A 72,089-nucleotide genomic window follows, 5' to 3' on the forward strand; every position below is an offset into this window, starting at 1 on the left:
ATAGATTTTCATATGATGAACTAACCCTGCATCCTGCCTCCTTGATCATGGTGGATGATTTTTCTGATAAGTTCTTGGATTCCATTTGCCAGTATTTTCTTGAGTATTTTTGCATCAATGTTCATGAGGGATATTGATCTGTAGTCCTGTGTCTTAGTTGTGTCTTTGTGTGGCTTGGGTACCAAGGTAATTGTAGCCTCATAAAAAGAGTTTGGCAATGAACCTTCTGCTTCTTTTGTGTGGAGGAATTTGAGGAGTATTGGTATTAGCTTTTCTTTGAATTTCTGGTAGAATTCTGCACTGAAGCCATCTGGCACTGGGCATTTTTTTTGGTTGCGAGGCTTTTGATGACTGCTTCTATTTCATTAGGAGTTATAATTTAAGTTTCTTATCTGTTCTTGATTCAATTTTGGCAAGTCATATCTATCCAGAAAATTGTCCATTTCCTTTAAATTTTAGAATTTTGTGGAGTACAGGTTTTCAAAGTATGATGTGAAGATTCTCTGGATTTCCTCAGTGTCTATTGTTATGTCCCCCTTTTCACTTCTGATTTTGTTAATTTACATGTCTCTGTCTCTCTGCCTTTTGGTTAGTTTGGAAAAAGGTTTGTCTATCTTGCTGATTTTCTCAAAGCGCCATTGATTCTTTGAATTGTTTTCTTTGTTTTGACTTTATTGATTTCTGCCTTCAGTTTGATTATTTCCTGGTTTCTACTCTTCAGGGGTGAATTTGCTTCTATTTGTTCTAGAGCTTTTAATTGTGCTGTCAATTCTCTGATGTGACTATTCTCTAGTTTCTTCATGAGAGCAGTTAGTGCTATGAACTTCCCTCTTAGTACTATTTTCAAAGTGTACCATAAACTTGGGTATATTGTGTCCTCTTTTTCATTAATTGTAGGAAGCCTTTAATTTCTTTCTTTATTTCTTCCTTGACACAGGAATGGTGCAATTGTGTGTTGTTCAAATTCTATGAGTTTGTAGGTTTTCTGCAATTTGTGTTGTTGTTGAACTCTAACTTTAAAGCATGGTGGTCTGATAAGACACTGGGAGTTATTCCAGTTTTTTTTTACCTGTTGAGGTTTGCTATGTTGCCAAGTATGTGGTCAGTTTTAGAGAAGGTTCCATGTGGTGCTGAAAAGAAGGTATATTCTTTTGTGTTTGGATAGAATGTTCTATAGATGTCTGTTAATCCCAATTGGGTCATAACTTCTTTTTTGTTTGTTTGTTTTTTTGAGACAGGGTTTCTCTGTGGCTTTGGAGGCTGTCCTGGAACTACCTCTTGTAGACCAGGCTGGTCTCGAACTCACAGAGATCCACCTGCCTCTGCCTCCTGAGTGCTGGGATTAAAGGTGTGTGCCACCACACCCAACTGGTACATAACTTCTGTTAGTTCCTTTGTCTCTTTGTTAAGTTTCTGTCTGGTCGTCCTGTCTAGTGGTAGAGTGGGTGTTGGAATTGAATTCAAAAATTCAAATGAAGAACTAATGCATGAAATTATACAATTATCATAGGAACAATAGAGTATTAATTGCATTTTTAAGATCCAAATGTGGATGCTAAAAAGAGTGAGGAAGAGTTCTAGACACTTTGACGTTTATATATTAATCGATTGCTTACAGAGAATGGCTCTTGGCACTAAAGAAAACCAACAACCCTGTCTTAAACAAGTGATTACATTGAACAAAGACCTGTCAACCTTGCTGAATGTTGTGAGATGAAATTAGAGAATCTGTTTTGTGATATTTCTGAAAAAGTACTAACTTAAATCACATAATAAATTGTCATTAAATTAAAACTGAGATACTTATGTAAAATGAAGTGACATGTTCTAAGCAAAGAACTGATAGCTACACAAGAAGAGGGAATGCTGATGACCACCTCAAGCTGTACTGATATGGAGCCAGAAGTTTCAGTTTTCTATTGTATGGGAAGGGGCTGTAGATAATTGGGATGCTCTGTATCTTTTCTAAAGCAACAAAAATTTATTTTTGAGTGTTTTTGTCTGTTAGTCATACTTCTCCTTTGTCTTTTTCTGAGACAAACTTCAAAGAGAAGTAAATAGAACAAGAAAAGTTCCATTTTGGCTTACCATTGTATTTGCCCAGTCTCTTGGCATTATAACTGGAGGATTGTGTTGAGACATCCTAGCAGAAAGAGTGTACATGAAGAAAGTGGCTCTCTTCATGGAGTCTGTGACATGGAGAGTCAAAAAGAAGGAATGATGTAAGCTATGACCTCCAGACATCTACCTCCAGTGCCCAAATTTACCCATCTTGGCTACGTCTCCTGGAGTTTTCACTATTTGACAAAACAGTACTACCATCTGGGAACATTTTAGATTCAAACCGAAACAGTACCATCACTGCATGCAAAATGATTAAGAAGACAGGAATTCTAGACCTGAGTTGTGTATCACAAATTAGGATGTAAATAAAATAGCACATGTATAATATAAATAGATACAATCAATATGTTCTTAGAAATTAAACAAAAGACATTTAATTTTATAATAGTATCAAGGCAATGCAAGACTAGAGTTAAACTATTACCAGGGAATCTATGCTAACTCAGTACCTGTGTCATGTATAAAAGCCAGGATCAACATAACCATGCTTACTAGTGTGATGAGCTCAGAATATCTGTCATTGCTTATTTACAGATACATCAGAGTTAAGTGAAATATAACTTTAGTTACTTCTTGCTGTGATAAAACACCATGAACAAACACAGCTTATGGAATAGTTTATTTTGTCTTCCAAATTCATAAGAAAGAGTCCAAAATAATAAGATACACATAGTAGTAGACAGATATAGTGTAAGAAGCTGAGAGACCACACTTTTATCCTTAGCAGGAAACTGAAAGTGGTACATGGCTATAAAGCTCATGTACCTCCAGCATAGCTCCATTTCCTAAAAGTACTGTGACTTCTGCAAACACCACCACCAACTGGGGATCAAGTGTTCAAATACCCAAGAACATTTTTCATTCAACCCATCACAGTTACCTACCAAAGGTATTGGTTTTGTGTTGGTTATTTAGCTGAGGCTATTAATACATTCCAGCATTCTGTGTTGTTTTACACTGTGCTACATTAACTAGAAAGTCTGGTAGTTCTCATAAAATTGCTTTGACTTGATTGTGAAATCCATTGGAATATACTGATCAAATATTTAGATTATTGAACAACGTTAAAGGAGCAATTTTACTGTAGACAGAAAAGCAAATCCACATTCAAGAAGGGTATCCATTCCTATGATGACAAATTTGTGACAGATTCAGAGTAGATAAGCCAGTGGTAATAGCCTTCCACTAAGAGGAAGTACTGGAAGTACCAAATCAAGTATACTTCCTCAGGAACTAATGCTGGTCATTTAGGAACGCAGCATCAGCCCCAATAAGAAGAAAATGCTATTATGACTATTCATGACATAATTGACCCTTTGCATGGATCGACTATATACTACAAAGCTGGAGATATTTACATGTCCTATCAAACTGTTATTAAAATATAATTACTGATTAATTATTTTAATGTGAAATATTTCCGAGACTTTGCAAATTCTGCTAAATAAAAATATTTCATACCTAAAAATAAAAATGTGTTAACATCAGAATTAGTTCCATATAGCTAAAAAAGTTCCTAATTATAAGCAAAGATCTAATGCTGTTGTTGAATATTATTTCAACTATGTAAAGATGTGTTACATTTGCTTGTGATGCAGAATATTACCTTGACTGTCTAAAGGCTGTATTACTTTTGTTCATGCTACATTTGTTTAATTGTATAAAATGTGTTGCATTTGTTTCACCTTGCTTGCCTAAGGTAACTGACTGGTTTAATAAAGAGCTGAATGGCTAATAGCTAGGGAAAGGAGATGTAATTGAGGTTGGAAGGCAGAGAGAATAAATAGGAGGAGTATTCCAGACAGAGAGAAGGAGGAAAGAGTAAAGGAGGAGGAATAAAGGAGGGACATGCTCAGGGCCAGTCAGATAGCCACAGCCAGCAGACACAGAAGCAGTGAAAGTAAGATATATAGAAAGAAAATAAAAAGCCCAGAGGCAAAATGTAGATGAAGAGAAACTGGTTTACTTAAGTTAAAAGAGCTAACCAGAAGGAGCCTAAGCTAGGGCAAGCATTTGTAATTAATGAAAAGTCTCTTTGTCATGATTCAGGAGCTGTTTGGTGGCCCAAAAGAAAAGACTGGTACATAAAATAGTATAATATATTCTTTCATTCTAAAATACTCAGAACTTAATTTTTGTTGTGGTTTTAAAATTTTAATTCACTAATTTATTTTAAATCCCAAACACAATTTCCCCTTCCTCACCTCCCCCCAATCCACTCCTGCTCTGTTCTGTTCAGAAAGGGGTAGGCCTCCCATTGGTGTCGACAAAGCATGGCATATCAAATTTTGGTAAGGCGTATCACCTCCCCTTGTATTAAGGACAAGGCAATCCAGTAAGAGCCAGCCAAAGCATTAGGGGACAGCTCCTGCTGCCATTGTTAGGCATACCATAAGCAAACCAAGACACACAACTGTCATATATATGTAGAAGGCATAAGTCAGTCCTAGGCAGGCTCCCTGGTTGTTGGTTCAGACTCTGTGAGTTCCCATGAGCCCAGTATAGTCATTTCTGTGGATTTTTCTTTTAATATCCTTGATACCTTTCCTCCCTGTAATCCTTCTTCCCTCTCTTCAGCAGGATTTATCCTAGCTCAGGCTAATGTTTGGCATGGGTCTCTACATCTGTTGCCAAAAGTCACTGAATGTAGGCTCTCTGATGTCAACTGGGGCACTCACGAATCAGATTCCAGGAAGTAGCCATTTCAAGCTACATATTCACTATTGCCAGTCATCTTTTCTGAGAAGTTCTACATTCCCTTGATTACATGATTATGTTCATTCATTAACCAACTCTTTAACTAAATATAAAGATAGACAGCACAGTATAGAATAAACAAACTGATATAAGTGAAGATTTTGGAAGCTCAATAAAGGTTCTTCATAAAGAGTCATTTGGAATATACAAATCTCTTTGGGGACCAAAGTGCAATCTGGATGAAGTTCTTTATAACCAAATAATAACCATGAAAATGAAATAATTTTATCATGTATACTAGATAAATTTTAAAAATATGTTTTTGTTACCCTTATCATACAATTTTAAATATTAAAATATATAAGCTGAGACTGAAATTGACCTGCTTTATGAAAAGGCCAGTTAAATAATTTTTGGAAGGAATTGATCTTCATGTAACTGCAATCAATATCTGATTGAGACAGAGTCAGGAAGCAGGAAACGAATCCACAGGAAACAGCTTCACTAACTTTCCAATCAATCTGAACTGTGTCTACTGACAAAATCTTTTAAGAATTTGCTCTCCTAACTTGCTTTTCTCATTTATACTTGTGTCTAATAACACTGTCATGACAGAAAAAAAAAAACCACAACTCATCATCATAATAAACTAAAACAAAAATGGAAACAATAGTACATTTCACTTTACTAAACATCTAAAAACTTGGAACCCTGAATTCAAGCATTTTGTTACTAGGGCATGAAAACTTAAGTCTTGTCTAGTGAATAGAAGACTTCTTAGAATTTAAAGGAATAAAGCTATCCAAAGAAATGTCTTACAGGTATTTAATAAGTATACATATTTTAAAAGAATAAAGTTATTTAAAATAAGGGCAATATAAAAAAGATGTTCAGTTTGCTCCATTGAACTGAGTTTTAACTCTTTGAGCATAATCCAGTAATAACCAAGTTAGAAAATTGTGATAAGAATTATTGCCCACTAGGTATTTAGTTTGATGTTTTAAAAATAAGTACATCAGCATATTTATAAAAGAACATCAGTTTTGAAGATATAGTAATTAATGAACTGAACTATATCAGGTTGAATAAATTACTTCCTCAAAAAGTGTGTTTTAACAAATTGGATATTGAAACTATTGGAGCAATAAATTGCCTTAGATAATTTTAATCAAATTTTAATAACATTTAAATAAAAATCAAACCACTTGATTATATTTATGTTAAAGGAAGCATGGTATGTGTTTGCTTTCAACCATTTCCTGATTTTGAAAGCTTTATGTCCTGTAGGAATGCCTGAAAAATAAAAGACTGGGGCATCATTTAAGATGGTTTATTTTACTCTTCTTTTTTTGAATCTCAAGAATATTTTTTGGAAATTTTTATTAGTTTTTTGAAAATCTTATACAATGTGTTTTGGTCATATTAATCGCCTCTCCTCTACTCACCCAACCTTGTATTCTCTCCCCTGCTCTCATGCATTAATTAGAGTTGGTGCTTTGGATATATGATGGGGAATGTACTGTGTAAGTTTATCTTATTGATTGTTGAATAAAATACTGTTTGGCCAATGGCAGCAAGTTAGGCAGGACGAGGAGTCAAAGAGGATTCTGGGAAATATAGGAGAGAAGTGGTGTTCCCTGCAGGAAGTGACATAGCAAGGAGACTCATATATAGCAAGGAAACAGGAAGTTTTCTCCCTTTTTCTTTCCACTCTTCCTCCAGCGGCGCAATGTAATCTACTGGCAAGGAGTGACGCCAATAAGGCATCCGATAAAGTAAGTCTTATAAAATATATAGATTTGTGATTATTAAGACTGAGCTAACAGATGAGGAATCCTAGTCATTGGCCAAGCAGCTTTGAACCTGATACAAGTTTCTGTGTATTCATTTGGGGCTAACTCAGGAGGGCAGCTGGCATAAAGCACACACATGGCAGTGGGGCTCGGTGGTTTTTGGCGGAAAGATTTATCGTAAAAGAATGGTGTCAGTGAGAGGGATAACTCCATGACCCAAGGTTCTCAGAGAAAGAGGGAAACCTGCCGCTACAGCCTGACCTGTCTGGCTGCTGAGAGACATTGGAGCAGCTTCCATAAGCTCACGCCATGCCGGCGCTCTTGGGGTTTGGACTCCTCGACACTCCCGAGATGATAAAGACAGATCCAGATAAAGAAAAACCTCTAAAGGTTTACATTGTGTTTAAAAATATATGTAGACTTGTGAGAGAAGGAAGTAGAAGCAGGCAGATTTCCACAGAGAAACCCTGTCTGGGGAAAAAAGAAACAAAAGAAAGTAAAATGAATTAATAAAAAAGCCGCATAAAGATGGAAAATACACAGAGAATCTGGATAATTTATGCCATATTGTTGTCTTTAAATTGTTTGATTGCCAAGGAAAGACTTACTGTGGTTAAAATACATTTGATTAAAAATGCTTCTAAATTAATCCAACTTATACATTTTAAAAATGCTTTGACTTCAAAATTTAAGTCTAAGGACAGGTAACTTAGAAATAAAGGTTTTGCTTATATTTCCACAGAAAATGAAAAGCTGTGGATTCCTTCCAGACTAATATGGTTTGATCAAGCAAGACCCCCTGAAGCTGAGATGATACAGCCTTACAGACTACAGAAACACGGACTTGGTCAGGTTTCTATGTTTTATCATGATCCCTATGTTATATAAATATCGTCCCCAATCAGCAGGAAGCAGTTTAGAAAGAACGACACCCATATTTCCAAATATTGTTTATAAATGTTTGTTTTCATTTAAATGGGGTTGGTTATAAATGATAATGAGCATAGTCAATCTCTTTTTAAAGAAAGAAAAGGGCAATAGGATATAGGAATGAATACTTTACATTGGTATAGATTTTCATTTATTGATACAACTTTAAGGTCAATTTTGTGATATGTATAAGTCTCTTCTTCTTTAGGTATTGTGTTTATACAGCTCTTTTACCTATAATAGTCAGAACTTGTAATTAGGTTAGTTAGGTTTTTTAGATGTAGAAATGTATTTGAGATGGTTAAGTATTCTTCAAACCTTTCAAAGACCTACAGAAATATGGCATTTAAATGGATTAGGGCTTTTCTTGGCAGTGAGACACAACTGCTCCTGACACACCAATTATGTCAGAAAGGATGCATGGACATCAAAGAAACTCGTTATGGAGTTTGCTTTCAACATGGCAAGATTAGCCATTTGGGCAAGAAACTGTTCTTGCCTGGATTGTTCGTTGCTGTATAAACTAGACATACAGGACCCACAAGAAAGTAACTGCTGAACTTACAAAACAAGGCAGTACTGAAGGGTTCCTGTTGAAATGGAGAAGTGTCCACACACTGTGGCATATAGGCTGAAGATGGATTCCCCAACATTACAGAGGAACTTTAGGTGACTGTCCAGGTAGCAAGATGTCTCTGTCAATTCTAGAGTTTATATATTATCCTTCTGTGGTCTTTGATAGAGTTGAAGACAGATAGTTATGGTTATAGTTTTCTTCAGTTATTATAAAAGATAAGATATCTTTCTTTTTATTTAGACAGAAAAGAGATGATGGGGAATGTACTGTGTATGTTTATCTTATTGATAATTGATTAATGTACTGTTTGGCCAATGACAGCAAGTTAGGCAAGACCAGGAGTCAAAGAGGATTCTGGGAAATATAGTATAGAAGTGGTGTTCCATGCAGGAAGTGACATAGCAAGGAGACTCCTATTTAGCAAAGAAACAGGAAGTGTTCTCCCTTTTTCCTTCCACTCTTCCTCCAGCGGTGCAATGTGATCCACCGGCAAGGGGGGAACACCAATAAGGCATCCAATAAGATAAGTCTTATAAAATACATAGATTTATGATAATTAAGACTGAACTAACAGATGATAAATCCTAGTCATTGGCTAAGCAGCTTTGTACCTAATATGTCTCTGTATTATTTTGTCCATCCATGTGGCAGTAGGGCTCAGCTGCTTTGGGCAGAAAGATTTATTGTAACAGAAGATGTACTCTTGGATGTATTGACTTATGGAGCATGATCAACCCACCAAGGTCTTATTCTTGAAGCAAACAGATTTCCCCTTTCCCAACAGCCATAGGTTAAGACTTCATGTCCACGTCACCTCTCAATGCCAGAGCTGTATCTGGCTTGAGCCTGCACAAGTCTTGTGCATGCTGTTTCAGCTGCTGAGTTCATATATGCAACTGCCTTACTGAGTTTGGAAAATACTATTTCCTTGCAATTATCCATCACCCTAGGATATGGTTTAAGAAGAGAACAACAGAATCAGCAAGCTGTAAATATAGGCAGCATCCTAGAAAAGGGAAATGGAAAAAGAGAGAAATCCATGACTTCTGCAATAGCAATTGGAAAGATGCTGTATGTGCATGAGGTTGGGAGGCTAGAGAAAGAGTGGGAAAGTTCAGAGTGGTTAGAAAACATCCTTAGTGACAAGATACAGATGTAAGTTCAGAATGTAGCTAGGCTTTTGTGTTCAAGGGCAGTTGGCACTCAGTGCAAGAGGTTAGAAATAGAAATAGAAATAGAGAGAGCTTATTAAGAAAGGAATTAATAAAAAAGACATTAAAGCTAATGTATTTGTACCTATCTATTATGTCAAACAAATCAATAGATAAAATACAAAACATTTGATGCCATTGAGCTCTACAGACACAATATTTACTCATGTTCTGTTGTAAACAGTTTGTTCACAATTGATAAAATGCTATCCACAGTGAAAAAATTCTGTCTTAATTATGTTTATCATTTCTTTCAATTTCAACACACATGCTATCTGAATTATTTTCTTGAGCATCCTGGTTCAAAAATGTGGTTCATTGACTTTGCTCATTTTGATCCAAAGATGATACAATGTTTTCAAACAACTATACCTCATTTGCATTCTCATATTATTTGTAAATGGAGCTTATCTTCATATTTTATAGAGACACGTGTTTTGGAGTTGATTAATAGCTCAGGGCATTTTCTATGAAATTGTGTCATAAAAGTTAAACCAATAGGTGTTCATGAATCTCTTAGTAGTAAAGAATCCTGTTCGGTTACATTTTATAGCAATGAGTTTGTTCAAAAGTACATTTCTATATATATGAAGTCTTTCTCTTCATTTAGGTCATTAATGTGTAAATTCTGTGTGAGCCAGGGTTTTGTCATGTTCTTTGATGAATTCAAATCATTTGTAGCCTTTCCTAGGGGAAACTAATTGAATGCATTTCTCAGAAGAAATGGAAGGAAACAAGCCATTCATCTCTTTTACTAATGATACATGAAGTTAAAATCTCCATCCTGAACCCTACCAACTTCATATGAGTTAATTTTATGCCTCAATTTCTATCTCTAGGCATATAATTTCAAAATATAAAGATTCTTTAATGCACAAATTTTTTGTAAGTGAAAATAAATTTAGAATTTATACATGGATTCTGCCTTTATATAATGTCCAGTCCTTTCTCTCTGTTCTTCCATGTTTTAAATTCATGACATCTCATTCTTTATTATCTCTCTCTCCTGTCTCTCTTTCACACACACATGTATAAAATATATCCTTTTAAGGAAACAGTTATATGGCTTTATTTTCATAAATAATAAAGTATGACAGCACATGTAGAAACAAAGCAAACTATAAACCTATAATAAATTTATACAGCTATTATGTGTAATATAAGAAGCAGTAATAACAAATTAGAATTTTCTTAGTTGTTTTGAAACATAAAGTAAGAAATTGATAACAACAAAAAATTACTGGTATTAGAACTGAGGATCCAGAAATTAAGAAAACATTATTTGAATTGTCTTCTGTATTTCCTAGTTGAGAAATCAATTATTGGCAATTGAATATAAATTATATATATTTTAATTGTGAAAGTCACAGTTTAAGAGGGGTGTTAGAGTTTCATACATTGCTCTATGTGAATGTGTGCTTCTTGGATAGAGGGAATTAGAGCATAGGGTCAAAGACTTGTAAAGATTACTTCTAGAGCAGACTCTAATTACATGAAAATTTCTGAGAAAGAGTACAATAAAAGAAGAAATAATACAAAAAAATTCTGTGATTATGTAGTGGAAAATTTTGTACAGAACAGTACTATAATTTCATATACATATATGATGAATGCATCTGTTTTTATTATATATATAATATATAATAATTCATATATCATATGCATAATATCCTTTAATTTATATTACTCTGATAGCAAGTTTATGTAGTTACTTAAAAACAACTAAAATTTAGTATAATTCACTGTCTATAATTGAAATTGCTTTTTTTCACTAGGGTCTTGATTAATATTTTGAATATCTGGATTCAATATTTGAATATTTGAATAACAAATCATAAATTAATGACAAGTTTTTTCCTGACTAGCTCTATGGTCCACTATAGTCTTATTCAAAGAGCTGTACCTAATGGCAATGGAAAATCTGTATAAAAGGCAAGGCTCTACATTGTACACTTTCTCATACTATGTGGTTAATCAATTACTTAGATCTAGATGTAAAATGCAAGTAAGTTATCACAGCATAAACTGGGAATAGATAATATGTTCAATGATGGGATAAACATTGAGAATTATTGTTCAAAAAGAGTTCAGCCCAATGCATGATGCCACATTTATCTTTTTATTTTATTGATATTTGGTAAGTTTGGAAGAAAGTAATGAAACAATAGGATGATTAAAATAGGTGTGGCTAGTCTTTTATGTGGGTATATAGCTGAAATAATTCATCTTAGTAATCAAGAATTTAATGATGATGTATTTCAACAACAAGATTTATATACGCTGAAATGTGGAAATGATATTCTGTAAGTTTAAGAAGACTCTCAATCCAAAGGATACCTAAAATCTATTGACCAAGATTCTGAGGATAAGTGAAACATACAGGGTTTAAACAGAATCAAAGAACTGAAAGTAAAAGTTTAAACCATGATTAGGAAAAGCAAGTATATTTGGAGGAAGGATGATTTGTAAGACACAGGATACCTAGTCATGAAAGTGAATATTAAGCTAATTTTCTGATTCAATTCCACCATAACTTTTCCATAAATGTGAATAGTAAGAGTAATTGTTTGTATTCTGAAAGAACTCAACATGTTATTCCTTTTAGTCAGGGGTTGTGAAAGTCAGGCTTCTTTACATTCCATTGACCATTCACTGAAGTCGAGGATGTAGTTATTTCACTAGACCGAAGATAAATGATAAACGAATGTTTATTGGGGAACAATTACACAGAAAAATTCAAATAACCATGGGAGCATTTCCCTGCCCTTCCTACAAGATCCACTGATCCACCAGAAAGAGTATGCCAAGGAAAGTCATGCCTCAAGCTCCTCTCTTTCCATCATTAATTATATTTTAAACATCATTCTTATACCCACAGAGAAATGTAGATAGACCTCACCTCTCATCAAGGAAACTTCTCTTTTCAACAGACAGAGACCATTACAAAAGCCCACAAACAATAAAAATGAAGAATGTGGAGCTCAGTTTCAATGCATATATCCACACAACTCCAACACATAAGGCTCAGGACACATCATAGAATATGAAGAAGAAAAATCTTAAAAGCTAGGGGATTGGGGAATTTGCTGTGAAATTGTGGCTCCTAAGTATGTCAGAAGCTACAGTACTAAAATCACTCCAACACTCCTGCCTAAATGGGAGGTAACCATGGACAACACCAACAGACATGCTAATCTGGACTGGAGAAGGTGCAGGATTGATTACAATTTGTTTGTGTAGGTTTTGATAAGGGCTAATACAAGACCTCCAGTTCTGTTATTAAAAGTTCCATGACATTTCATTTTCAATATATATAATTAGGTTACCTGTACACACATCTCTCTCTCTCTCTCTCTCTCTCTCTCTCTCTCTCTCTCTCTCTCTCTCTCACACACACACACACACACACACACACACACACATACCAGTAGGTATTTTGAGTGAAATTGCTTTCACAACAGTTTTTCTTCAAACATCTTTTTATCTATATTGATGTCTAAAATGTGTTCTGTTTCACCTATCCCCAGATATTCCTCTAACCTTATTTTTTTTTAAATTCCATGTACCAGTTTGTTAATTTTAGGGGGTTTTAATGCTGAAATTACTCAAAGTAGTGTTATTTGAATTAGTAGAATATATATTTCTTTCATTGTATTTATTTGGGAAATATGTTACTTTTTCCCCCACCCTTGATAATCTTTTATGAGGATGAAACATACATTCTTTTTACTAATATTATTATGCACTTAGGTAACAGATTTTTTTTATGCACCATGATGCTCAAAAATTCTTTGGGCAAGCAGTTACTGACCATAGTTAGCTGCGACATGACAGTGAATAAGTAAACTCCCTGTGTGTGCTCTCCTAAGGTCAAGGTTGGCAACCTTTTCATTTTCTTCCCTCATCAGGCCTTATCAGCATTTTACTTCGATAACACTGAATAGCAGCAATGATATGCACTAGAAAGTTTTTTTTTTAAATATTGATTTCACAAAGCAACCTAATAACCTAGAAATAAATGATGAAGCATGCTATGAGGGGAGCACATAGTTCTATTGCACTGAGAGTTATCTGTTTGCTACCTATCTCTCCCTGAATCATCCATCATGATAACAAGGAGCAAGAATACAGAGTAAGATAAGGTAGGCCAATAGAAAAGGAAAAATCAATGAAGATGTCTCAAACAAAACATCTCCTTATCCTCATCCTTTGTCGACACACATTTCAATGAGTATTTCAATAAATAAGACAAAGGCAATTCTTTGATTCCTGGCAGGAAGACTGAAACAGATTTTGCTTTGTCTTTGTTTTAGGTATTAAATGCCCTTTCTAAAGAAAACTATTGTGCAACAGTAGGTGATTCATAACATGTTCCCAAAGCACATGCATTATAAAATGTGGCTGGAAGAGTATGGCTGGCTCTTTTCTCCTCTTCTCTCCTATCCCTCTTCCTCTTCTTTTTCCTCACACTGTTGCTCTCTCTATCTTTTTCTATCTTCTTTGACAAGATCTCATAGTCTAACAAGATGGTTTTAGCACTACCTATGAAGTTAGACCAGCTTTAAACTCATGGTGCTTTTGCTGCAGCAACCCAAGATTTGGTGTTTTATTAATGAGTCCATCAAAGGTATGAACTTCTTATTGCTATAATTATTATAGTAAGAACTGTTTAAAACTGGAAAATAATATCACCACACTATGTGTGTTTTGATTACATGAAATGTCATAAAACAAAATTCTCTTATTCACATTTGAGTGGTTTTTCAAATAGTAATTAAGTACTAATTCTATGAGAAATAAAAAGAAGGGGGAAAGGATAAATAGAAAAAAATGCTTCTATGTCCTCAAGAGATGATATAAACACACACAAATACACAAACACAAATACACACACACACACACACACACACTTATCTTATGTATATCAGAAAGTTCATACTGAACCCAAATGTTATCTTAAAAATAAGCCTTTGTATGATACCAGTGGATATAATATCACCTGTTAGCTTCAGTGCGTGAAAGTTTTAGAAACATACTTTTTCGGCATAAGAAAATATAAGTTTATCCAATATATTTTAGGAGTAATCAAAAGTTCTCAATGAAAGTTTGTATAAACTGATTTAGACATTGGTTTGCCAAGTTCTGTTTGGTGAAAAATAATCTCAGAAAACTCACATAATGGATGATTAACTGGGCTCTTTATGAGGATGTTCACTTGTAAATGATCCAGAGGCTCAATAAGAGGCTCATGTCTGAGATCTGCTAAGAGTTCTCAGATAGTCCCAGCTGCAAAAATATACAGTTGCCACATGTATGTACTGACATAATCTGCATTCTGGATGATCATTTGTTATTGATGAAGTATATTTATTTAAAAAATACAGCATTCTAAGACCAGATGAAAAAATCAAGACTAATCCTTAAGACTCATTTTCTCATTTATTTTATTTGTACTTTAGTATAAAGTAAAAAATTTCAAAAATTCCTATTTTTGTCTTTCCTGCATATTGATGGAGTTACTTCATAGATTAGTTCATGAAACTGTACTTGATCACAGTAATGAGCTCTCTCTATACTTTATGAATGTCTAGCAGTGCTGTTAATTAATGTCTAATTAATTTTCATATAATAGCTTACAATGATAAGCTAGCAAAAAGTAGTGTTTCAGTAATAATTGAGAAAGGAAAAATCTAAGGTCAATTAATGGTTTTGGCATCCTTTCCTTTAAGTAGATTTTCTTTTTCTTTATTTACTTTTGATTGGCCAGGCAGTAGTGGAACAAGTCTTTATTCAGCAAGGACTACACAGAGAAACCCTGTCTCAAAAAACAAAACAAATCAAAACAAAACAAAACAAAAAACCAAAACGATAAACACCTTGTTTAAATGACAGATGCAGTGCCACTTTTTATCTCTTTTTCTCTGTTTTTGTTTTAACCTCCTCTCCTAATAGGCTAATATCAGGGAGGGGGAAAAATTCCCATCAAACATTTACAGCAGCTATTTCTGCTTTTTAAATGAGTTTGTGGTATTTTTTTCCTGAATTCCGCAAGAAATGGAGGAGTCTTTCCCTTGCTCCAAATCCACCCAACATTGAGCTGTCTGTCACTTGTGCTTTTTAGCTTAGCCATTCTGACAGGTGTAAAATGGAATCTCAGAGTCATTTTGATTTTCATTTCTCAGATGTCTAAGTGTATTAAACATTTCTTTAAGTGTTTCTTTGCCATATGAGATTCCTCTGTTGGAAATTCTGTTTAGATACACACCCTATTTTAAATTGAATTATTTGGTTTGTTGATGTCTGGTTTCTTGAGTTCTTTATATATTTTAGAGATCAGCCATCTGTCTGATGTATGGTTGGTGAAGATCTTTTCCTATTCTGTAGGCCACTGTCCTATTGACAGTTTCCTTTGCCTGACAGAAACTTTTCAGTTTTGTGACATACAATTTATTCAATGTTGATCTTAGTGTCTGTGACACTGTGTCTTGTTCATGAAGTTGTCTTTTATTCCTATGCTTTCAAGTCTATTTCTTACTTTCTCTTCAATTGGGTTCAGCATACCTTGATTTATGTTGAGGTGTTTATCCAATTAGACTCGGGATTTATGCAGGGTGATAGATACAGATATATTTGCAGAATCATACATGTATGTAGACATCCAGTTATACCAGCACCACTTGTTGATGATTCTTTCTTTTATTGATTTGTAGAATTGAACTGGTATCAATAGATGTGTGGATTTATATCTGTGTCTTTGGTTATATTCCATCCATCGACCTGTCTGTGTTTATGACAATACCATGCAGTTTTAAATACCGTAGCTCTGTAGTAGATCTTGGAATCAGGGATGGTGATACTTCCAGATGATCTTTTATTAAACAGGATTGCTTTAGCTTTCTTGCTCTTTTGTTTGTTTGTTTGTTTTATTCTTACAAGATCTGTGAAGAACTCTGTTAAGATTTTAATGGGGATTGCACTGAATCTGTGGATTGCTTTTGGTAAATTGATGGGGAATGTACTACTGTGTATGTTTATCTTATTGATGGTTAAATAAAATACTGTTTTGCCAATGAGACAGCAAGTTAGACGGAACAAGGAGTCAAAGAGGATTCTGGGAAATGTAGTAGAGAAGTGCTGATCCAGGCAGGAAGTGACATAGCAAGGGGACTCATTTTTAGCGAAGGAGAAACAGGAAGGGTCCCTTTTTCCCGTTCTCCTCCTCCAGCGGCAGGATGTGAGCCACCTGCAAGGAGAGACGCCAATAAGGCGTCCAATAAGATAAGTCTTAGAAAATATATAGATGTATGACAATTGAGACTGAGCTAACAGATGAGAATCCTAGTCATTGGCCAAGCAGCATTGTACCTAATACAAATTTCTGTGTATTTATTTGGGCCTAACTCAGGCAGGTGGCTGGCGTAAAGCACACACATGGCTGTGGGGCTAAGGCAGCATTTGGCAGAAAGATTTATCATAACAGTAAATTGCCATTTTTTCTATGTTTATCCTACCTATCCATGAGCATGAGAAATCTTTCCATTGTCTTGTACAATATCTATTTTCTTTCTTTAAAGACTAGAAGTTATTGTCAAACAAGTCTTTCACTTGTTTGGTTAGAGTTGCACCTCAGTATTTTGCATTATTTGAGAATATTTTAAAGCATGATAATTTCCCTGATTTCTTTCTCAGCCTGTTTATCATTTGTATTTAGCTTGGCAGCTTATTATTTTTTAGTTAATCTCTATTAAAGGTGTTGATCAGCTCTAGGACTTCCCTGATAGAATATTTGCAGTTGTATATGTATACGATAGTATCATCTGCAAATAGTTAGTTGTCTTATTGCTATAGCTAGAACTTCAAATAATATATTAAATATGTCTGGAGAGAATGAAGAACCTTTTCTTGTTCTGATTTTAGTGGAATTGCTTTGAGTTTCTCTCTGTTCAGTTTGATGTTGGCAACCAACTTTTTGTACTTGCCTTGATTGTTTTTAGGTATATCCCTTGAATCCCTGATCTCTCCAAGACTTTTATCATGAAGGGGTTTTGGTTTTTGTCAAAGGCTGTTTCAGCACTTAATGAAATGATCATGTGGGGTTTTTCATTCAGTTTATTTATATGGTGGATTACATTGACAGATTTTCATTTATTCAACCATCTTAGCATCTCTGGGATTAAGCTGACTTCATCATGCTAAATGATCTTTCTAATGTGCTGTTAGATTTGGTTGCCAGCATTTTATTGTTTTTTGTTTGTTTGTTTTGCATCAGTGTTAATGAGTGAAACTAGCATGTCATTTTTTTCTTCCTTGAGTCTTTGTGTGGTTTTGGTATCAGGGTGACTATGATGTCATAAGAAGAATTTGGCAATGTTTCTACTGTTCGTATATTGTGGAATAATTGAGAAGTATTTGTATTATCTCTTCTTTGAAAGTCTGACAGAAATCTGTGTTAAAACTATCAGGCCCTTGGCATCTTTTTCTTTTTTTCTTGGTATGGAAACTTCTAATGACTGCTTTTTCTATATTGTTAGCAGCTATGGGTCTATTTAAATTGTTTATCGGATCTGGATTTCCTTGGGGTGTTTTGTTGTGTCCCCCTTTTTGTTTCTAATTTTAGTAGCTTGGTTATTCTCTCTTTGCCTTTAGTAAGTTTGAATAAGGGTATATATATATATATAATATATATATATATATATATATATATATATATATATTTTCTCAAAGAACCACCTCTTTGTTTCATTAATTCTTTGTATTTTTTTGTTTCTATTTTTATTGATTTTTAGACCTCAGTTTATTTCCTGCTGACTACTCCTTTTGGGTGTGTTGTCTTCTTTTTGTTCTACAGCTTTTAGGTATGCTGTTGAATCACTTCTATGAGATCTTTCCAAATTCTTCGTGTGCTATGAACTTTCCTCTTAGCAAATCTTTCATTATTTCCCATAAGTTTTGGTATGTGATGCATTCATTTTCATTGAATTCTAAGGAGTCATTAATTTCTTTATTTCTCTCTTGATCCAGTTTTGTAGGTTTTCTCTTGTTATTGAAATACAGCTTTAATTCATGGTGATCTGATAAAATACAGGGGAATATTTAAATTTTTAAAAATATCTATTGAGACTTGCTTTGTGGTGGAGTATGTGGTCAATTTTGGAGAAGGTTCCATAAGATGCTGAGAAGAAAGTATATACTTTGGTATTTGAGTAAACTGTTCTGTGGATATCTGGTAGGACCATTTGAGTCAGAACATCTGTTACTTCTATTTTTTTCCTCTGTTTGCTTTCTTTGTGGATAACATGTCAATTGGTAAGAGTCTGGTGTTGAAATCTCCCACTATTATTGTGTTGAGTTTGATGGGTAATTTAATATTTAGTAGTGTTTCTTTTACAAATGTGGGTGCCCTTACATTTGGGGCCTAGGTGTTCAAAACTGAGACATCATCTTGGTCAACTTCTTCATTGATGATTATGAAATGCCTTTTTCCATTTCTGTTTGATTAATTTTGGTTTGAAGTCTATTTATTAGACATGAGGATTGCTTCAATAGCTTGCTTTGTAAGTCTGTTTGATTGGAAAATCTTTTTCAAACCCTTTACTCTAAAGTAATGTCAGTATTTGATGCTGAGGTACGTTTCTTCTATGCATCAGAATGGTGGATCCTGTTTTCATATCCATTCTTTTAGCCTGTTTCTTTTTGATGAAAAATTGAGTACATTGTTATTAAGGGATATTAATAACAAATGATTGTTAATTCCTGTTTTGTTGTTGTTGATGTTGGTAGTTGTGGTGTTACTATTTGTGTGTGTGTGTGTGTGTGTGTGTGTGTGTGTTTCCTTTGGGTTTTGCTGTTGTAGAGTTTATCCATTGCTTGCATTTTTGTGGGTATAGTTAACATCTTAAGGTTTGAGTTTTTCTTCTACTACCTCCACAGAGCTGGATTTGGGGTTAGATATTGTTTGAATTTCACCTTTTAGGAAATATCTTTTTTCTACATCTATGATGGTTAACATTTTTCCTGGGCATAGTAGTTTTGGCTGGCATCTGTGGTTTCTTAGAGTATACAAGACATAAATCCTGACTCTTCTGTATTTTATCCTGTCCATCAGACTCATCTGGTTCATACTTGGAAGGATGAGTGTGGATTGAGAAAATGATTAGACAAGTGACAGAGATAGAGTTGGGAGGTGACCTAGGGAGTACTAGGATCAGTGCCAAGTTTATTATGCAAAGCTCTCATACTCAGTCAAAAGGGGAGGAGGCAAAAGAAACCCTCCTTACTAAGATACAAAGAAGTAATTATAATTAATTTCTCAATACCTGAAACATCTGCTAACCACAATCTTAACAAAATATTCTATTGTCAACGTGAGACAACCTATAGCTACAATTTAGGCCTTATCTGCTGTTGTTAAAGCAAGACACACAATAGCCTCACCTTAGACTAAACATACTGTGTATTTAACCTTGGAGGAGTAATAATGGGCTCAAACTCTCTGACCTAAAGCCAAGATGAATCAGAACCACAACTATAGACCCCGTCAGTATTTTAGGATCTCTGTTGAAACGTCAGGTATAATTCTAAAAGGTCTGCCTTTAAATGTTACTTGGCCTTTTCACCTTGCTTTTTAATACCCTTTCTTTATTCTACATGCTTAGAGTTGTGATTATTACATGGCATAGGAAATTTCTTTTCTGATAGACTTTATGTTGTGTTCAGTAAGCTTCTTTTCCATTTTTAGGCGTGTTCTTCTTTAGGTTGGGAAATGTTTCTTCTATGATTTTGTTAAATACATTCTCTTAATTTTGAATTGGGATTCTCTTTCTTCTTCTTCTACTCCTATTATTCAATGGTAAGTAATTTTTCAGATTTAAAATTTTCTTTGATTGATGAATCTATTTCCTCTATCATGTCTTCAGTGATTGATATTCTTTCTTCCATCTGGTATATTCTGTTGGTGATGCTTCCATCTGTAGTTCCTTTTCTCTTACTCACATTTCCCTTTCTAGGATTCCCATAGGTTGTGTTTTCTTTATTGCTTCCATTTCAATTTTCAGGTCTTAAACCATTTCCTTTACCTCTTTGTTTTTTCTTGACTTTTTTGACATTAATTTTGGGATTTATTGATTCCATTCATTTATTTGTCTTTCTCTAAATTTCTTTAAGGAAGTTTTTTTTATTTCTTCTTTAAGGACCTCTGACATCTTCACACAGTTATTTTTACAGTAGTATTCTTGTGCTCAGCTAGGTTGTATTGTTCAGTTCTTATTATTGTCTTTGTATGTCTATGTTCTTTTGGTAGTTTACTGCCCTTTTGGTTATTGATTCTGTTTTTACACTGGCATTTATGCATCTGAATTTAAGATGACTACAGTTCTAGGTGTTGATTCCTGCATTTGTCTTTGTTGGATGGGTGTTTCATTCCTTAGTTTCTCATTCTTCTCTTGTCTTCTGGCTTCAGTGGCTAAGGGTTCTGGTAACTAGCAAGTCTTCAGGTCCAATAGGTGTCTCCACTGAAATTTCTAAAGCCTGGTATTCCTACTTCTAACCTATACTCCAGTACAGCTGATGTCTTCTAGGGTCCCTCATCTACACTGGCCTCTGTTATAGTGGAGGTTTTCTTCTAAATTTGTAGTTAGGCTATGGAGCACAGGGGAGTGGATGTAGTCTGGGGTTGTTGGGTAGACTTAAAGGGTTTGGTGGGCAGTGAGATGTGTCTTACCTGGGCTCCCTAGGTCTAGCCTAGTCTCTGGTAAAGTAGGAGATTTTTTTTTCTGAAGTTAAATGCCAGGATATGGAGCTTAGGGGAGGGGTTACAGTACTGAATGATTAGATTTTTGTAATCATTGAGTATTAAAAAGAAAACTTCTTGCTTCTTAGTGTGGCAGTGGTAAACAAAAAAATCTTGTTTATAGGCGGTCTCACAGACATATATACACACTCAAACATATACACATATGTAAACCCTCCTACCACATATATCTATACCCAACTACAACACATACTTGAATGAACATACAAATGCCCACTTAATACTCAGACATACACAAAAAGAAAAGATTTGCTGCAAAGACAGTAGAACCTCAAAGAGAAGAACTTGGAAAGTACAAAGACTTTAGATTGGATGTGTGTACTACAGAACTACGGGAAGCATTGAATAGAAATTTAAAATCACAAGAATATTTAGTTTTATCAGAGAGGACACAGAACAATTAGCAATGAAGTTTGTGCTATGAAAACAATAGGTGCATATAAACAACTTCAAATCATAATATTTATAATCTTTATGTTGTTATCAATATTCTTATGTATTAAACTTTAAATTTTATGATCTATTCAATAAATCTTAGCTACTAATTATAAGCTTAATAATAAAGAAGATTGACACATTTTTATAAAATACTTTTGGTTTTCTTAGACAAGGCTTCTTTTTTTTTTTTTTGGTTTTTCGAGACAGGGTTTCTCTGTGTAGCTTTGGAGCTTATCTTGGCACTCTGTCTGGAGACCAGGCTGGCATCAAACTCACAGAGATCCACCTGCCTCTGCCTCCTGAGTGCTGGGATTAAAGGCGTGTTCCACCAACGCCTGGCTGACAGGGCTTCTTTGTAGCTTTGGAGCCTGTCCTGTAACTCTCTCTGTAGACCAGGGTGGTCTCAAATACACAGAGATCTGCCTGTATTTGCCTCCCCAGTGCTGGGATTGAAGGCAAGCACCATCTCTACCATCTTATAGTCAGTAGATTCTGAAACAGTTTAACATTTTTTATTTGAAAATATTTTATTGCTTGTAAAATGATTTTACATAATGAGGAAGGCATTAATGGAAATATAACAGTTTATTAATTTTTACTGAGTAAAGTACAATTATTTAAAATGTTAGCAACTTATAAAATAGGGTCTGTAATTTGCTCATAGTAAAACATACATTTGTATTTTTATTTTTTCCCGCTGTGATAGCATGAAGGTTGATAAACTTATGTATGTTTCTGTAATTAGGAGATTTCTCTTCCTAGGAGTTCAAATAGATTTAACATTTGGGTACTGTTATGTTAAATTTTAATCACATTTTCTATCTATGTAAGCTTTTCCATAATAACTTTATTGCACAAATAGTCTGTAGGCAGATTTTTCCTTTCTCAACTGTCTGCTGCCAAATAATTGGCTACTGTTTCCAAGATAACAGAAGCAGAGACTTAATGTAAATTACAAATGCTCATCCAGTAGCTCAGGCTTGCTATTAGGTAACAGTTACATTTAAATTAACCCACATTTCTTATCTATGCTTTAGCATGTGGTCCACAGCTTGTTACCTCATTTTCTACATGACTTGCTTCCTTGGAAGCTGGCTGGCATCTCCTCTGACTCTACTCTTTTTCACATCATTCTCCTAGTTTGGTTGTCCTGCCTATAATTCCTGCCTGGCTAGTAAACAATCAGTGTTTCATTAAACCAATCTAAGTGACAATTCTACACAGTGTGCAAAAGGCAAGATGCTCTTTTTGAGATAATAACAGGTAAATTACAGAAATTTTCAGTACCTCAGCAACGTGGCTATAGTGCAAACTTGACATTAATGACAGTTGCTGACATAGGTACAGGTGTGCCTTGATTTCACAGTAAATTCTAGGCTAGAAGTTTGTTAGAACTCATATCAATGGTCCCTGTACCTAGATATATGTGAATAAAAGAATCTCCTCTTTTCAGTTCAATATTACTCCTCATTACAAAATCTTATGACTAAAAAATGTGTTATTAGCCTTTGGTCTTACAGACTTCCAATATTAGAGTTTGTTGCCAATGCTCATGGTTACACTCCAGAACTTGGCATTGAGACACTGTTGCTGAAGACACCATACACTTGAGTCATAGAACATGAAGAAATCAAGTTGTTACTAACCTGGAAACCTCATCCCTAATAAATAACTTTCGTAGTACTGGACGCTGTTGTGGATGAGGAGAAAAACGCTTACCAATCTTATCCTGCTGTGAACATTTCAAGCTACACTGAAACAACTGGAAGATATGCCCACTGGTGTAATAGTGGTACAAATATTGTAGGAGTAAGCAACCACTTTCTGGCTGGAGTTAAGACCTGTTCCAAAAGTTGAAACATATATCTGCCAACAAATTGACAAGTAATAGCCCCTACAGAAGAACTTACTAGTAGTACTTTGATAAGTAAAAATAGTATCAAACTAATTTCTAATAATGAATAGCAAAGATTTTAGTAGATTTTCAACCCTCATCAGAGAGGCCTCTTTCTGCATCTCTTGTGACAGAATAGTGAAAGAAGAGCTTTAAGAACCAAAGTTAATGAGTGACCACAAAGAAATCAGTGTTTTCTGGACATAGGAAGGAAGCTGCACATGTGAATTCATAGTAGCTGATTGAGAGAGTTTTCTGATTAAGACTTGTGCAAGCTCAAGCCAAAATCCCCAAATGGTTTTGGAGTTGAGCATGAAGCCCTATCCCCAGGAGGAAGCTATTGGTAATTGATAGATTCCAGGAAAGAAGAGTCAGTTTCCTTTAGTAACATGAACCCTGGTAAGGTGAAGAAGCTCCAGTGGAATGTGACACATGGCAGTACCATGTTTACTTGATGTGTTTAAAAACAACAACAAACACTAATGCATTCCCAGATACAAAGTTCAGTGTGTAGGGAAGGGGAATGAATGTAGTAGAAGTCAGAGGAGAGGATGAATATGATTAAACTACATCTTATTAAATACTCAAAGAACTAAAAATATGAGAGAACTATTTGTTACTATTTCTTGGTATATATTCTCTCTCTCTCTCTCTCTCTCTCTCTCTCTCTCTCTTTCTCACACACACACACACACACACACACACACACACACACACACACGTGTATGACTGTGTGCAAGATGCCATATGTGGTGGACTTGTATACCATGGATTAGGTATGTAGGTCAGAGGGCAAATTGTGGATTGATTTTTCTCCTTATTTAGTTCCAGGGAGGGAAGGTAGGTCAAGTGCCTTTACTCACCGAAGCAGCTTTTTAAATCCATTCCCAAGAATGACTGTTCTTGCATTGTTTTCTTTGTCTTTCCCTTTATCTATTAGCATATGAGGTGTAAAACACCTAAAAAGAGGACAGAATAATGTAGACATTGAATTATAAAATGCTCTGTCTTTTATTGTTATGCTTAACAGCTTCACCTGTCATTTCTCCTAATCTTATCATTAATTGTACTTGGTTTATAATTTCAGTCTGAATAAAAAAATCAATTAAATCTCCTTAGATTTAATTTTAATTGATTTATCTAGGGATAAATAGATAATATCTAGGGAGCTTAGATATACTATTAACTTCAAGAAAACATCTCAGATAAAAATGTACATATATAAAATAGGTGCATGATGAACACAGCAAAGTGGAACAAGTTTTGATGGATACCAATGTTTGATTAATAAATGACATCATTATTAATAACCATCAATTGGGATAATAGAAGCCATCCTACCTTTGTTTCCAATAAAAATATGTTGGCGTGAACAATGTTTCTCATGTGGAATATAATAGTTTCATCACTAAATAGCCTAAATAGCCCAATTTTCACCACTGTCAAAGAAATGAGAATACAGTTGACAAAATTCCTAGAGTAAACTGTGAACAAGGATTATAAAATATCAAACCATTGGAAACAAGAATTGCAATGTATACCTTTTACTTAGGAAGAGCTTTCAACTAAAATAACACATGGCTTATGCAGAAGGGGCTAGGTCTGATCTTTAAAATAAATAATAAAAATCCAACCCAAAGAACTACAAGCAACTAAGGAATGCTGACTGAGAATGGAAGGAATAGTTTTCCTGGGGGACAGGCACATCACTTGGTTAGTTAATACCAAATTATCATTTCATGTATTTGTGTGTGTGTGAGAGAGAGAGAGAGACAGAGGAGAGAGAGAGAGAGAGAGAGAGAGAGAGAGAGAGAGAGAGAGAGAGAGAGAGAGAGAGAGCACTGGCACACTGTGTGCATGTGCATATAACAATGAATTCAAAAAGAAAAAGACGATACATTTGAAAATGACCAAGGAGGATTATACAGAAATATCTGTAGGGAGTAAAGGAATGGGATACATGATGCAATTATATTACAATTTTAAAGAACTAAAAGAAGAAAAAGAAAACGGAGCACAGATCTGTTATCCTCCACTTACTTAACATTAACAGTTCTTACCTATGAAATTGCTGTGGTACAGGATCAGCCACACAAGTACCTGTGTATGATAGTGGCACTGGTTCAATATTATTTATGATTCTGAGAAGACCCCTCTGGTTATTTTATGATTTTTCAAGAGTATTGATTTTAGAAGTCCTAAGAAATCTAGTTTATCCACACACAAAGAATATATTTTTTGCATTGACTTCTTACCCAGCTGGTATTATTTAAAATATTACCAATGATTAATGCTCCCAACTCCTTTGGAGAAATGCTGGTTACAAAATTTAGTTTAAATAAAGTAGCAAAACTTTGTTGATTCTTAGAGCAAAGGGAAACATACATTGAAATTTTAACAAACACTGAATTTACAGGGTCAATATGTATGAAAATCAATTTAGTATCAACTTTTATAGATATTTCTTTGGATATTTGTAGTCTCAAATTGAGGTAAACATATTGGTTTAACTGTTTAATCAAGAAGAATAGAATTGTTTCTCACACAGAGATGCATGCACATGCATCTGTCTGTATGTATATCTATCATTTATTTACCTATCATAGATCTACTGCTCATTGACCTATCTGCCATCTGTCAGTCTCTCAAATTATTTATGTAACTTATTTGATTTCTGATCATGTTACTTCAGTGGTTGCTAAGTAACTCCTGGTCAAAGACAATCTAAGGCATATTATGATTTCAAATTCCTTCCAGGGACATGTGAATTTCAGTTGTACCAGTGTTTTCATGTTCACATGACCATTTTAATTGTCAGTTTCTTTATTAAGTACCACAAAGGAAATAAAGTAGCATCTCTGTGGATTCCAGTGTGCTTTTCTCTAATAACTAGTGTCATAATTTTCATGTTTATAGGTTCATTAGCAAATAGTTTGAATAGTTTTCTATTTAGTCCTCGTTCAATGGTTCTTATTAAATTTCAATGTTTTAATGTGTTCAGAAGTTCTTCAACAGATATGTGATTGGCAAATATTCCTCCACCTCCTTCACACACTGTGACCCTCTTTTGTACAAGCTCCCCTCTGGCTTTTATGACTTTCTCTTCTGTATGACTCACTGAGCTCAATGAGGGTTTCTTGTCAAGCTTCAGTGGAGGCTATTTACTGGAGCACATGACTATACCACTGAAGAAAATGATATTACCTTCCATGAGAACCACTGTCAATTGTCCCTCCAGAGATTGCTGTGACCTCATGGGCCTCTAATCCAGGATGAAATGTCAATGTGCCCAATGTTGTGCAGAAAACCACAGCTGCTACCATTGTTTTGCTCAACAAATAATTTGAAATCTAAATTGGTATTTACTGTGACAACTCTGCCCTTGGCGTTTGATTCATGAAATGTTTACCTAAAATAAAATCACGGGCATTTATTGAGATCTTTTACTCTAGAAACTTGCCGATTTTACTTTACAAGTTCGTCTTTAGTAATGTTACATATACTTTTATGTATGACTGACATTCGTCTGTAATATTTGAGAAACAAAATCAGACAAGAATTATAAAGTCTGCTACGATACATTGAGTTTGAATGGTTAAATTCAGACAACTGGTTAAATGGTATCATTTTATCTTTTTTTACTTATTTAATTACTTGGTACTGGAATTGAATATAAAGCCGTATGTAGCCAGGCTTCAACACTGAACTATATTCCCTAGCTCCCTTTCCATGCCTTAATATAGAAAGATTATCTCTAAGTTGTCTAGGCCAGGCTTACTCTTGTTCTACAGCACATGTTATCTATGGATTATAAACTTCCTGCATCAAGGAGAAAATAGCCACGAATTATCATTATATTTTATGAGTGATGTGTTTGTTTGTTTTTCTAATTTTAATTAGTAGCCCCACTGCTGTTTGAAGCTGAGAAATCACAAGGGGCACTCTTTTACTAATTACACCATGAGAAAGGATGATGATTTCTGAAGGCTGTTTTTATTTACAAATTGTATTTCTTTCAATATCTTCATAAATTAACACTGTAACTGTAGCATTTCTGCCTTCATTCTATCTCCTATATCTCCTCATGTATCACCCTTTCTGAATACCTTATCTGTTCCATAATTATTATTACATATAACTTAATCTATGTATACATAGATTTGTATATAGGTGTGTATATATTACACATATTGAGTTCATATATCTTTATTCACAAGTACATGTATTGAGAGCAAACTACTTGGGACTGGACAATCTGTGTAGGAAATGATCCCTAGAGAAAAGTGTTTGTCCATCCCTCAGCAGGCTTTTATTCTAGGGATGGGACTTTGTGGAATTTCTACTTTCCATATCAGCATATCAACTTGTTTTGTCATTATCCTGCTCTTATTCACGCAACCATGTTGTAGTAAGATCAAGGGTCAAGTTCCCTGACATATATAGGAGACAGTATCTCACCACAGACTTCTTGGTCTTTTGGCTCTTAGAATTTTTCTGCACCCTGCTCCCCAAGTTTTTTCCTGAGCCTGGGTATAAGAAGTTGCATTGGGGATTTATCACTTGTGGTTGGGCAATCCAATGTGACTTATTCTTTGTAAGATAGAATTTCTCCAGTTGCAGATCTGTCTCCATCGGTTGCAAAAAGAAGCTGATTGGTGAGGGGTGGGAACTACACTTACCTGCGGGAGAAGTTGAGTATTTAGAATACCATTTGAAATTGTATTAGTTTACGAAAGTGGCAGTAGTAGGCTATTCTGTGGTTGTATGACATCTCCAGCCATAGTTTGTTGGCTAGCCTTGTAATTCCAGGCATGAACTGCCCCTTACTGAGTGTGTCTTAAGTCCATTTAGAAATATACTGTTATCCAGGAGACACCAGTGCCATTATTGCACATCTTTAGGTATTTTTCCAGTCCAGCCATTGTTTTGGTTCAATGGTTGCATATTTGGGAAGGACTGCCAACTCTTCCTCTCCCTTGCTGCGTGTGTAACACCTTGTTACTTATATGAACCAGTCAACAAAGAGGAGGTTTTCAGATCAATTCCAGCTTATTTCCACTGAATGCTGTGTGTGTTCAAAGTGTGTGGTGTCCTCAGCAATAGGGACTTACCTTTAGTTCTTGGAAGCAACCACGTTAATATAGAGTTTATAATTTAATTTAATTTTTCATTTCTTCCCCCTTCCAAACCATCCCATAGACTTCTCTCCACTATTTCAAATTAATAGCTTTTCCCCACTGTTATTGTAGGCACATATATATGCATATACATATATATTCCCTAAAATAACCTTACAGTACATATAATGCTCCTTGTACGTATGTTTTCAGGGCTGAAAGTTTGGCACTTAACAACAGATTCATGTGCTCTTCCCTGTGGAAAGACATTTCTTCTGTTCTGTTTTCAGCTTCCCTCAATTGCCTATCATTCTTTGGACACAGTTGAGGCCTTATAAGCTTTTCTCTGTCCAATTTTATATATTCATTCATGTTCAACTCACATTAAGTATTATTTTGGGAGACTCTTGGTCACTGACAAATAGGATGAAGAGTTGCCATGTTTGGTAATTGACTATTTGTCTCTACCGGGTTTTTGTTGGATGTTGTATGGCTCTTGGAGAAGCATTATCACTAGGTATTATAACCTAATATAAATAATTTGTGCATAAACACACATATAATATATATACAATAATACACACACACACACATATATATATATGTATATTATTTTCATGATTTTTAAAATATCCCTAGTGTTCTTTATCCCATATCACTATCTCCATCCTGCCTCACCAGATACAGACTTACCCATTACTTTTTTCATTCTTTGTTCATAGTACCTGTTCTCTACTGCTCCCCATTTACAGCTTTCCTCCCATAGGCCATGGGCACATTTTATGCTGGGATTTTGCAATGGCTTATGTGAGATATTTTTTCCATGAATTGGAAGTTATGTTGATACACATATAACACTACCAATGATAATCTTGTAATAATCTAAACAGGTGATTCTGTCCATTACAAAACTCAATTCATGAATGTAAATGTAATAAAATGTGACTAAACTGAACAAGAAATGAATTTTACTTTATAATAAATACTTCAATTATAGCCAAGGATTCAATATGATCTTTTTCAAAGTTTTAAACATGGACTTCTGCTTCTTTCCTTTGATTCTAGAAAAAAAAAAGTTTTACTAGGTAGCACACACAATAAATAAATATGATAAAACATTTATACCTCTGATTTCCATATTGACTGTACCAGCATGCACTTCTACAACCAATGGTTGAGTGTTGCCCTTTTTATTAATTTTAGCAATTTAGTCACACATAAGTTGAAATTTCAAAATAGTTTTGATTTGTATTTTCCTGATTGCTAAGGATGTTGAACATTTCTTTAAGTGTTTCTAAGTGATTTAACTTTCCTCTATTGATAATTTACTGTTTAGATCTATACCCCATTTTTAATTGGGTTATTTGCTTTTATTAATACCTAGATTCTTGAATTCTTTTTATATATTTTGCTATTAGTTCTCTCTCATATGTGGAGTTGTGAAAAATCTATTCCCCTTCTGTAGGCTTCTGCTTTGTTGGAATGATAGTGCCCTTTGGCTTATAGCAGCCATTCAGTTTCATGAGGTCCTATTTACTAAATGTTGATCTTAGTGTCTATGCTAAGAGTGTTCTGTTCAGAAAGTCTTTTCTTGTGCCAGTGATGTCAAGGCTATTCCTTACTTTCACTTCTATCAGTTTGAGTGTATCTGGTTTCATGTTGAGGTCTTGATGCACTTGGACTTGAATTTTGTACCATGTGATAAGTGTGGATTAATTTGCATTTTTCTTCATATAGATATCGAGTTGACCATTACCATTTACTGAATATTATGTCTTCCTTCCATTATGTATTCCTGGATCTGTATTAAAAAATAATAATGTGTCCTAGGTGTGTAGATTTATATCTGGGTTTTCAATTTAATTCCCCTGATCAGCATGTTTCTTATGATGCCAATACCATAATGTTTTTATGATATCTTTGTAGAATAACTAGAAATCAAGGCTGGTGATATATCTGGTAATTTTTAATTATTATTTTTTGGAATATTTCAGCTAGTCTGGTATTGTTTTCTTCTTGTTTTAATAAACAGATAAATATTGTCCTTTCAAGTCTGTAAAGAATTGTGATGAAATTTTGGTAGGGATTCCACTGACTCTGTAGATTACTTTTGGTAGGATGGCCTTTTTTAACTGTTAAACTTACCTATCACTGAGTATGGGAGATCTTTCTGCCTGTTATCTTCTTCAATTTCTTTCTCTAAATACTTGAAGATTTTGTCATACAAGATTTTTGTGTGCTTTGTTATAGTTACCGCAAGTTATTTTGTTATTTGGGGCTATTGTGAAATATTCCAGAGGGATGCTTCATTCTACCACAAAGATACTTGTTCAACCATGTTCATGGCTATTTATTCATAATAGCAAGAAACTGAAAACAACCAAGATGTCACTCAACCAATGAATAGATAAGGAAAATGTGGTATATTTACAAAATGGAGTATATCTCAGAGCTTAAAAATAATAACATGACATTTTCAGGAAAAAGGATAGAACTAGAAAATAATTATGGTGAATGGAGTAACCCAGACACTGAAATATAAGTATGGTATGTATTAATTTACATATAGATATTATCCATTAAGTAAATGATAGCCAAGCTGCAATCCATAGTCCCAAAGAGGTCATGTATAGAGGAGGAGACTAGAGGGGACATATGGATGGATTTCATGGGAGGTAAAAATAAAACAGATTTTATAGGTAGACTGGGGTTGGGGCATAGGAACAGGAGGATCAGGTGTGGATGGGTAGGGAGATGGTTTTAGCAGAAGTAATGGAATGGGTTAAATTGGGTGAGTATAAAATGTTCTCAAAAATCTAAGGTCTATACACTTTGAAAGGAAATCATGTTATGTGTAAGAAATTGATATTTAATTCCTCAATTAAGAGCAAGATTTTAATCAGTAATGTAAACCTATTAGAAAAGAATTTTTGCTTCGTTCAAATAGCTTACATTACAGGTAAATAATGAAACAGGCAAACAATTACTACAAAAATGATCATTCAAATGTAATGAGCAATTGAACTACATGATGATAAACAATAAAATATACCTGAAGAAACTTGGAAGGCCTCTGGACATTTGTTCAAAACATCTTAATTCCAACAAATCCTTAACACAAAATATCCAGGAAATATGGGACACCGTGTAAAGACCAAACCTAAGGATAGTAGTTATAGAAGAAGGTGAAGAAACCCAATTCAAAGGTGCAGAAAACAAATTCAACAAAAGCATAGACTTAAACTTTCCCAACCTAAAGAAAAACATGCCAATGAAAGTACAAGAAGCCTACAGAATGCCAAATAGAGTGGACCACAAAAGAAAGTCCCCTCATAACATAATATTTAAAACACCAAACATAGAGAATAGAGAAAGAATATTAAGAGCAGCAAAGGAAAAAGGCCAAGTAACATATAAAGACAAACCTATCAGAATTACACTGGACTTCTCCATGGAAACTCTGAAAGCCACAAGGACCTGGATAGATATTCTACCAACTCAAAGATAATATGGTTGCCAGCCCAGACTACTATACCCAACAAAGCTTTCAATCACTATAAATCGAGACAAAAATACATTCCACGACAAAAGTAGATTTAAACAATATGTAAGGACTAATCCAGACCTACAGAAAGTACTGGAAGGACAGCTACAACCTAAGAAAATTAACTACACTCACAAAAACATAGGCAATAGATAATCCCACTTTACCAAAACACAAAAGTAAAGCATGGGAAATCCACATATAATATCACTACCAACAACAAATAAAAAACAAAAAAAGAATAAGAACTAAATGGTCCTCAATTTCCCTCAGTATTAATTTTCTTAACTCTCCTATTAAAATACACAGGCTAACAGAGTGGATACGAAGACAGAATCCATCCTTCTGCTGCATATAAAAACACACCTCAACTTCAAAGACAGACATTACCTCAGAGTAAAGGGTTGGGATAAGATATTCCAATCAAATGGACCCAAGAAACAAGATAGAGTACCTATCCTATTATCAAACAAATTAGACTTCAAACTGAAATCAATCAAAAGAGATGAAGAAGGTTATTTCATATTCATCATCATATTCATCACAGGAAAAATCCAACAAGAAGTCGCAATTCTAAACAACTATGCCCCAAATACATAGGCACCAATGCTTGTAAAGTAAACATTATTAAAACTCAAATCACAAATAAGACCTCACACATTTATAGTGGGAGACTTCACTCTCAACACTGGACAGGACCACCGGACAGAAACTTAACAAAGAGACAAAGGAACTAACAGAAGTTATGACCTAATTAGGATTAACAGACATCTACAGAACATTCCATGCAAACACAAAACATCCTCAGCACCACAAGGAACCTTCACTAAAACTGACCACATACTTGTCAACATAGAAAACCTCAAAAGGTACAAATTTGAATAACCCCCTGTGTCTTATCAGACCACCATGCTTTAAAGTTAGAATTCAAAAGCAACACAAATTGGAGAAAACCTACCAACACATGGAAATTGAACAACATGCAATTGCACCATTCCTGGGTAAAGGAAGAAATAAAGAAAGGAATTAAAGACTTCCTAGAGTTCAATGAAAGTGAAGACACAACATACCCAAACTTATGGGACACTTTGAAAGCAGTACTAAGAGGAAAGTTTATAGTTCTAAGTACTCACATGAAGAAAATAGAGAATAGTCACACCAGAGAGTTGACATCGAAACAGAAAGCTCTAGAACAAATGGAAGCAAATTAACCCTGGGTGAGTAGATGCCAGGAAATACTCAACCTGAGGGCAGAAATCAATTAAGTCTAAACAAAGAAAATAATTCAAAGAATCAAGGTAACAAAGAGTTGGTTCTTCGAGAATATGAACAAGATCGACAAACCTTTATCCAAATTAATCAAAAGGCAGAGAGAGGGGGAGAACATTCAAATTAACAAAATCAGAAATGAAAAGGGGGGCATAACAATGGACACTGAGGAAATCCAGAGAATCTTCAGGTCATACTTTGAAAACCTGTACTCCACAAAATTAGAAAATTTGAAGGAAATGAACAATTTTTCTGGACAGATATCACTTACCAAAATTGAATCAAGAACAGATAAGCAACTTAAACAGACCTCTAACCTCTAAGGAAATAAAAGCAGTCATCAAAATCTCCCAACCAAAACAGCCCAGAGACACATGGCTTCAGTGCAGAATTCTACCAGAAATTCAAAGAAGAGCTAACACCAATACTGCTCAAATTGTTCCGAACAATAGAAACAGATGGTTCATTGCCAAAATCTTTTTATGAGGCTACAATTACCTTGGGACCCAAGCCAGACCAAGACACAACTAAGAAAGAGAACTACAGACGAATACCCCTCATGAACAATGATGCAAAAATACTCAATAAAATACTGGCAAACCAAATCCAAGAACATATCAGAAAAACCATCCACCATGATCAAGTAGGCTTCATCCCGGAATGAAGGATTGGTTCAACACAGGAAAATCCATCAATGTAATCCACCATATAAGCAGACTGAAAAAGAAAAAGCACATGATCATCTCACTTGATGCTGCACCAGATGGTGAAAAAGCCTTTGACAAATCCAACACCCCTTCATGATAAAGGTTCTGGAGATATCAGGGATAACAGGAACGTACCTGAACATGATGAAAACAATATACAGCAAACCAACAGCCAACATCAAACTAAATGAAGAGAAACTCAATGAGATTGCTCTAAAATCACGAAGAAGACAAGGCTGTCCCCACTCTCCCTGTCTCTTCAATGTTGTAATTGAAGTGCTAGATAAAGGAAAAAGACAAAAACAGGAGATCAAGGGGATGCAAATGGAAAGGAAGAAGTCAACTTTCACTATTTTCAGATGATATGATGGTTTATATAAGTGACCTGAAAAACTCAACTAGGGAACTCCTACAGCTGATAAACACCTCCAGCAAAGTATCAGGATACAAGATTAACTCAAAAAAATCGGTAGCCCTACTATATATGAATTATAAATGTGCTGAGAAAGAAATAAGAAAAACCTGCACAAAACTTAAGTCAAATGGATGAAAGATCTCAACATAAATCCACCCACACTGAACCTCTTAGAAGAGAAAGTAGGAAGTACCCTTAAACAAATTGGTACAGGAGACAGCTTGCTGAACATTACAACTGTAGCACAGACAATGAAATTGACAATTAATAAATGGGACCTCCTGAGGTAAGGCAAAGACACAGTCAGTAAGACAAAACAACAGCCCACAGAACGGGAAAAGATATTTACCAACCCCATAACTGACAGAGGGCTGTCAATATTTACACAAAACTCAAGAAGCTGGGTTTCAAAACACCAAAGAATCCAATTAAAAACTGGGGTACAGAAATAAACAGAGGGATCTAAAATGGCTGAGAAACACATAAGAAAGTCCTAAAACAAACAAACAAAAAACAATGATAGCTTATATGGAGAAAGGGGAACATTCCGCCACTGGTTGTGAGAGTGCCAACTCATACAGCAATTTTGGAAATCAGTATGATGATTCCTCAGGAATATGGGATTCAGTCTACCACAAGATCCAGCAATCCCACTCTTAGGCATATACCCAAAAGAAGCACTCTCATATAACAAAGACAACTGTTCAACTATGTTCATAACAGAATTATTTCTAATAGCCAGAAGCAACCTAGATGTCCCTCAACTGAAGAATGGTTACAGAAAATGTGATACATTTACATAATGGAATACTGCTCAGCATAATAAAACAACGGAGTCTTGAAATTCGCAGGCAAATGGATGGAACTAGAAGAAAACATTCTGAGAGAGGTAACCTAGTCACAAAAAGACAAATATGGTATGCACTCACTCATATATGTATTTTAGACATAGAGAAAAAGATTGTCAGCCTACAATCTACACTGCCAGAGAAGTTAGGCAACAAGGAGGACACTAAGAGAGACATACCTGGTCCCCTGAGAAGGGGAAAGGGACAACATCTCCTGAGCATATTGGGAGCATGGGGGACGGGAGAGGGAGCTAGAAGAATGAGAAGGGAAGAAGAGTGAGGGGGACATAAAGGAGGAGGAATGTTGAGTCAGGGGAAGAACAGAGGGGAGCAAATTAAGAGATACCATCAGAGAGGGAGCCAGTATAGGTTAAAGAGAAATCAGGCACTAGGGAAATGTCCTGATATCTACAAGGATAACACCAACTAAACATCTAAGTAACAGTGGAGATGATACTTTAAATGCCTTCCCTTGACAATGAGATTGATTACTGACTTATATGCCATCCTAGAGCCTTCATCCAGAAGCTGATGGAAGTAGAAGAAGACACCCACAGCCAAACACTGAACTGAACTGGAATCCAGTTGCAGAGAAGGAAGAATGATGACCAAGGTGGACAAGACCAGGCTGGGGAAACCCACAGAAACAGCTGTCTTGAACAAGGGGGGCGGGCTCTTGGCCTCCAGACTGATCATTGGGAAAGCAGCATGGAACTGAACCAGACCCCATGAATGTGGGTGTCAGTGAGGAGGCCTCAAAAAACTATGGGGCATCTTGTAGTATATCAGTACTTATCCCTAGCATAAGAATGGACTTTGGGAGCCCATTTCACATAGAGGGATACTCCCTCAGCCTAAACACATGGGGGAGGGCCTAGGTCCTATCCCAAATGACATGACAGACTCTGAAGACACCCATGGAAGTCCTCACTCTTCTTAGGGAGCAGAAATGGTATGGGATATGTAGGATGGTAATAGGTGGGCAGGGTAGGAGGAGAGCATGTAAAACAATCTTGTTTCTAATTTAAATTAAAAAATGGAGGCGAAAAAAGGCATAGTATTTGTGACATTAGGTTTGGAATTTCAGATGCTTAGTTTTCACAAATCCAGATGTGCTGGTAGTACAGTGACTAGGGGGTGAGAGAACATTGACAATGGTGAAAATGAAAGGGACTTCATTGTAGATATAGATAAAAGAAATGTAAAGGAAGGGGGGTTTTTTTGACAGTGTTTCTTTTTGTATGTGTAAGTTGTTGTCTGTTTGTAACTTCTTTATTGTCCAATTGAAGTTTAAATTTGTAGTAGCAAACAGGAGAATTTCTGCTCTCTGCTTGGTGGATTTCTATCAGAGAAAAATATATGCATAGCTTTAATATCTGCATTTGTAAATACACTTCTCTGAGGAAGAAACAAATTCAACAAGGGTGTGAAACCAAATGCCAAACTAGTGAGCCACTTGACAGAGATCCTGAGGATGTGACTGTAATCCTGGAGGTTATGAAAGACCTTACAATGGAACAGTATTGTAATTACAATTTAATTACTGAATGTTAGACTGTTCTAAAAATATCTGACAGAAGATGATCTGAAAGCTTATACACTAATGCAAAGGAACTGCATTGGCTAGGAACATAATATTTAGTATTGGGGGGCAGAGATGATACCAATGTGAAATGAATGTTGCAGACAGAAGAGGCAGCATGACTTACAGAGGCTTAGTGGCTATACCACACAGAGACATACCAAGGAACCATGAGCCAACATAGCCTTAAATAAGTAGGAATCATAACATATTCTTTTGGGAATATTTCCTATGAGCTTCATGCACTTGAAAAGAATGTCAAACACACACACATAATGGAAGCAACTAATGTGAGTTGCCACTACTGCTAGTTAAATACACCACACTGTAGGGAAAATGATTAACTTTGTTTTAAATTCAAATGTAATTACTGGATTTCCAACTCTCACTCCATCCTACCATATATATACCATCAACTACCCCCAGCTCCCTTTCAAATTTACATATCATTTTATTTAATTACTATTGTTAAACACACACACACACACACAAACACAAACACATTAACAAATATGTAAATACAAGCAACTCTGTCTTTTCAGTATTGCCTGTATGTGTATGTTTTAGAGCTGACCAATTACCAATTAATTTTGAAAAAGTGGTTTTGAAAGTTGATGTATTTTCTTAATAATATCACATATTGTTAATCTGTAAAGGCTAGTTAAGATTTATAAGTCCCTATAGCTTTAGCTGTGAAATGGAAAAATAAAAATAACCTCTTTACTCTTTGCTGGTTTGTTGTTTGGATAAAATCAAGAACTTCACAGATTTTGTGAGGGTGTGAAATGTTTTATGGGTGCCATTGTGGTCCAGTCTGATAAAATGTCATTGGCAAGAAGTTCTGCTTTCCCAGAATTTGCTCTGATATTGAAAAACCTAAGAAGAAATATAATATAATAATTTTCTTTGTGAAAACCCACAAAGGCACATACATTTGTATGAAATATGACTTGGTGGTATTGGTTTTGATTTTAGTGACATCCAAATTCCCATAGCTTTTTATTATCAGGCATAAATAAAACTGGTTGATTTATCATGCTCAACTATGTATTCTTCTTTGAATATGCAGAGACCACAAGAGCTATAGGAATTTGAATGCAATTCTTTGAGATAAATACTACCCTTGATCAACCAGAAAACTGCGCACATTTTTGGTTTTTTAAAAAAACATTTTTGTATTTATCTACTTAAATTTAAAAATGGGTGTAACCCTAATTAGATCCCAAAAGAGACAGAGTGACTGAATCACAAATTCTGAACGCATTCAGTGCAAAATCATGATCATTTTAGTATTACTGCTAATATTGTTTCTCTGGTAAATTCATATTTAAATTAAATAACACTCTTCAACTTACATATTTTATACTGTGACAACCAACTCAATTTTTGTTGTTAGGTCTAGTCTCCTTTCTACTTACTGAAAGTCATGGATGCAAAGAGTAATTTAATATCTAAATGCATTTTGTCATAGCTTTTAAATAGCATTTTCCCTTCATTTGTCAACCATAAATACATTTCAATATATGAACCAAGAATTTAGTTGACATACTTCCCTGAATATTCTAAAACATTTCTAAAAGTACGTATGTTATTGCTTTACTTAATTTCCCATCAGACTATTTCTTTTATTGAAACTCTTTAAGATCTGGTTATTTGTGACTTTTTTCAGACAGTGTAGACATGGAACAATAAATCTATAACACAATGCATATCCCTTTGGAGCAAACTGATGTTTTGAAATGAGCCCAACTTGAAACTAATATTTATCCAGTTATTTTACAATTATTCATTAAATAGTTTCTGTGTTCTGTGCAATAAACATAGCATGTGGTGCATACAGCTGCAAAGAAGAAACCACTAACAGAAGATGGAATGAAGGTGCTAGTTGTTAGAGACAAACATAACAGCCATGCACATAAGCTGACTAGCATGCATATGATTAGAAAGGTGTGGACACCGTGGCAACATTATAGCAGGGTAGGAACTGGCATGCTTCTCTTATTTGTTCTATTTCCTCTGATGACCTACATTTACAAAATTGGCATCCTCGCCATGGAGCTCTATATTTATTGTCCTATTTTGATGTTCAGCACAGACTGGTAAGTATTTCCCATGCCAGTTCCCAATTCCTATAATAGAACCATGATTGTTTTAGCCCAAGTCTGGGTTCCAGTCAACAGTAGACCAAAGCAGACTATGCTTTATGTCTCCATTTGGGGTCTCATGCAGCACATGGAGAAGTTCTCATGGACAACAAAAGGCCTTCATGCATCAAGCTAATTGGCTTATTATCCTCTAGTTCTGGATAGTTAAATGACTTCCACAGACCACATCCCTCACTCTGGGAGCATTCACTGCATTTAATTGACCAGCCCAGTATGAGAGTTTCATACATAAAGTTCTTTCTTTTTGGACTTTCAAAACATTTGGTTAGGACTAAGTAAGTATATCTAGAATTTTTATCATACTAAGGTTTTTTTTAAATTTTTATAATTGTAATTAGACCAATTTTATAATATAAACAAGCTTCTTTTACATGTCAATCCCAGTTCCCTCTTCCTCCCCCTCCCCATACCCCACTAACCTAACTATCCTAACTCCCCTCTGCTCCACAGAGAGGGCTAGGCCATCCATGGGGGAACCTCAAAGTCCTTCACATCATTAGGAGCAGGGATTGGACACACACACACACACCCTGTTTGTCTAGGCTGAGATAGTATCCCTCTATGTGGAGTGGGTTCCCAAAGTCCACTCCTGTGCTAGGGACAGATACTGATCCACTACCAGAGGCCCCAAAGATTGCCCAGACATCCAAACTGACATCCTAGTTCAGGGGTTTGGAACAGTCCTATGATAGTTTCCCAGCTATCATTCTGGGGTCATGGACAACCACTTGTTCAGGTCAACTGTTTTCTGAGGGTTTTTCAAGTCTGGTCTTGACCCATTTGAACATCACTCCTTCCTCTCTGAAACTGGATTCCAGAATTCAGCTAAGAGTTTAACTGTGGGTGTCTGCTTCTTCTTCTTCTATCAGCTACTGGATGAAGGTTCTAGGATGGGATATAAGGTAGTCATCAATCTCAATATTGGAGAAGGATATTTAAGGTAGCCTCTTTACTATTGCTTCGATTATTACTTGGGGTCACCCTTGTAGATTTCTGGACATTTCCCTAGAAATTTTGTATCTAGCATTGTAACCATTTTTGTTTTAGAAGTATGAAATAGCAGGAGAAAAATCTATAGAAGATTTATTCAATCCAAGGAATCTGATTGTATCAGAATACAGGTATTTAGACAAATCACTAATATATTTATTCAGATAATATATTTTATTAATGTTTATATATTAACATTTGTAAGAGATTAAAAGTTTGTATTTCCATAAAATTTATTATAAATACTGGCTTGAATAAACTGCCAAATATAAATTATGAAGTTTTGAATTCACAATTATAAATATCATTAAAATGGCATTTTAAAAAGTATAAATTCCAATGTAGAGGTGATATATAAAGTATCTAAAATGTAAGGGCATAATTCAGTAAATTATTATTAGTCCTCTTATTCAACATGATTTAATTATCTTTAAAGATTTTAATTACATGACTTCATCTATAATATTAGGTGAGCCAATTCTCTTTCACACTAAGTTTACTTATAACAACTACTTTGTACAATGTTGGACAGTGTTCAAAATGATTTTTTTCTTCATTATCTCTAGAGAAAAACATTCAGAAATTAAGTATATAATGAGAAAAATGGTTTCCTCTATTCTTTTGTAAAACAAGAGAACATTTCTTATAATGAAGAATTTTGATAGTATCCATGTTTATTTTTCTATTTTTTGCCTTCCATTTTTATTTAAATTAGAAAGAAGATTATTTTACATGTCAATCGCAGTTCCCTCTCCCTCCCCTCCTCCCCTGACCTCCACTAACATCCTACCTATACCATACCCTTTGTGCTCCACAGGGAGCATGAGGCCTTCCACAGAGGGTCTTCAGAGTCTGTCTTGTGATTTGGGATTGGGCCTAGGCCTTCCCCCTTGTGTCTAGGATTATGGAGTATGCCTCTGTGGAATGGGGTCCCAAAGTTCATTCCTATGCTATGGATAAGTACTGATCTAATACAAGGGGCCCCAAAGATTTCCAAGGCCTCCTAACTGACATCCACATTCATGGGTTCTGGATCAATCCCATGCTTGTTTCCCAGCTATCAGTCTGGGGACCAAGAGCTCCCCTTTGTTCAGGTCAGCTGTTTTTGTGGGTTTTACCAGCCTGGTCTTGTCCATTTTGCTCATCACTCTTCCTCTGCAACTGGATTCCAGTTCACTTCAGTGTTTAGCTGTGGGTGTCTGCTTCTACATCCATCAGCTTCTGGATGAAGGCTCTAAGATGGCATAAAATTTAGTCATCAATCTCATTACCAGGGGAGGGCATTGAAGGTAGCCTCTCCTCTGTTGCTTAGATTGTTAGGTGGTGTCATCATTGTAGATCTCCAGACATTTCCCTAGTGTCTGATTCTCTTTAAACTAATAATGGTTCCCTCTATTATGATTTGTCTTATCTTGGTCTCCTCTATTCTTTCCGAGACTCAACCTTCCTGCTGCCTCATATACTCCTCACTCCTCCTCTTCTCTGCTTCTCATTCTCCTAGTTCCCTCTCCCCCCATGCTCCCAATTTGCTCAGGAGATCTTTTCCCTTCCCCCTTTTCTGGGGGATCATGTATGTCTCTCTTAGAGTCCTCCTTGTTTCCTAGCTTCTCTGGTGGTATGCATTTATCTTGGGGTAAAACTAACCAAAAAAGTGAAAGACCTGTATAGCAAGAACTTTGAGTCTTTAAAGAAAGAAATTATAGAAAATACCAGAAAACCAGAAATAGCGTCAATTTTCTTGGATAGGTAGCATCAACATAGTAAATAAAAATGGCAATCTTGTCAAAAGCAATCTAGGATTCAATGCAATCCCCATAAAAATACCAGTACAATTCCTCAAAGAACTTGAAAGAACAATACTCAACTTTATATGGAGAAACAAAAGACCCAGGATAGCCAAAATGACACTGTACAATAAAGGAACTGCTGGAGGCATCACCATTCCTGACTTCAAGCTCTATTATAAAGCTATAATCCTGAAAACAGCTTGGTATTGGCACAAAAATAGACAGGTAGACCATTGGAATCAAATACCTCTGAGCAGCTGATTTTTGACAGAGAAGCTAAAGATATACAATGGAATAAAGAGAGCATCTTCAACAAATGATGTTGGCATAACTGGGTGATGGCATGTAGAAGACTGCAGATAGATCCATGTCTATCACCATGCACAAACCTTAAGTCCAAATGGATCTAAGACCTCAACATAAATCCAGCTGTACTGAACCTATTAGAAGAGAAAGAAGGAAGTACCCTTGAATGAATTGGTACAGGAGACCACTTCCTGAACATTACACCAGTAGCACAGACACTGAGATCAACTAATAAATTGGACCTCCTGATACTGAAAATCTTCTGTAAGCCAAAGGATACAGTCAGCAAGACAAAACGGCAGCCCACAGAATGGGAAAAGATATTCACCCAACCCTACATCTGACAGAGGGGCTGATCTCCAAAATTTACAAAAAACACAAGAAGCTAGTTTCCAAAACAACAAATAATCCAATTAAAAATTGTGGTACAGAAATAGAGAATTCTCAATAGCAGGCTGTAAAGTGGCTGAAAGACACATTAAAAAATGTGCTCAACATATTTAGCCATCAGGGAAATGCAAATCAAAACAACTCTGAGATACCATCTTACTCCTGTCAGAATGGTTAAAATAAAAAACACCAATGACAGTTTATAGTGGAGTGGATGTGGAGAAAGGGGAGCACTCCTCCACCTCCACTGCTGATGGGAGTGCCAACTTGTACAGCCACTTTGGAAATCAGTATGGCAATTCCTCAGGAAACTGGGAATAAATCTACCACAAGATGCAGCTATTCTACTATTAGGCATATACCCCAAAGAAGCACATTCATACAACAAGGACATCTGTACAACTATGTTCATAGCAGCATTATTTGTAATAGTGAGAACCTAATAAGAACCTAGATGCCCCATAACTGAAGAATGGATAGAGAAAATGTGGTACATTCACAAAATGGAGTACTACTCATCAGAAAAAAAAAAAAACAATGGAATCTTGAAATTCGAAGGCAAATGGATGGAACTAGAAGAAAACATTCTGAGTGAGGTAACCCAGTCACAAAAAACAAACATGGTTTGTCCTTACTCACATATGGATTTTACACTTAGATTAAATATTACCACCCTACAATCATCTATTATGTAAAACATTTTGATTGATGATTACAGTCCTTGAGTTTAGGATGCAATGATTTATCACCCATCCAGATAGTTTGCTTTTAGGAATACCACAGTCATCAGTAAAGGCATGTACACAAAATACATATAAACTTGTAAAATTCAAAGTAGAAAAAATGAGCCTTGATTCAAAACGTGTTTTGTAAAAATTAAAAGAAAAATCTAGTATTACATAGAGAAATGGAGAAAGATTACAGAATAAGGTTATTTGAACCGTCAAATAAAAATTATCCTACTCATGAATGGTGTCACACCTTTAATTCCCAAATGTGAGTGGTAAAGAAGGAACATCTCCATGAGTTCATGATCATCTAATCTACCTAACGTGTTCCAGGTCTCTTGAGGCTACACAGTGAGACCTTGCTTCAAAACAATAAGCCAATGATTGTTGCTGCAGACAGGTGAAAAGAGGAGTGTTTACTAGAACAAAAGGAGATGTGAGGACACCTTGAGTTCAGAGAACCTTTATGAGACATAGAAAACAGCACAATAGAGTAAGGAATTAGACAAACATGATACCAGATGGTTGGACTTTGAAAAAGGCCTGTATGATGATAAGGATCTTTCATTTGTAAAGCATCGAGAAACTAACAAGTCACTTGAGGTTGTCAAAGAAGGAACTACATGAAGTCATCTAATTTTTAAATTGTCATTCTGACAACCATAGTGAGACACCATTAAACACCCACTGGATGTCAAAAACTAAAAGAACTAATGACAAGAAAAGATGAGGATAGGGGAACGACTGGTGAGATCCAAAATTTCTCAATTCGTGGGAGTGCAAAATGTACAATCACTTTGGGAAATTCTCTGAGAACTTTTTACATTGTTAAATAACAACCAACAAAATCTAATGAGAATTCACATTTTGGTTATTTACCTCTGAGAAATGTAAGTTGTACATGGATGTCCAAATCAACACTATTTATTGTAGACAACATTGATAAAATCCTAACACTCAGAAATAGTGGATTAGGTGAACGAACTATGATACATGCACACAAGGAAACACTGCTCAACAATGAAACTAATAAATTTGTAATTCAGTTTTACATATGGCAACAGATACATGTCGAAGAAAAATTCAGAGCCCAAAAGGTGTCTAACTACATAAAACTGTATCTATGGCATTAAGGAAAAATCAAACAAATCCATTATTATGTAAGTGTGATTGTGGCTTGCTCTGAGAGATGAGGGTTGAGTGGAAGTGGGTGTCAGCAATCTTTGGAGAGCTCAGAGATTCCTGATTGAAATTGTGGCTACATGGAATATGTATTTTTTAAAACTCACTGAACATTTTAAATTCTGTGCATTCTAATAAAACTTCTTAACTAAGGGAACTGCTTCCTCACATAAAAATAAAACATCTGTCAAAAAAATCTTACAGGTGTTATAGAATGATATAAAGCATACAGTATAGGGAAGGCTGTCTTACTCTAGGAAAAACGTTGAAAATTAAATGATAATAGAGTCAGTTTAGATTTCAGTGATATTAAAGAGAGAACTCTGTATTGAGGACCCAAAGAAGAAAATTAATAATGAGTTATTTTTAATGTCATTGTAGAAATAATAATAACCCCACAAAAACTGAAGAGAAAATGAACAAGAATAGCCAGAACAATACTAAACCCTGAAGTAGTAGAACAATGTCTTTGAACTCACACCACATGATGATTTTTTTTTCAGGAAAGAATAGTCATACAATAGTGTAACATATCAGAACATTCAGAAAAACACAATGAAATGTAGTTAACAAATCTTTGACAGATAATCAAATGAATGCAGAAATTTAAATCTATTTAATAAATGGTATAGAAATAAGAGACATTGTCAAGCAACAGAATGAATACATCTCAGAAACAATGGCCTTAAGATGAACCAGATTGTTTACACAGAACACCAAAACTATAAAAATTTAAGATTCCATAGTCAGTCACACTTGTGAGAAATTATGGGTCATTGAGTACTTAGTGAATACAGGTGCATGTTGTCAAGGCTGAAAATCTGAAGTCAGCTCCAGGGCATCCATAACTGAAGGACAGAAGTACCTCCCTCACACTGTTTTCTAACTTCTACAAGTATATTGTTAAATGCATGTCAACACAGAGGCTCACACAAATACCCACACACACAGTCACACACAGACATATCTCACACAGATATCACACATACACATCTCTCTCTCTCTCTCTCTCTCTCTCTCTCTCTCTCTCTCTCTCTCTCACACACACACACACACACACACAGATACACACAGCACCTGAGCCATTATATTCCTTGGTTGAAAATTGATGTCCATACAGACCTCTCCACAATTTAGCATAACCTCTGAAGCTTGGAAATATATAAGTAGTTTCTGAGAGAAGAAATAAATATAAGTACATCCAGACAATTGGATTACTTACTATGCCATGCTGAAAAGAAATGAGACATGAAATCCAAGAAAACATGAGGGATCCTGAATTTCATATTTCTAAACAAAAAAGTGGCAAATTGAGAAAGACTGTATGATTCCAATTGTGTGATGCTCTGAAGAGATATAACCATGGTCATTCTAGGTCAGTGGTCACCAGAGTTAGGTAAAAGAAAGAAAGGGGAAGCAGAGGCAATATACGGGCTCTGAATCCTCTTGTATAGCCTTTTAATAGTGTCATCATACATGTGTCAAATGTCATAGAAGGGAGAGTACTAACAGTGATTCCAATATAAATTATCGACTCTAGCAAGTGTGCTGGTTTAGCTCGAAGCTAATACAAACGAGTCATCCTCATGGGGAAGGTTTAGAAGAAATACATGACACTCAATGGGCTTTCTATCCATTGATTTTGGAACTTAAAAACCCCTCTCTCAATAAAGCATGTTAAAATTTTCAAGTGCTAAGAATAAATTTGAAAAAAAAGGGGACAAGACTTCAAATGACACAGATTGCGTAGGAGCATGTTTTTAATTCATGTGGAAAAAGAGAGCAGCAGGGCCTGTCAAGATATAATAAGAAATGGAAATCATCTATATAGAATAAGCAAAAGCTTCACAACTATATCATAAGTCTAAGGAATGAGACCATTTAGGAATAAGTTGAGGAGAGGGAAAAAAAGGGGGGATGTATTAGATAATTAAGAGTGGAAAATAAACAGATTGCAAGGCAATGAGAATGCTTTCTGTTCTGTTAAAGTCATGAATTGCTTATGAATGCTGTTAAACAATGGGAAGGCTAGGGTACTAATTTTGAAAAAGTGGTAAGGTTAAGCCATTGTGTACTGACTTGAATGATGGAAAAGATTTGGAAAATAAAATTGCAAGTACATAGTGACCCTTGTAATAGTGTGATTAAAAAGGCTAGCAGTCGTTCTGAAAAGTTCAAGGAAGCTTTATTTTATAGGGCTTAAAAGGGATGCCTTGGGATTTTTATGACATTTTGTTATTGTTATTGTAGTATATATAATAGGCCATAGAGAGGCAGAATGTTCAAGGCATGTTTAATGCTTAATAAAGAAAGGACCCTTTGCCACAGCATATTTAGCAAGAAGTGGTTGGTCTTTGAAGTAGTAAAACTTTCTACATGGAAAATATAATGAATCCTTAGGAGAGAGAGCAATATGTTCACAGGTCTCTAATTTACAGTGCATTGCTATATCTAAGAAGAAATATTCTGAAAACTCTATATTCAGTTTCAAAATGACATACTGGTCTTAAAGGCGTTTTAGCCATTTCCTAAAATAATCATATTGATGAGTAAGTCCAATGAATAGTTAAATCATTTGAAAAATGGATCATATTGTTTTGTCTAGCAATTTTACTTTGCTCTCAAATTGTTTTTTTACCATAGCAGAATATCATTACAGTGACAAATGACTGAATGATAGAATGAATAAAGGGAGTGTATGATCTCTTAACAACACACAAAGAAATAGATTTTTTGCTAATTTGCTTTTGAAATTTTATTTATTGGTTTATTACTTCTGCTTATCTGTGTATGTATGTATGTATGTATGTATGTATGTGTTTATGAATGTATGTATATCCACATGATGCAGCATGCATAAGGGTGACTTGTAGGAGTTGACTCTCATTTTTTACCATTTTGGTTCAGGGGATTAAACTCTGCTTATCAGCCTTGGTTTCAAGACCTTTACCTACTTTGTCATCTCATCAGCCCCTCGATGCTTCCTATTGTTCCACTGTACTTCTTAGTTCTGTGTCTGTGCTTCCAGAGTAGTTAGTTATTTCCTTTTTAATCATCTGTTAAGATAATGGAATGATTTCTTTATTCTTTCCTTGTTGAAAATTGCTAAGTGTTGAAATATGCAAAGTATTAAAACAAAATGAGATTTTGAAACACACATATTCCTTCAGTGTGACTTATATTAATAGGATAGTATGTCAAAAATATTCCAGAAAAATCAGTCTACTTTCTAGTTTATGTGACTTCTATTTTAAAAATCTTATTCTACCTACCATAATTCATATGTATACATACCCTGTGAAAAAGTTGGTGTGTGTGTGTGTGTGTGTGTGTGTGTGTGTGTGTGTGTATGTGTGTGTGTGTATGTGTATTCATGTATGCCTATAGAGGCCACAAGTGTTATGTTCCCAGGAACTTGAGTTACAGGTGGTTGTTAAGAACTATAACTTAGGCTGGGAACTGAACTCCTATCCTCTGCCAGATCATCCAATGTTCTTAACCTCAAGTATCCTTTAGCTCAGATTCTGTATCCTTTGATGGTACAGACTAACAATTAGCTATTCTGTTTCTGGCAAATAAACACTTAGGATTCTGATATCATTTGTCCTATTGTTATTTGGAGCAATTAGAAAAGTCTTATAAGACAACCTTGAGAATCACTAAATTTTCTATAACAGTAAGATAAGCATGGTACAGTGAGATGCCTGCCAGATTCTCCAAGTCAATACAACTACATTGGTTTAGAATGCATTGATAGGGAGTAATTATTAATAATGGTAGGAAATTTGAACATTTTCAATTTAGCTTGAACAAATAGTAACCAGGAAGTAAAGCAAAAGTAGTTATGATAAAGCAGTAACACTTACTAGATTGTAAATATAAAGTATGTAATTAGTTGACTTAACTGTGGTATAACTATTCAATATCATATTATAGTCATTAAAATGATGTTTATAAGACTATGATGGTATCAAAGAGATGAATAGAGCTGAGATGATTCAGTAGTTAAAATGTTTGCAGGGCAAGTATGAGAATCAATGTCTGGCTCACCAGAATCCACATGTCAATGATCAAGGCATGATGCCTTGATTCTAATTGTGAAAGGCAGACATTAGATGCAGGGAGTAAGGTTGCTACTGAAACTACCCATATTGGAGAACAGTTAGTTTAATTAAGATGTCCTTTCTCAAAAGACTAAAGTGGAGGAGTGATTTACATAAAGACTTGCTATGTCAACCTCAGGCTTCCAAATATCTACACATGTGAACACAAATACACTAATAACCACACCACAAACAAGCACAGAAAGAGAAGACAAAAGGCAGAGGTCAACATTGTGATTGGACTAAGGGATCTAATTCCCCTGTCCTGTAGGCAAATGGCTTATTCATTTCATAAGGTCTAATGTAATTCTACATCTCTTTCTGGCAGTCCCACACAGCACACATTAGCTTCCTAGGCCTTGCCTTTGTGCTAGCATTTACGTTTAACTCAAATGGTGGAAGAAAATGCTTTCTTCAGGTAGCATCGATGCCAAGGGTTTGCTCGATAGATCCGAAATCGTTAGTGGGATCTGACACACCTGGACACTGCCGAGGTCCCGTGGCAGTTCTGCCTCCATCCACGACAAGAGGACAGACATCAGAGTATTGGAACTGTTTGCATCTACCAGAATGGAATCTTGGTCCCATACCCACTAGGAGAGGAAGAGACTCCTGCTACATGCACCAGAAGAAAGGATGAGAAGAGGTCAATGTAAAAGCACATTCACCAAAAGAAAACTCAATATGACACTACCGGAGACTGGGAACTATACACCAGCAAGACCTGAACATCACAATGCAGATGATGCAGAAGAGAATGCCTTAAAAACATCTTCATGAAAATGATAGAGGACCTCAAAGACAACATGAGAAAATCCCTTAAAAAATGGAAGAAAAAACAAACCAAAAAATACAAGATATCAACAAATCTCTCAAGGAAACAGTTCAAGACATAAAAACTGAAATAGAGGCAATAAAGAAAGCACAACCTGAGGGAATGTTGGAAATAGAAAAGCTGGGTAAACGATCAGGAACTACAGATGTAAGCATAAATAAAAGTATACAAGAGATGGAAGACAGACTCTCAGGAGTTGATGACACACTAGCAGAAATAGAATCATCAACGAAAGAAAATCTTAAGTCCAACAAGTCCCTAACACAAAATATCCAGGAAATATGGGATACCATGCAAAGACCAAACCTAAGAATAATAGGTATAGTAGAAGGTGAAGAAATCCAACTCAAAGGCACAGAAAACATATTCAACAAAATCATAGAAGAAAACTTTCCCAACCTAAAGAAAGACATGCTAAAGGAAATACAAGAAGAATACAGAACACCAAATAGACTGAACCAAAAAAAGGTCTCCTCACCACATAATGATCAAAACACCAAACATACAGAACAAAGAGAAAATATTAAAAGTATCAAAGGAAAAAGGTCAAATAACTTGTCAAGTAACTTATAAAGGCAAACCTATCAGAATTACACCTGACTTTTCCATGGAAACTCTGAAAGCCAGAAGGTCCTGAACAGATATTCTGCCTACATAAAGAGACCCTGGATGGCAGCCCAGAATACTATATATATATATATATCCAGCAAAGCTTTCAATTAATATAGATGGAGAAAACAAGATATTCCATGACAAAACCAGATTCAAACAATACATATCCACCAATCCAGCCCTACAGAAAGTTCTGGAAGGAAATCTGCAACCCAAGGAAGTTAAATACAACCAGAAAATATATAGGCAATAGATAACCCCACTTTACCAACAGCCAAAAGGAAAAAGGGATAGAATCCCACACATAATTTCACCACCATCACCAAGTCAAAAACAAACAAGAATGAACAACCAATGGTCATTAATATCGATCAACATTAATGGTCTTAACTCACCTATAAAAAGACACAGATTAGCAGAATGGATAAGAAGACAGAATCCATCCTTATGCTGCATACAAGAAACACACCTCAACTTCAAAGACAGACAATACCTAAGAATTAAAGGTTGGGGAAAGATTTTCCAAACAAATGGACCCAAGAAACAAGCAGGGGTAGCAAACCTAACATCCAAAAAAAAAAATGGACTTTAAACTTAAATCAATCAGAAGAGATGAAGGAGGTCACTTTCTATTCATCACAGGAGAAATCCATCAGGATAAGTGTCAATTCTGAACATTTATGCCCCAAATACAAAGGCAACCACGTTTGTAAAAGAAACATTACTAAAACTCAAATCACACATCAAACTGCACACACTTATAGTGGGAGACTTCAACACCCCACTCTCACCACTGCACAGGAAAACCAGACAGCAACTTAGCAAAGAATCAAAGGAACTAATAGAAGTTATGGCACAATTGGACTTAGCAGATATCTATTGAACATTGCATCCAAATACAAAACAATTTACCTTCTTCTCAGCGCCACATGGAACTTTCTCTAAATTCGACTACATGTTTGTCAATATAGCAAACTTCAACAGGTACAAAAAGTTGAAATAACACCTTGTATCATATCAGACCACCATGCTTTTAAGTTAGAATTCAACAACAACATGAATTTCAGAAAAGCAACAAACTCATGGAAATTAAGATACATCCAATTGCACAATTCCTGGGTGGAGGAAGAAATAAAAAAAGAAATAAAGATTTCCTAGAATTCAATGAGAATGCTTACACAACATACCCAAACCTATAGGATACTTGGAAATCAGTGCTAAGAGGAAACTTCATAGCGCTAAATGCCTACATGAAGAAACAGGAGAATAATCACAGTAGAGAATTAACAGCATATCTGAAAGCTTTAGAAAACAAAAAAACCAATACACACAGGAAGAACACACTCCATGAAATAATCAAACTGAGGGCAGAAATCAATAAAATCAAAACAAAAAAAAACAATTCAAAGAATCAGTGGGTTTTCCAGAAAATCAACAAGAAAGACAAACATTTATCCAAACTAACCAAAAGGCAGAGAGAGAGAGAGAGAGAAAGAGAACATGCAAATTAACAAAATCAGAAATGAAAAGGAGGACATAACAACAGACACAGAGGAAATCCAGAGAATCATCAGGTCATACTTCAAAAACCAAAATATCTAAAGGAAATGGACAACTCTCTGGACAGATTTCACTTACCAAAATTAAATCAAGAAAAGATAAGCAACTTAAATAGATGTATAACCCCTAATGAAATTGAAGCAGTCATCAGAAGTCTCCCAAGCAAAAAAAGCCCAGGGCCAGATGGCTTCAGTGCAGAATTCTACACTTAACAGATAATATCAGATAATATTATCTTAACAGATAATATCAATTCTCCTTAAATTTTTCCACACAATAGAAGCAGAAGGGTCATTGCCAAACACTTTTTATGAAGCAAGGATTGCTCAACATACAAAAATCCATCAATGTAATCCAACATATAAACAGACTGAGGAAAAAAAACACATGATCATCTCACTAGATGCTGAAAAAGATTTTGAAAAATTCCCACACCTCTTCATTATAAAGGACTTGGAGAAATCACAGATAACAGGAACATACCTCAATATAATAAAAGCAATATATAGCAAGCTAACAGCCAACATCAAATTAAATAGAGAGAAACTCAATGCAATTCTCCTAAAATCAGGGACAAGACAAGGCTGTCCACTCTCTCCATACTTCTTCAATATTGTCCTTGAAGTTCTAGCTAGAGCAATAAGACAAAAAATGGAGATCAAGGGAATACAAATCTGAAAGGAAGATGTCAAACTCTCACAATATGCAGATGATATGAGACTTTACATAAGTGACCCAAAAAACTATACCAGGGAACACCTACAGCTGATAAATACCATCAGCAAAGTGGCAGGATACAAGATTAACTCAAAAAAATCTGTAGCCCTACTATACACTGATGACATATTGACGGAGAAAGAAATCAGAGAAACAGCACATCACCCTTTACAATTGCCACAAACAACATAAAATACCTTGGGGGTAACACTAACCAAAAATGTGAAAGACCTGTACCATAAGAATTTTGAGTCTCTAAGGAAAGAAATTAAAGAAGATACCAGAAAATGGAAAGATCTCCCATGCTCTTGGATAGGTAGGATCAACATAGTAAAAATGGCAATCTTGCCAAAAGCAATCTACAGATTCAATGCAATCCCCATCAAAATCCCAACACAATTCTTCACAGACCTTGAAAGAACAATTGTCAACTTCATATGGAGAAATAAAAGACCCAGGATAGCCAAAACATCCCTGTCCAATAAAGGAACATCTGGAGGCATCACCATCCCTGACTTCAAGCTCTATTACAGAGCTATAGTCCTGAAAACAGCTTGGTATTGGCACAAAAGTAGACAGGTAGATGAATGGAATAGAGTTGAAAACCCTTATATTAACCCACACACCTACGAACAACTGGTTTTTGACAAACAATCCAAATTTATATGCTGGAACAAAGAGAATATCTTCAACAAATGGTGCTGGCATAGCTGGATGCGGACATGTAGAAGACTACAGATAGACCCAAGCTTATCACCATGCACAAAACTTAAGTCAAAATGCATCAAAGACCTCAACATAAACCCAGCTACACTAACCCTATTAAAAGACAAAGTGGGAAATACTCTTGAATTAATTGGCATAGAAGATCACTTATTGTACATTAAACCAGTAGCACAGACACTGAGATCAACAATTGATATTTGGGACCTCCTGAAACTGAGAAGCTTCTGTAAGCCAAAGGACACTCAGCAAGACAAAACAACAACCCACAGACTGGGAAAGGATATTCACCAACCCCACATCTGACAGAGGGCTGATCTCCAAAATATACAAAGAACACAAGAAGCTAGTCTCCAAAACACCAAACAATCCAATTAAAAAGTGGGGTACAGAACTAAATAGACAATTCTCATTTAGGAATCTAAAATGGCTGAAAGGGTCAAGATCCCCTGAGTAAATTGAGAACACTGGAAGAGGGAGGAGGGAGCTATGAGAATGACAAGGGAAGAAGAGGAAGGATGCAGAGATCATGAGGAAGCAGGAAGGTTGAACTATGGGAAGAATAGAAGAAAGATATATGATATGTAGGGTTTTAGTTGTGGGGGGTGGTAGGGAGGGATAGGAGGGAGAAGGGACCTGGGATTTTCATGTAAAACAATCTTGTTTCTAATTCAAATAAAAAAAATCTGAAAAGAAAATGCTTTCCACTGCTAGAAACAACATTGGGATCTTTACCTGTTTGATGCATCACTAGATTTGATAATAATAAAGTACTTAAGGTGAATAATTGCTTTTGAAAGGTCCTTTCAATAAAATTCATGACAAATTTATGTCACAGAATGTTAACATTTGGAAGGACAGTCACAAATTATCTCATTTCACCTATTATTTCATAGATAAGGAAGATTAAAAACTGAATTGTTAAATTATTTGATATTTCAAATGGATGGTATACTTTTGTTAAACTTTGGAAAAATATTTGAAACTGGATATGGCAAAACATAACTTTAATTACAACATTTAGCCGACACAAGCAAGATCATCAATTCAAGGCAATTCCCAGCTACAAGGCAATCAACTGTGTTTAATCCAAGCATGTTTTATGACAAAAGATATCTTAAAAATTACAGAAAAAAGAGATTAAATTTTAAGCAATTCAAAGCTCAACCTTCACTGAGAAATCAACAAAGTTGTCATTTCTTTTTCACAGATATTTGACAAATTGTAATTGCATATATTAATGAGATTATTAGTACAATTCAGAATAATTCAATCATACGATTAATTTATGCTTCACCTAAAAAAAGTTAACAGTGAATCCTGTTTTGTGATAAAAGAGTTTGAAATGTATGCTTACAAATTGAAAGGTACAAACCTTATTAACTAAGATCACTTTGCCCTGAAATTGTACACTTTGTCCGTTTCTTTTCCCACCCAGCCACCGATAATCACCACTCTACTCTGGTTTTTAGAATCCTGATGGTTTTGGTTTGTTTGTGCAGTCTCATGAGTAGAGTACTTTTCTAGCATGTGTGATTCTGCCAGCCACAATAAATAAATTTTTTCACTATGCAATGTTTTTACATATAAATGCTAAAACTCTTACTCAATACCTTTGTGGGGTTAAAAAACAAACGTCCCTTTCTAGTACACATTTCTTTAAACCAAAGGCCAAGTTTTATGCAATATAAACTTTTTCTTCAAGTTACCTAATATTTTTCTTTATCAAAATTTCTGTATTTAATTTTTATTCTTATTTTTCTAAACTAACGTTTGTGATTTTCCAGTTTAATTTATATCTATGAATTCCTTTTGTTTTGTGTAATTTGTGTTATTTTCTGAGACAAATGATAATTTATATCATTGCAAAATTCTATAGAGTATTCAAATATATACATTTATGATCACTATCTCTTTAATACCTTGTGAATGCTTGTCCACTCTCTCATTCCCCAGCCTCTGGAAATAGTCTTGTGTAACTTTACACCCCATTTTTTCCACAGTTGCACAAACACTTCCATAATTTACTGTTGATGAGATGTGTTGTTCCTAACTTCATGTCATCATATGATGCTGACATTGGTTTCTTTTGTTGTGCAATGAACAGAATAGTACATTTCTAAGCAAGCCCATATACACACTGTAGTTGTTATTCAGAATAATACACACTTGGAATAAGGCAACACCATCATCAAATGATAATTGTGTGTACACTTAAAAGAGATAAACTAAATTGCAGTAAGCCTACACCTTAAGCCACACACAAAAGTTAACTCAAAATGGGCTTAAATATGATTTAAAATGCTGTAATTCTTAAACTCCAAAAAGTAAAGAACAATCTTCTTTACATTAGCTTGACAATGATGTCTAGTATATGACACAAGGAACACTGGCGATAGAAGTGAGGCAAGGATAGACAAATGAGACAAGATCAACCTGAAAAGCTAAGCACAGCAATAGGCCTCTTTTGACACACCTTCCTACTCATCTGTAGACTTCTCTAGATTCCCAGCTCTAATGATGCCATCCAGATATCAAAGTAGGCTGAGATTCTTGTAATAGAGCATGACAGATATTTGAAAGGGAGGAAAGATGTAGTCAATGAAACAAAATACCTGAAAACTGTAGTGTGGCTATCTCCTGTGAAGAAGGGAGATTGCATGCCCCTCTTAACCTCTGATTTTAACTATATGCAGAGGTGGAAAAGAACTTTTCTTTGCTTGTCTTCTCAGATGGCCTAAAGGGGCAACCAAGGCAGAAAAGAATAGAGCACACCAAAAAAAAAAAAAGATTGTAATGACAAATATGCTCAGGTTTTAAAGGTGGCCATGGGGAATGGTAAAAAAAAAAACAATGTGAAAGAAAGAATAAACATTTGAGGTTCTGGCTATTTGACCTGAGCTAGTGGAAACCCAGGGACTATGGACTATCAGCTGCAAAACCTGCATGGCACCAAACTAGGCCCTCTCAGTGTGGGTGACAACTATATAGCTTGATCTGTTGTGGGGGCAGTGGTACCACGACCTATCCCAGGTGCATGAACTGGCTTTTTGTATCCCCCTCCCTATGGTGGGAAACCATGCTCATCCTCAGTACAGGGTGGAAAGGCTTGGCCATGCCTCAACTTGGTATGCCAGACTTTGTGGACCCGCCAAGGAAGGCCTTACCCCTTCTGAGGAGTGGATGGGATAGAAAGGGAGGAAGGTACAGGGGCAGGAGAAGGGAAGGGAGGGGAAATGGTTAATATGTAAAATGAATAATATTTTTTAAAGAAAAATTAAAAAATTAATAAAAGAAACTTAGAGAATGAAGAAGATATTTTTTCCAGACAGAAGGTGGATATATATATATATATATATATATATATATATATATATATATATATATCTTATTTCCTTTGGGAAGATATCCAGCAGTGGTAATGGCCAATTGATTACTGCTATTAACCAGAAGCTGGTGTGTTTGCATTTTACAACTGGAAATATTACTTTAGTTGTTGTGTTACTTACATACCTTTGTACATTACATGTGTTGAGATCAGATATTGCTCTGTTGATTGCTAGGAGTTGCACATGTCACTGGATCTAATGCAACATTGATTAGGACTCATAAGCAGAAGGGTTAAAAAATTTGGCCTTTTTGAAGTTATAAATAATTTATAAGCAATGGAAAGCATCCATAACCATATATGAGGGATAATTAGCTATGAACATAAAATGCCAAAATTTTACCCTTTGATTTTACTTGACTCTTCTTCATATTTCAATTTCTGTCATTTTGAATCATTTTATTCTTTGACAGTATTTGTATGAAGTTTGTATTTTATCCCTCCATCAATAGTCATCACTCTTTCACAAATGATTTGCTGTGCCATAAACAAGTAGATTTAAACTTGCTATCTGATTTTAGTTTGAGATAATGGTTTATGACCAAAACCTCCTTAATTCTCCACATTCTTTCTCTCTTTAAATATATAATCTTTGTATTTCCATATTTTGTAAAACAGTAATTTGGTTTTAATTTCTTCTCATGCTTGGTATAAACATGGATATAAACATGGTATAAAAACATGGATAAACCATCAAGCATTAGTGGTCAAAGAGCAGACCAAGTTACAATTCCCATCTAGGATGGCAACAGCCATATATTGAGTCTCTCAATTGTTCTCAGTCACACATAGAAGTTCAGTTATCTAAAATTCAGTTTTTCAACTTTCAAGACCATAGTGATCATATCAAGGAGCTGACTGCTGTAGGTACTCTGGGCTAGGTATACCTTAATAACTTTAAAATATTTATCAAGTGACCAGAGTTTGATTAGCAGTTTAGAGCACTTGCTGCTCTTACAGGAGGCCTCAGTTTGATTCCCAGAAGCCATGGTTCCTCACAACTTTCTGTAACTTTATTTCCAGGGCATCAAACATCTTCTTTAGACCTCTATGGGCAAAATACACACACCTTCTGTATACACATACATGATGATAAATATTCAGGTACATATAAATAAATCAACAATGTAAAAATAAATAAATAGTAAAGTTTTTTCAATATTATACTTGACCCTGATTCCCAAGCCCACCAAAGAGAGAGATAAAGTGACAAATGAATTCTGTATTTAGACCTGAAATATGCTAATTAAATAACTAAACAGGTATTAAATTATGTAGATGCAGAAAATGCAGGCTATAAAATACTTTATATGGTGCTATCTGCTCATACAAGTCAGTGTCTCTCTACATTTATTTCTTATATTAAATATGTTTCCAGTTATTACCTGACCTCACAAATGACTTGAAATTCAACATAACATTATGCTGAATAAACTCTCTGTGGTAGTTTGAATATAACTGGATCCCATAAGCTTATAGGGATTGGCACTATTAGGAGGTGTGGCTTGTTGGAGTAGGTGTGGCTTTTTTGGAGGAAGTATGTCACTGTGGGAGAAGGCTTTGAGGTCTCATATACGCTCAATCTGCACCCACTGTCACACTCTACTTCTTTTGCCTGCATATCAACATGTAACATCTACTCCAGTACCATGTCTGTCTACATGACATCATGCTCCCTGCCATTGTGACAATGGATTAAACCTCAGAAATTGCTAGCCACTACTTCACTTAAATATTTCCCTTTATAAGAGGAGCAGTGATCATGGTGTCTCTTCCAATCAATAGAAACTCTAAGACACTCTCTAAAGAGTAATTTTTTTTCTCTACACTAACTATGGAGAACATTTGCCATGTTTTATACTATCCTTTTTTTTTGGTTTTTTTTGTTTATTTTGTTGTTGTTGTTTTGTTTTTTTTTTATCAAACTTCCATTTGAAGGACTTTATGCAAGTCCTCTGTGAAGGTGGAATCCAGAACCTTACTTGCAAAACCTCCCTGAAGATAGACAACCATGACATTTCATCAATGTCAGGCAGTGCTTTCTGGCTTATAAAATATAGGAGATTTCATGAGAGTTGTCATGGCTGGGTCAGTATTTTAGTAAGCTTAGACCTAAAACTGATTTTCTGCTTTCCCAGAGTTTTGTGAGTGTTCTCAAATATTTTAAATGGCTATGCTCTCTTCTTGTTAACTTCATCTCATTTGTTTGCACAGATTTATCTTTGCTTATCTTCAACTTTCCATTATGTGGTTATCAATAAAGAACACAAATAAAGCATAAATATCCATACTTGTTATTAGATAGAGATATATGACAAAATGACAAATGATTAAAGTGTAAACTATACGTTATATAAATGATAAAGGAAAATTTCAAATTTTGATTTAATCTATCTAGTAATCTAGTCATATATTTTCTCAGGTACCATGTAGTCATCTTCTTCTGCCATTGTATACTGATATCATTAGACAATCTTCCTACAACACCCAAAATATTATAGAGCAGAAATAAATGCAAGAGGTAAATGAGGTTTTAGAATGTTGTTTTCTAGCCTTCTTTTCTATTGCTTTAGTGAAATCCTTTGATAAAGGACTCTAGAGGTAAAAGGGTGGATTTTAAGCCACAGTACATGGTATACCATGGATCAGTCAAGGTTGCAGGAAATTGAAACAGCATATCACTCACAACCAGAAGCAGGAAGAGGTGCATCTAAACATAGAGTTCTTTACTGCATCTTCCACACTTAGTAGTCTCTTCTGTTGTAATTATTACTTTACCAATTGCAGTTGTTCATAGTATCAACCTGTTTGATATGCTGTCTTGAAATTTTCTTTACCAAAAAATAATTCATATTTAATCCAACTTATTAATGGTCCTCAAGATATAAGTTAAATGAAGCAGATTCTTGCCCAAAATTTCTTACACATCACCACAAACTCAGTCATTGAGAGAGCCCTTGATTCCCCCGAACTTTACCTCATGAGCAAGGAATCTACTCTCCACCTACAAATTCGTCTGTATTCCTACCTTTCAAGAGCATAACAGAGTAATCTAGTAATGTCTGGCTATAGTACCAAAGAGTTTTTCTAACCCTAAGGTTTAAATTTTTTCTATATTACTTCCAGAAAATATTTTCAGAGACCCCCAAATGAAATATAACTTGAGGTTTATCGCAACAAACTCACTCTTGGAAACAATTTTTTTTATCTTAGGTTTTCTGCTAAAATATTACTATAGCAAAATCAATTCCATAGAGAAAATGTTAATTTTTACCCACCACGACATATTATTTAAGTTAACATGATTTTTAACAGCTTTTCACAAGCATCCAAAATCAAGACACAGAAGGATGAATGCAACCATGTTTCTGTTTAGCAATGCTTTCATACAAGCCAGGACTCCCTTGAGAGGCAATTGTGATAAACATAGTGCACAGTATCCCCCACCCAGTTAAAGAATGAAGATAATCTCACACAGTCCCTATTCCTGGATTCTCAGACACCAGATAATTCTACACTCTCTCAAGTTGGTAATTAACACTATCACAATATGGAAAAAAAGAACTAAGCAGAGAATAGCAGACACTAAGTCAAGTGCAAGAGGAATCAAGGACGACTTCTTAGAGGAAATTTTATTTAAGTTGAATGGGCATTTTGCTTTCTTCCTTTTTGATTAAAAACTCCATAATCTTTGCTCATTAATTAAAGATACTATTGGTTAAACTCTGAGTTTAGTAAAACAGAATGACTTAAGAAGTTCTTCCTTGGCATTAATAACAATATAGGTAAATGACAGATATGGGATTATCTGCTACTACTTTTCTCAATCTGATTTAGGCTTGTATGCTTACCTACCTCAGCTAACTTAACAACTTTCTTTTCTTACAGTCCAAATTGAAACTTCAGTAGAAAGGATCTAGCCTGTCTCTAAGACTGAGTTCACTCCAATACAATTGAAAGTTTCAATTTATCCAGTTATGGGCTGTCAATAGTGAGAGAAAATTACATAAATGGATATAGAAACACTGCAAAATTCTTCAAAGTTGTGGCGGCACTCAAGCTTCAGTTTATTGTTTTGAAGCTTACTTGCTTCCCTACGTGTGCTTCATGAAATATATTCATCCATTCTTATCACAAATCTGTTAGTTCAGATTAGATTCCAAAAAAAATGATTACACACACACACACACACACACACACACACACACACACACACACACACACACACAGGCGCACATGCGCTTACACACACAACAAAACAATGGTTATCATGCAAAGTAGACTACTTATTTATTAATATCTATCTCTTGCTTTAAACCTGGATGATTGAAAACAATATTGACTATTAGTACTGACTCTGTGTGAGGGTGAAGAATTCAGGAGTAGTTGCTATCTGATTCAAATTTAGAAGCAGAACCTATAACACATGCCATTGAGTCAAGATCCTAGACAGTAAGCCTACATTTCTATCCCTCCATCAAATTCAAAATAAACCCACTGAGACTTAATATTACTTATAAATGCTTGGCCAATAGCTCAGGCTTATTAGTTGCTAACTCTTACATTTTAGTTAACCCACATTCTTTATTTATGCTCTGCCATGTAGTGGTACATTTTCTCAGTACAGTGTGTCCATTTTGCTCTCTCTACATTTGCCTGAAACTCTTCTCTCTGCCCTTCTTCCCAGAATTCTTAGTTTGGTCACCACCACTTGTACTTCTGCCTAGCTACTAGGCAATGCATGTTTTATTAACAATGAGAGAAATGCACATTTACAGTGTACAAAGATTATTGCACAGCACTAACTGAGCAAAATCACACAGAAAAAAAGGAGACTCAATGGATTAGTTTGTCATGGGCCTTACTCATGTTCCTGAAATTCACTTTGAGTGAGGGAGTCTCAGTACTATTTAATGTATGTCTGTCTCATCAATGTACCTACAACTTACTTTTCCAAATAGCCAATTATGGGGCATGATATGAGGGTTGGGCATGATATGAGTGAGAGAAGAAAGGGAGAGAGATGACACAGATAAAATAGATGGGATAGATAGATGGATAGATTGATACATATATATGATAGATAAATATATGCATATATGATAGATGATAAACAGATATAGATGGACAGATACATAGATAGTAGAGATAAATGTTTTTTCACTTAATCATAGAAGCCTGAAAGCATTATTTCTGTCACAATCAACTTGTGAATTTCAGTTACCACAGCCAAAATTTGCAGCCATATTTTGAGTCAAATTTTATAAATTTCTGTCTTCCCAACTGAAATCACTTCACAGTGAATTAGAGAGGGGAAACATCTAGCAGTCCTATCCAGCTCTGATGCTTATGAACCACAATAAGAACCAGCATGGCAAGAAGGTTCAGTAGTAGCATGCATACCTCAACAGTAACCAACAGCAGTCTAATTGAACTTAAGTCTCACATTGTAGGAGGAAAATCATGCCTAGTATTAGAAACTTTCCCAACTTCCCCAGGCTATTGAGCACCTGAATCATAAAGGATAACCATCAACTGCTACTTTGTTAAACCAGCATAATTCCTAACTGAATTTTAAATACATATACTAATACTCAGAGATAAGTGGCTCTCAAACCTCATCATGAATACAAACACCACAAGTGGTTCAGATTCAAGGAGCAAGTGATCAGTGGTGTCAAGACCCGTGATATATACAGATATAACTATGATGATATACAACACAACTCCTGTACTTCAGGATCAGGAAATACTGTTGAAGTAGAAAGGAAGATTATAAATTATGAGGACCAGGAAGTCTGATGTGAGATGTCTTGACTCTTAGAAATCACAAGGAAGTTACAACTATGATAAAACCAAGCACAGTCCCTATTCAGGGCATGAAAATGACAACAGCAATAGACATGCTAATGTGAAAGCAGAAATCTCACAGGGCCTTACCTTTGGATAAAGAATTAGAGGCAACTAAGGAATGTAAAAATAGGGAGACATCCTCAGGAAGATTCTAACTGTATACTCAACTCAAATGGACTTATCAGGTTATATACTTTTATGCATATATTTTATAATAATTTTTAAAGTCATAAATTTGGGAAGGCTTGGGAATAAATGGAAGAGCAGAAGGAGAGGAAAAGAAAATGCAACTATATTTTAATTTTAAAATATTAAACAAAACAAAAGCAGTGTTAACATTTCTCTCTCTAGCAAAAATAACAGAACATATGTTTGGAATAACAACCCTGTGAAAAGCAAACGTTCACATGTAAACTATAACCGCATTATATGTAGTTCAATATGGAATTGAGCATCCATTTTTACCTGTCTTAAGAAGATTGAGCAAGGCAGTAGCAGTAACATTATTATGTATTATAAGTATGTCCGTGTCAACCAAAGTATACCATACATTAAGTCTTAAAAAACAAGTCTTAGTAAACTGAATAGGTTTCATTAATGTATTTTGGAATATATGTATATATGTCAACTCATACACATATACATGTACACACGTACACACACACACATATATATGTGTATGTACCTATGTATATGAGTGTAACGATTAATGAAATAAGATGTCATGTGTATGAAAAAGAGCAACAAATGGTGCTGGCATAACTGGTTGCAGACATGTAGAAGATTGCAGTTAGACCCAAGCCTGTCACCTTGCACAAAACTTAAGTCAAAATGGATCAAAGATCTCAACATAAATCCAGCTACATTGAACCTATTAGAAGACAAAGTGGGAAATACCCTTGAATTAATCGGTACAGCAGACTGCTTCCTGAACATTACACCAGTAGCACAGACACTGAGGTCAACAATTGATAAATGGGACCTCCTGAAACTGAGAAGCTTCTGTAAGGCAAAGGACACAGTCAGCTAGACAAAACGGCAGCCCACAGACTGGGAAAAGATATTCACCAATCCCACATCTGACAGAGGGCTGATCTCCAAAATATACAAAGAACTCAAGAAGCTAGTCCCCCAAACACCAAACAGCCTAATTAAAAAGTGGGCTACAGAACTAAATAGACAATTCTCAATAGAGGAATCTAAAATGGCTGAAAGACACATGAGAAAGTGTTCATCATCCTAAGTCATAAGGGAAATGTAAATCAAAACAACTCTGAGATATCATCTTACTCCTGTCAGAATGGCTAAAGTCATAAATACCAATGACAGTTTATACTGGAGAGGATGCGGAGAAAGAGGAACACTCCTCGACTGCTGGTAGGAGTGCCAACTTGTACAGCCACTGTGGAAATCAATATGGTGACTCCTCAAGAAAATGGGAATGAGTCTAACACAAGATCAGCAATTCCAATCCTAAGCATATACCCAAAAGAAGCACATTCATATAACAAAGACATATGTTCAACCATGTTCATAGCAGCACTATTTGTAATAGCCAGAAACTGGAAGCAGCCTAGATGCCCCTCAACAGAAGAATGGATGGAGAAATTGTGGTACATTTACACAATGGAGTATTACTCAGCAGAAAAAAACAATGGAATCTTGAAATTTGCAGGAAAATGGGTGGAACTCGAAGAAACCATTCTGAGAGAGGTAACCCAATGACAAAAAGACAAACATGATATGTACTCACTCATATGTGGACCTGCTTTATGATACATAATAGTGACCATGCTTTATCAGAGCTGTTTATAATGATGTTGTTCAGAATGGTTTCCTCCCAGATGATGACTGAGAAACTAATTAAAAAAAAATGGTGCCAAGTACCAAAAGAGTAACAGAACTATGCTGTTTGCTGGGACTTTGTTTTTTACTTTTTTGTTGTTTTTTTTTTGTTTGTTTGTTTTTGTTTGTTTGTTTTTAAATGGAGTGTGCTGGATGTCTCTACAATTTTGTTCAAAGGACTGCAGAACCTGGAAAAGCTGTTGATGCTATTGATGCATAACATATTGCCATTATTGCTCTTTTTATATAAATATATATATGCTAATTGAAATTCAAATATGTGATGAATCCAATGTGTTTCAGTGAGTGCTCACCTGTGCATGCAAATTTGATTTCATCTTTAGTAATTAGTAAAGTTATATGCTTGCCAAAAAAAAAAAAGTGACACACTGGAAGACAAATATCACACATTTTCAATTTTATGTGTAACCTAGAAATGATGAACTTATGGGAACAGAGAGCAGAATTGTGGCTATTAGGCTTCAATGTGGGTCTTTTAACAATGGGGAAACGTTTGGTTTAAGGATTTAAAACTGCAGTTGGACAAGAGGCATGGACTCTCGGAAGTCTCGATGTCTACTGAGAGCATGATAAATATGGTTGATAACAATATGCTATATTTTAAAAGTTGTGAGATAGTCTACTTTAAGTGTTCTCAAAACAAAAATGATGAATACGTGTGATATAATATGTTAATTGGTTTAATTTGGCCATGCCATTGTGAACATAATGTATTCTGTATCATAATTGTTCATTACTTTATTTATGAGCCAAATAAATGAATGAAAAAAAGGAAAAAGAGCAAAGAAGAGTATATTATGGGGTTTGGAAGGGAAAATTATATAATCATATTATAACCTAAAGAATTAAAGGAACAATTAAAATTAAAGAGAAAAGTAGCCATCAAAGAGGGACTGACAGCAGGCAGTGACTATCCTTGGCCATACCAGAGAACAACTTGACTGTATAGAATAAAAATATAAATTAACAAAAGAAAAATAGAAAAAACATCTCTAAGCATTTGGAAACTAACATATTCAAAGAAGTGTAAAGAAAATTAAGTGAGCAGACCTGAATAAAACTGACCATGAAATGTATCCAAAGATGTGTGAATAACTAGACATTTATGACAAGTAATTCTTATTATGAAAGTTTTTCTAAAGCAATAATCTAATTTCTGCTAAATATTAATCTATAACCTTAAGAATTAAGAAAATTCTTTAATAAAAATTAAAAAATGGGAAAATAGTCTCAAGGAGCAGGGGTATATATTTACAAAGAGGGAAAATGAGCAAAGGCATATATTATCAAAATAAAAAAAAATGAAATGGAACTGATCATCAAAGAACAAAGAAAAAGTAAATTAAGTGTTAAGTCCCTATCAAGACTGGCTGGCATACAGAAAGGAGGCACACATAGATTTTAGTAACAGAATATGAGCTTTTTCTATGAACTTGCAGTCATTAAGTTAGCATCTGTAGTTCTTTCATTACTGAAACAGCTATGAGTGAGTTCCTGTCCTTTTGGGAAAGCATTCCTGTCTCACTTACAAAGTAAAGATTCATAAGGTTTCTGCACCTGATTGCTCTGGAGTCTGGAGTTATCACTTCCTACTTATGTTCCTTTGGATGTTATATAAGAAAATCAAAGCAATGGAATTCAAGAAATGATGCTTCCAGTGTGGATCACCATCCCTACCCCTACATATACACACCTGCCTCCATGTTTTTTAATGAATGAGTTGTAGGGAAATAGTGCATTTTAGAATCCATGAGATTTGTAGTCTGTGGTCTTTGTTTAAGATTTTAAAGTGTCTGCATTTGCTGGTTTGAAGCTCTGTTCTGGGAATCCCATTGATGAACTCAAGGTTAAGAAAATCCATGACTTTTTTGCACTCTTTGAGGCCACCAATTTGTCAAACCACTGAACTAAAGTAACATTTGAATATCTTTTTTGTTTGTTTGTTTGTTTTTGAGACAGGGTTTCTCTGTGTAGCTTTGGAGCCTATCCTGGCACTCACTCCAGAGACCAGGCTGGCCTCGAACTCACAGAGATCCGCCTGCCTCTGCCTCCCAAGTGCTGGGATTAAAGGCGTGTGCCACCAATGCCCGGCTGAATATCTTCTTGTTCAGGTTGAAACCACAAAATTTCTAGTTTCACAATTAAATTAGATTATTAATGCATGTGTCCCCCAAAAAAGTATCTAACCATTTGTGAAATAGACTCATGTACTATTATTCAGAGTTGTTTCAAATTTGTTCCACAAACTTTACAGCACAACCAACAAATAGCCATTAATTAATTTGTTTTTGATGGTTTCATACATGCACATAATGCATACTGACATTTCTTAATCCCCCCTCCCATTTCCCTACAGTTGACTAATCCCCTTTCACCACAAGTCTCATTCCCACATTTCTTTCTATTCATTTTGTTTTGTGACTCACTGGGTTAAACCAGGTCCTTCTTCTTCCAGGTGATTACTTATTTGAGACATAATCCTGTAGGCTCAGCAGTGGGAACAAAACAGAAAGTTGTCCCTCCCCCAGAATCTGCCAATTGCTAGTAGCTCATTGGCAAGTAATATGGCCCCACGAACTGTACCCTTTTCCATGATTTTTGACAGGGTTAGTCTTATAAAGGCCCAGAGTAAGTAACCACAGCTATTATGAGCTTTTCATTGCAATAGTTGTATCTAAGTCTAAAGGATGGCATGTTTGAAGTCCTTTACCTTATCCTGGGCACATACTTCCTATATCTATCTTCAGCAATGATCCTAGAGTATTTCTGGTGGAAATGATTTTTTAACATCTGAACTATCAACCTTCACTTACTTTCAACATGTTGAACAACCATTAATCTCTGAATTCACATTTGTTCACAACAAAGAGTGGCTTCTGTAATTAAGAGAGAAACTAGTTCCTCCCACTCACCATGGTTATAAATATAATGGCATAGAAGGAAGTTTAAATCTATGCCAGTTGAGTTAAACAATAGTGAGATTTCCTACTGGGACCTAAAATCTCCTGAGGCATTGGTTGTTAACTGAGCTTACCTTATCAGGTATGGGTTTCTTTCCATGAAGCAGGGATCAAATAATACAACTTTGTATCAAAACCAGATAAAGAAACACACAAAATAAAATTATAGGCCAATTTCCCTGATTAAATTAGACATAAAACTATCAATGAAATACTCTATACTATATTCAAAATCATACCACAAATGATCATCCATCATGTATAAGTTGGCTTCATTCCAGAGATGCAGGATGGCTCGACATGAGTAAATCAATAAATATAATACACATAAATGGACTCAAAGACAGAGAATATATGCTTATCTCAATTGGTGCAGAAAAGTTCCTTGAATAAATCCTCATTAATGCATTTATACATTCCTGACAAATGTAATGGAGAGGCAAAGGATAGAGGGAACAATTTTAGCAAAAAAAGGCTATTTACCAGAAACCTATATGCAATATCATGCTAATGGTTAAACTCAATACATTACTACTAAGAACACAAAAAAGATAATCATGGCCACTGCCTCCTCTACTGGAGATAAAAGAGAAAAACAAATTTATACACATAGGAAATGAAGAAGTTAAAGAATCAACAAATGTATTTTAATATTTATTTATTTTGTTTATCATGTGCATGCCCTGTGTATATAAAACTTTACCAAAAAACTATAATTCTAATTCAAGGAATAAACTGTTTCCAGATATATTCTCATATCAAATCAAAAATGTTCATATGTAATAATTTTAAAAGCATTTCATTATATGTCTCAAGGAATAAGATTTTTTGTACCAATGCCAAGAGACTGCTTCCTGAACATAAGACCAGTAGCACAGACATTGAGATCTTCAGTTAATAAATGGGACCTTACAAACCTGAGAAGCTTCTGTAAGGCAAAGGACACAGTCAGTAAGACAAAACGACAGCCAACAGAATGGGAAAAGATCTTCATCACCCCCACACCTGACAGAGGGCTGATCTCCAAAACATACAATGAACTCAAGAAGCTAACCACCAAAACACTAAACAATGAAATTAAAAGTGGTGTGCAGAACTATATAGAGAATTCTCAACAGAGGAATCTGAAATGGCTGAAAGAAACTTAAGAAAGTGCTCAAAATCCTTGGCCATCAGAGAAATACAACTCAAACCAACTCTGAGATACCCTCTTACACAGGCCAGAATGGCTAAAATCAAAAGCACCAATGACAATCTATGCTGGAGAGGATGTAGAGAAAAAGGAACACTCCTCCATTGCTGGTGGGAGTGCAAACTTGTAAGACCAGTTTGGAAATCAGTATGGTGGTTTCCCAAGAAAATGAGAATCAGTCTACCTTAAGATCCAGCCATTCATCTCTTCGGCATATACCCAAATAATGCACATTCATACAACAAAACATATGTTCAACCATGTTCATAGCAGCATTGTTTGTAATAGCCAGAACCTGGAAGCAACCTAGATGCCCCTCAAATGAAGAATGGATAGAGAAAATGTGGTACATCTATACAATAGAGTACTACTCAGCAGAAAAAAAAGCAATGGAATCTTGAAATTCCCAGGCAAATGGATGGAACTAGAAGAAACCATCCTGAGTGAGGTTACCCAGTCACAAAAAGATAAACATGGTATGTACTCACTCATATATGAATTTTAGACATAGAGCAAAGGAATACCAGCCTACAATCCTCTTCACCAAAGAAACTAGTAAACATGAAGGACTCTAAGTGATACATGCATGAACCCCAGGAATGGGAAGGGGCAGGAACTCCTGAGCTAATTGGGAGCATGAGGGTAGGGGAGAGGGAGCTGCCAGAATGAGAAGAGGAGAGGAGAGGAGGAAATGGAGGAGCAGAAATATTGAGTTGGGGTAAGAATAAAGGCGAGCAGGATGAGAGATACCATATTAGAGGGAGCCATTATTGGTCCAAGGAGATTTCTGGCACTAGAGAGATTTCCAGTGACCTACAAGGATGTCATAAACTGACAATCCAAGCAATGGTGGAGAGAATAACATAAATGTCCTTCCCCTAAAATGAGAATGATGACTACTTTTTATGACATCCTAGAGCCCTCATCCAGAGGCTGATGGAAGCAGAGACAGACATCCACAGATATACACTGAAATGAACTCTGGAACTTAGTTGCAGAGAGGGAGGAATGAAGATGGAAGGGGTTGGTACTAGGCTGGTGAAACCCATAGAAACAGCTGGCCTGAACAAGGGGGAACACATCGACCTGCCCAGATGCTGTCTGGGAGGCCAATACAGGACTGATCCAGACCTCTGAATATGGATGTCAAAGAGGAGGCCTCTGTACTCTAGGGGGCCCCTGGTAGTGATTAGTAGTTTTCCCTGGTTTAAGAAGGGACTTTGAGAGCCCATCCCACGTGAAGGGATGCACTCTTATCCTGGACACATGGGGAAGGGCCTAGGCCTGTCCTAGGATGATGTGGTGCACTTTGGGGAGCCCCAGTTGAGGTTTGGGGTGAGGGGAGGGAGAGAGAGAAGGGATTGACATGTGAAACAAGCTTGTTCCTAATTTGAACTAATAAAAAAATTTAAAAAAACATAAAAAAGATTTTTTTGTAAGTCTTTGACATGCTTAGGTTTGACTCAAACTCACAGAAATTCACCTGCCTCTGCTTCCCAAATGCTGGGACTAAAGGTGTGAGCCATCAACACCCAGCCAAAAAATATATTGTTAAATATTGCATCTTATCATTTTGTGTCAGTAACTTTTACCAATTGAAATTCACAAATTTATAATGAAGGTTTATTAAAAAATTGGAAAAGCTTGTATTTTTAAATTCATAAATAAATATTTCAGTTTAGAATAAAAAGAAGGCAAATTTAAATTGCCTCATTGTCAACTTCCCAATATCATGATCTCAGTAATCAATTTATGTCATCAAATTCATCCTCCAGTTTAAAGGTTGAAAACTGTTTTTTAGAAATGGAATAGAGGAGGGAAAGAAAGGAGATGCCTTGATAGAGGAAGACAGTACAGGTATGGAGAGGGGTCTGGCACAGTGGATATGTTAGGGGATCCACAGGGATGACCCCAACTAAGAATCCAGGCAGTTGTGGAGAAAATGCTATTGATGCCCTTCCTCTATAATGAGATTGATATCTACCTTTGTTACCATTCCTAGACCTTTCATCCGGTAGCTATTCGAAACAGAAACAGACACCCACAGCTAAGCACTGAATCCAGTTGTGGAATCCAGTTGTGCAGTGGGAGGAGGGATGAGCAAAGGAGACAAGAAGGTGCTGCAGAAACCCACAGACACAGCTGGCCTGACCAAGTGAGAGCATGGAGAACTTAGTCATAAAGCTGGGGAACCAGCATTGGATCGAACCAAGCCCTCTGAATGTGGGTGCCAGCTAGGAGGTCAAAACAGTCTATGGGACCTCTAACAGTGGAGCCAGTCTTTAACCCTAGAGCACAAATGGACTTTGGGAGCCCATTCCCTATGGAGGGATACTATTGCAGCCCAGACACAGCAAGGAGGGCCTAGGCCCTACACCAAATGATATGACAGACTTTGAAGGGTGCCCTGTGGAGGGCCTCACTATACCTGGAGAGGAGGTGGGGGATGAGTTGGGGGCTGGTGGGGAACTTGGGAAAAGGGGAGGGTGAGGGAATGGGGGAATGGATATGTAAATATGAGTAGTAATTAAAGAATTTAAATAAAAAGAAACTCAAAAAACAAAAACAAAGAAAAAGAACTACAGTAATGGAACTGACTGATTTGTTTCTCATACAGCTTTCAGAGTCTACCTACTGGATCTTTGAGCTGAAGTCAAAAGAAGATTTACTTATCAAATTATGTATCAAATATATTATGAGTTTTTGTAATCAAAGATACTTCAAGAAAACCCATCATAACACAACAATTGCAAAAATAAAATACCCAGTCAAAGAATATAACCAAAATGGTAGCATCCACAGAAGCCAGTTAACATAGTCACAGTTCTCTTCTGTTTTTTTTTTTTTATTTCTTGTTTCAGATCTCCATAATCAGAATCTTAATAATTGTTATTGAACTGATATGTAATTATCTGTAAACCTTAAATAATATTAAGTAATAGAATACCAAAATGAAGACAAAGATCTTCCCATCTTGACAGACTTCTATTGTGGTATCTGCTGGTATTCTATTTAGTCTTGAATCTCTAACACCGAGGATTTTGTTTTATTTAATTTTTTAATGTACTTAATTTAACATCCTAGATAGATTTAGCATAAGGCATGTGGTTGGAAAGTCTAAGTCATTGTTTTTCTGACTTTAACATAAATGATTACAGAAATGACAAAAGGGTGATTTCAGCACACTTTGCTTATCATTAAGTCATCTATCTTGGTAATTTCTGATTCTTTAGAAGTCCCTTAACACTCATCATTCCTCATCTTCTAGTAGCTGACTTGAGTAGCACTATAAACCTTCACTTAGTTGGCAAAGATTCACACACAAAGGGAAAGAAATACAGTTAGGCAGTTCCATTCTCAGCCAAGCAGCTGGTTGGTTTTCTTTGAGTCTGGCTTGGTGCTACTGAGAATGGGAAAATTTACTCTCACCATATATTAGCAAAATCCCTGAATCAAGCACTCCCTCTTTTCTTGACTGTAATTACAGGTAAATACTGTCTTTTACTGATCTAGAAATAAATACGTATTAAGTATAAGCAAAAGCAAGGAGATGGGAGAATTGAAGAATGGAAATACTTGATGATTCAGAGAAGTGTCTGTGCAGACAGAAATAAAAACTAGTGAAGACTGACTCTTCATTCTTGAGACTTTTATAGATACTTAAATATCATAGCTCTACATTTACTGCCCGTGTTAGCTGACTGTTCCTGTGACAAAATACCACACATAAAGGACTCAACTTCAAGGTGAAAAGGTCTAGTCTGGCTCTTGGTTTCT

Source organism: Cricetulus griseus, assembly GCF_003668045.3.
Source record: "Cricetulus griseus strain 17A/GY chromosome 1 unlocalized genomic scaffold, alternate assembly CriGri-PICRH-1.0 chr1_0, whole genome shotgun sequence".
Classification (NCBI taxonomy): domain Eukaryota; kingdom Metazoa; phylum Chordata; class Mammalia; order Rodentia; family Cricetidae; genus Cricetulus; species Cricetulus griseus.